At 36.2% G+C, this 72089-nt stretch overlaps 1 protein-coding gene across 1 annotated transcript; it reads left to right on the top strand.

The window, feature by feature from the left end:
• The first annotated feature begins 45111 nt into the window (after positions 1-45111).
• On the top strand, positions 45112-57038 carry LOC128218688 (uncharacterized). The gene is made up of 3 exons (XM_052926346.1): positions 45112-45235; positions 50998-51080; positions 55885-57038. The coding sequence occupies exons 2-3, from the start codon at positions 50999-51001 to the stop codon at positions 56925-56927; spliced, it is 1125 nt and encodes a 374-aa protein (XP_052782306.1). The 5' UTR covers positions 45112-45235; position 50998; the 3' UTR covers positions 56928-57038.
• Positions 57039-72089: the final 15051 nt, after the last annotated feature.

Here is a 72089-nt window from a genome sequence, read left to right as displayed (position 1 = left end):
AATGCCCCCCTTCAACATCAAAATCATTGAACCGGTTACCTAGTCTTAAGAACTACAAATCATGCAAACAATATAATATATTCATTCCAGTGGTTGATATTGAGAACAATATTGAATCCTCTTATCGTAATCCTTTTATTCCATTTTATCTGTAAAACAATAGTGAATCAAAACTATATCAATATGTCTATTTTTGTACGCCATCTAAACAATATGTTCTTGCAAAGGGAATCGATAATAATAATGTGTTTCCGGAAAATGACATATGGTAATCTTAGACCCCTTCCTGTTCATTTATTCAATAAATCTGAACCGAGGCATTTGAATGGCATTACGAATGTCTGGAATTATCAGATAAGACGTGGACAAAGTGAACTATTAACGTACATACGCGTGTGTACTTAAGCCGAGGAATCATGTTTTGTAAACCCAAAGGAACAATCTTTTCGTTTTTATAAAACTATTAACTTATTCAATTGCAAAAAGGAAAACATTACGTTTAGAACTATTGTTGATGTTTTAAATTGCGGTGTTCATATCATTTTTGAAACTTTATGTTCAAACTTTATTCTCTTGAAGATTTGAAAAGCACTCAGACTTTCTAGAAAATAATTGATTTATAGTGTATTTTACAAATGGAAGATATAAATGTTATATTTCCTCTCGTTGTAAATATATTTATTGTCGGCATTGATGCTGTGAAATACGGTCGTGCTATTAGGTTGGTACGTAACTGCAGACTATATAAATATAATATTTTTCTTCGGAAAGTTAAAGGCATTCAGCGGTATTCATTCGATAAGCAGGCAGGGTGCAGTAAAGATCTACATGTTTGTAAGAGGAATAGCGTTTGTTTCTGCAATTAACGTAGAGTATCAGTTTTTTGTGCATAGGTTGATACGTTTGTTTTGTTTTGTGATATTAACGTGTATTTATTGTTTTAGTTTTATATTGGTTTATGTTACCAATGCAGGAGCGGGAGGGTAGTCTTGTTAAAGACTGTGAGTGGTGTGGATTCCGGACATTACAAATATGCTACAGTATTACATCCACTATGTAAAAGAACAACGAGCCATCTTTCTCTATAGCTATACATTCGGTGATAAGTCCTTATATTGTCATTTATGATAAAATTGTATGGTCGTTTATGATAAAATTGTAAGTTTCCGTAAAAAAATACACCGCTTATAGACACAGAAACATAATTGATGTATTATATTGTCTTCCGAACACAAAGATAACACGTATAATAAGTTTTCGGACAAGATATCATTAGGACTTGTAATTTAATGCAAAACTACACAAAATCGAACAACATAAAAAAAAATCAGGAAGGTACACCCGCAGATTATGCTTTGTCTAAGATTGGTTTCAAGAGATTCCGCTAAGCTTCTTCACATCGGAAACAATGTCCAAATAGTGTGTTACTGCCTACACTTACCTACACAGCCGGTCAGCATGAAACATAAACTATATATAATTATCTCACCCAATAGAAGACAAACTCTTTGAGAAGGGGTATAACTGTTGAATATGCGCATGCATTGTATTGTTTTTAAACTACTTGAAATATAATGCGTAATATTAGTAGTCTTTAACCTCTCAAATATTATATTAAAATATGTTACGAACGATAATTATTTTGTAATTGACCGGAAATGTATGGAAGCGATCAACATTACTATATTTTATTGTCATGTAAGTGTACGATATAGAATATTGTCATATTAGTGTACGGTATAGAATGTTGTCATGTAAGTGTACGGTATGGAATGTTGTCATGTTAGTGAACGGTATGAAACGTTGTCATGTTAGTGTACGGTATAGAATTTTGTCATGTTAGTGTTCGCTGTAGAATGGTTAGCTTGTTTCTTGTTGTTCATTTTCATTGCTTAATATTCCTCATGAATATGTGGTTATAAACCGCAATATGAGAATTTAAAGTTAATTGAAGGACAAAGTAATTTATTTCAACTGGTGTTTTATCGTCTGCGAGGAGAAATTGTACTTACTGTTGAACCATAATTCGATTTTGCATATATAAGATAGTTAGATAATATGCGAATTATAATTACATCCTGAAATTTCGCTTCATTGGCGGATATATCGTCAGACAGTTGTCAAATCGTCGCTAAGGATATCCATAGCAACGCATCATTACAATCAATTATGATGGGAATAAAAGGCCATAATGGAATTGCAAATGAATTTAGTTGAATGTTCTTTATCGATACTAGGCCCAAGTAGTTGACAGTCGGACGCATATTGTCTAATGTAGCATTGATCGACAACTATTGCGACCTTTCTAGTGTATCTACGTCCGTAATCACCTGGGAAAAGTCGGTCGGCGTTAAATAATAACAGTTAAAAATTTGTTGGTAACACTCGCCAGACGTTTTTGACAAATGTGCCGTACAAAATTATGTTTATTGAACAACAAAAGCTGTAAAGGAACTGGAATTCCAATTGTATCGTAGCCGGTGTGGTCGTTATCGTTAATGAAATGCATAACAAGAACACACAAATGACTTGGGAGGTTTAGAGTAAAAAACACTTAATGCAAAAAGTAATATTTGCTCCTACAATATTAAGCTACATGTACTTTCTTAGCATGTTTGAATGCATATTTCTAAAACAAGGATAGTGGGGTACTGACCGTTAACAAAACTATCAACATACCGTTGAAATAACGTGAGTTAATGAGTGTTTGTGTGAATAAATAGTTGAGGGAGATATAATATAGCATCTACAATCAAGGGCTTGGAATTGTAAATAACTACTGCAGTTACTTCAATGCAATAAAGCGTACTTTTGTAACGACATCTTCACATATTCGGCTAAGGTTTATTAGGTTTTGAATCGTTAGAGTCTCAACAGTCATGAAAACGCGCAACCACGCCTACACGCAGCAACACCAATGCCATACAATTAAGAGCTCGACACATACCCTTATCCTGACTTAGATATCAAACAAACTCCTTTGAAAGCCGCTTATTTGGAACCTATTGGTGCGCATTCCTCGTATAGCGAGATATATTGATCAAAACGTCCACCGTAGGTGAGTACGATGGAAAGTCACTGCTCACACATTCAGAGACGCATATAACATATATGTTTATTCCAATCTAGGAGGGGTCATCATATGAAATTGTTATTGCTGCATTAATGGTATAATGGTATAATTTCTGTATCCATCGAAAAAGGTTTTTCATTTCAAGATTCATCCACATTGGTTGTGTTTTAAGGTAAAATAAATTGTGTCAGAACATGAGCAATAATAAACGATGTTATTATCATTTCGAAAGTGGCTGATATATTTTTATTAGAATAACTGTAGAAGCTTCAAATAAAATATTTGACTTCAAATTCAAAGATTTAACTGTGTTCATTTTTTTTTATATTTAGTATTCATTTATGAATTAAAGAATATACATTAAGGACATCATTGACATTAAATGAGCGATACAACAGAACTCCAGTGACGGATACATGCCACTTCCCTGCTCGGATTCCGAACTACCATACCCAAGATACACATATGACTATTATCACTTTGCAACTGGAGCTTACTGCATTCGTCTTATAAAATAATAGGATATTCTCAGGCACTTTATATTGAAAAAATAAATATCTGATTACAAATCAGTCGAATAATTATTTTTATGATAAAGTATACGGCTTTAATATTAAATTCTGCATATAAGAATATTACATAAATAATGCAAAGGAACGGTATACAGTATAGAGTACCAAGCTGCGATTTCTGCTGTTCATTTCTACTATACTCTTGTATTGTTAGTTCTCAGTATTTATGTCATTTTAACGGATGAATTGTCTCCCTTCAAACGATTTTAAATCATTTTCTAATTTCGATATAACTTTTCGCTTGGAACCAGAAACTATACTTCTTTAGACCAATCAAAATTTCTATGACATGCTAGATATATTACTGCATCCGTCTAATTCGTACGTAAGTATCATCGACTTACGACGTAAATAGTTTACAAATGTGGCTGGTATAACATATTCACATTAATAACATAAAACAATATGTGTTAAAAGATAAACGTACCATATACAGACATTTATCATACAAGACAAATATCAACACCATATTTTACAACAGTTTGAACTAAAGTTTAACAAAATACAGTAAGTTGGCATGCTAGGAATTCATTTCCTACCACTGTCGTATTAAAATGTTATTTCGAGGTGAAATTTTTAATGTTTTTGTTATTTAAGAAATAAATTAAACGCGTTTTACGTATAGTATGTTAATGTATGCAAGACATACTTGTCTCGAATGTTTCGAATGAAAAAGCGTACAGTCATATTATCATATCTAAAATTCCTATCAAGCAATTGAAATAATGAATTTCGTCATACAACTGTTTCAATGGTTATGAATTGTTCATGTGTGTTTCGATATTAAACTATCAATTTCATAGTTGTCAACACACAAAGGATACACTATGTTATTTGTCACATAAGGTTTCGTACAAACTTCAGTAAAGTGCATATCAGTCAGAAAGGAATATTTTGGCTACAGTTAATTCGTACAATAAGATTCTCAACTTGTCAATTGTGTCAATTTGTCAACTTTATTGCAATTGTAAAAGAATATATGTTTAAACTCCTGTTCATGTTATGTCATATCATCAAATGAAACACATTAAAATGTTTTGTTTTAACCATCACGTTTGTTATGCTCTCTATATAATATTTTCATGTGTTAAACAGAGGAGCTCTTTTACCAGAATTACAAAATTTACTTTCACACGAATAACACTTATAAGACGTTATTTATCATTTAAAGAAACACAATAAAACCAACTTTCAAATACACCACAGCTTTTATTGGGCATATTATAATTGGAACATTGACTGTCGAATCCTATTTTTTATCCTAGGTTGTTGCTTATATTAAGTTAGTGAACATACTTGCATCTACATTCAGCTGACCAGTATCGAGAAGGTACAAATACCTTCACCTTTAAGTTGTTGGTTTATATAAATGTGATTATTGATGTGCATAATGCATATCTCAATCAAGTTAATTCTCAACCTAGTTCGAATGTGAGAGGATTGAGTTACCCGGCAGTCTGGCCACAGTGCTAAAGTGTTCACACTTCTTTTATTACATTTTCTAGAAAGCGACATTTCGGTTTACCGAAAATAACATTTTATTACAGCGGATAATTAACTTGAAGAATAAAAAAAGAATCAGTATTTATAAGAGGAAGAAAATATTCAAGCTCTTTGGACAAAATATAAAAAAGTTCGAAACGGTATTTGGTTTAAAAAAATTTATTCGGATTTTATTTTAACAACTTTAAACACAATTAGAACATGAACACAATCATTGGTATGAGTAGTTTTACATGAAGGAAGACACGTGATATATGCATAAAACATAAATATACAAAAACGAGAAGAACTTTTAAAGACGCAGGCTATGTCTCGCATCTATGATATTATTAAGCTGCTTATAATGGTGTAAAGGCTGTTAGTTTTAATCGCATATTAACAAAATGATTTATGATAAATAATGAGATGGGGGATATGAGGCAAAAAACTGTGAAGTTGAGTAAGTAATAATATGGAAATAATGAGAAAGATGAGACGGGAACACGATGAGAGTGGGGATAAGGAGAATTTGAAATGTCCCTATAGCGATAGTGTGCCTGGCTTATGAAGTTTAACCAATTTATGTCACCATTGCTTCGACATCATTTTAAATGAAAGTAACGTAGACGGAAAGAGACATTACATAAGCATGTTTACAAACAGAAAACGTTGCTTTTCGAATCAAACGGCTGTGCATAACAAGTCTGGCTTGCAAATCATTGTACAAATTGGTGAATAACAATTGAACTCTAAACACCAAATGAAATCAAATATTGGCGTGATAGGACGGCATAGTGTGTCGAATTGGCAATATTTGGTTTATAACGTTAGCCCTGTCTCCTCAATGCAAATTACCTTTGTATGAGTGTAGGGTGTAAGTAAACTGCCTTAAAATGATTAATAATAGAATGAAAAATACAGGGACAAGCCCAGCAGTCGAAACTGATCCCTGTTTAGGGGCAAAAGGCAAGGACCCAAACGGCTATAAATTATAAACATAAACATATTTACATCACATACACAAATACAATCACCAAAAACACACTTACACAACATAAACAAACACCACAAATAAACCATACATTCATAAAAAGCTTGTTTTACCGTTTAATGACGGGATTACCCTTCCAACGGTCGGTGAAACAAAAGGTCACTGGAACTCCAGTCTACTATGGGCTTACACTAGTTAATAAAGCCATAACCACATAACTTTCCCATCATTAATCAATCATTTTAGTTTAAATATATAAGCCTCATCCGAGCAGGCATCAAGTTGAAAACAATGTAGAATGACGCAAAAAAAAGAATATGAATTAATAGATTAAGTTACAGTTAGATGACATGAGCTAAAACCATAATGATTTAGAATGGGCTGTTTATGATCTGCATTACTAAAGTATTTAGGTAATCAAATGAGTTAAAAAAGGGTTTGGGGGTATCTTGGAAATATTCTGTACATTTTTATATATATCTTATTTTCATACCTATCATGGTCTCGTCTGAATATCAGCTAATTTGCTTTGGCAATTGCCAACTAATATTATAAGGCATAGAGCATATTTGTTTATTTCAGTGTAAGATCGTACTTTATTTCACGAGTGTCATATAAAATATAGTTCTTCTATGATCACGAGTCTGAAATAAATATATTTTCTGTTTCTTTTATGCTTATTGTCGGAGTTTTATTAGTTTTTAAATTAATATCTTAATTACCCCCTTTTTTGAGAAGGTTGTTATTTACGCCGCTATCCGTGAGGCGCCCCTCACGCAAAATTATAACTGTCAACTTTTCTATATCCGGTTTGTTTCGAAAAAGTTCTCTGCAATTCATTTTTATAGTTTATTATTCGCTCGTTTTTTAGTGCAAAGCTTTTGTGAGCAGTAATCAATGAAGTTTTATAAGCGCACATATGTTCCAAAAAATAACGAAAACACTTTATTTTAAGCGGGGCATGAATGCATAACCAAGTTACTACGCTGCCATTTAATGAATGAAATTTGGAGGTCAAATGTGTTAGCTAAACAAATGCGGATAATCATTGGATTTTGAACATTTTTCTTAGTTTTAGACTGTGTTACATGATACATGAGTATTCAGTCATCTTACTGTCATAGACCAGTCTGTTTCGCCTGAAAACAGGTTTGTTTTCAGGTAAAGAGTGAATGCAACGCAAGTTTGTTGACAATTTTTGAGGCGTGGGTTGGGTAAAAAATATCCGAGTATATGTAAATTGTTGTGTAAATTTTCCGGGAAGCTCGTTTTACGTATTACAACGACAAACAGTTCAAAATATATTTAAACGATGATATAAAATTTTATTTATTTTCGAACAGTTGTTTTCGTCTGTATTTTGTTTGGTATGAAGGCAAATATTCGAACATTCAGCTTCAAGATCAAGAAAATGTTTGAAAAACGGGATAACCGGTAATAAACGGTAAGTTGTTAATTTCCAAATATATATTTTGTTTTAAATTTATAAAACATTTCTTTAAAATTAAAACATTTTTTTGCCAACATTTTCTGGTTCAAAGTGAACTGTTCTGTTTTGATCAATGCGAAGCAAAGGATTTTAAAAGTAGTTCTGAAAGTTGATATTTTTACTACTCCTTATTTTGCAGTGAAAATATCAAATTGATATTTTCACTGTTGTTATTTCATTGATTAAACCCCATATTTCATCGAAAAGCATGAAAGAAAATATCATTCTATCCAAAACTGCACCTTGTATTGACATGACAAAGATCATTTTTCCTGGTTTATGGAGGATCGTATTTACATCTAGAAGTTCAACTCTGATCAATTGTCCACAACTTTTAAGTGCTATATCAATATACTGTCCATTAAGATAATAACAACTCATTACCATAAACATATGTTGAAATAGCATTGCATTGCATAAGAGATAGACTTGCATTCGCTTTTATATGCGTGTTGTAGTCTGCATGGAATTCGTAAAAAATGGCATTCCTAAACGTGTACAAGATGCAACAAACGTGTTGGCCTGCTCGCCAACCATTATTTAAAGACGGCGATGATAAGCATTTTGTCGAAATTTCATGCTATGTTTATCTTATGTAAACCCACATTCTCACAGACGCTAATACCCATACTGTTAAAGGCCAGAGTTTATCATTGCAACTGTTGTTTAATTGTTAGCAAGGAATTTGGCACCAGACGTCTGAGCAACCAAGTAGGTAGTTTGTATGCACAACAAAATACAATTCAGATAACATACCGCTTTTGGAGGAAGATCTGCGCACATTTATGATTTCGCCGACACGAATTATCACTAGAGATAAACTTTAGGTTGCACTTACAACAACTTGCTCGGTTTTGAATTTATCAATTTTATTTGTAAGGTACTGTGAACGCTTCATAAACGACATATTTTATTATATGTGCAAGGCATAGTGACTGCATACCCATGTGTCTCTATATACACTACATTGAAACTAATGTCATGTGAAACTTGGTTATGGCTTTACCATTCCTACCGCTACCAATTATACGTTTCTGTCTTATCTATTAAACTTCACAACAATGTATTGTTCAATCAAAATGAAAGACACATAAACACATTTGGTTGTATTATCGCCAGACAATTTCTATAATGATTACATACACTCCGAACAGTTAAATAACAGTTGCAGAAGAGTAATCGAATGATTGGCCGTCAGCTGTAGTGTAGTGTTTCACAATACCAGCTTTACCTTGTTCACAGTTACAGCTTCGTAATAGCATGACCGACTAAGAATTGGATGGGACAGATAACGAGTGTAAGGTCCGGAAAAAAATGAATATCCTTTTTTGTGAATTCGATTAAGTAAGGATTGATACTGACAAAACATGTCATGTTTTAGGTATTGGTTTTATTATATCCGAAACAATGCTTAACAATTTAATACATTTTTAACACTCAAACGAACTTCCAGTCAAACGTGCAATTTTGAGCTATGTAGGTATTGTCACTTGATCTTTCTAAGTTTAAAATTATGATAATATCCGTCATATGACAATTCCTTTTATTCATGGTGTTTGCGCTAAAACGTTTAAATTTCCGCGTACTGATACGAAATATATGGACAAGAATGAAGTGTAGAACGCTGATAAACCTGTTTATATCTATAGGAAGTCGATGTTCACAAACCGTTCCCAGGTTGCAACCCCAACATTATTTATAACGATTATTCAATAGAACTGTAATTTGTACGTGCTATTTTGAGACGTTGTGTGATTCTGGTTGAGTGTTTGTAAGGCATTAGTCCGTGTGATCATGGCTTATGCCCCTTAATAGGGCTTATTTTGGAGTGTTTCTCATACTGGGCTTGTCCCTGTATATATCATTGTATTATGATAAATGTAGTATGCGGACTTGTTCCTGCAGTGCCAATTGTGTCACTTGTGAATGTGTGGGCTATTGAGTGTGCACAACGTCATCAATGTGTGTGCCAATTGTGATCGTGTGTGCTATATAGTGTGCCCAACGTCACCAAGCTGTGTGTACATTGTGATCGTGTGGGCTATTGAGTGTGGACAACTTTATACAGGTCTGTGCAACTTATGATCGTGTTGGCTATAGAGTGTGGACAACGTAATGAAGGTCTGTGCAACTTGTGAACGTGTGGGATATAGAGTGTGGACAACGTCATAAAGCTCCGTGTAACTTGTGAACGTGTGGGCTATAGTGTACACAACGTCATCAAGCTCTGTGTAACTTGTGATCGTGTTGGCTATTGAGTGTGGACAACGTAATGAAGGTCTGTGTACATTGTGATCGTGTTGAATATATAGTATGGACAACGTCATAAAGCTCCGTGTAACTTGTGAACGGGTTGGCTTATTAGTGTTCACAACGTCATCAAGCTCTGTGTAACTTTTGAGCGGGTTGTCTAATGAGTGTTCACAACTTCATCTAGCTCAGTGTAACTTGTGATCGTGTGGGCTTTAGAGTATGCACAACGTCATCAAGCTCTATGTAACTTGTGATCGTGTTGGCTAATGAGTGTTCACGTTATCAAGCTCTGTGTAACTTGTGATCGTGTGGGCTAATGAGTGTTCACAATGTCAGCAAGCTCTGTGTTACTTGTGATCGTGTGGGCTATAGAGTGTGCACAACGCCATCAAGCTCTGTGTAACTTGTGAACGTGTGGGCTATAGTGTACACAACGTTATCAAGTTCTGTGTAACTTGTGATCGTGTGGGCTATAGAGTGTGGAAAACGTCATAAAGTTCCGTGTAACTTGTGAACGGGTTGGCTAATGAGTGTTCAAAACGTCATCAAGCTCTGTGTAACTTTTGAGCGGGTTGTCTAGTGAGTGTTCACAACTTCATCTAGCTCTGTGTAACTTGTGATCGTGTGGGCTTTAGAGTGTGCACAACGTCATCAAGCTCTGTGTAACTTGTGAACGTGTGGGCTTTAGAGTGTGCACAACGTCATCAAGCTCTGTGTAGCTTGTGATCGTGTGGGCTATAGAGTGTGCACAACGTCATCAAGCTCTGTGTAACTTGTGATCGTGTGGGCTTTTGAGTGTGCACAACGTCATCAAGCTCTGTGTTACTTATGATCGTGTGGGCTATAGTGTACACAACGTCATCAAGCTCTATGTAACTTGTGATCGTGTGGGCTTTTGAGTGTGCACAACGTCATCAAGCTCTGTGTTACTTATGATCGTGTGGGCTATAGTGTACATAACGTCATCAAGCTCTGTGTAACTTGTGATCGTGTGGGCTTTTGAGTATGCACAACGTCATCAAGCTCTGTGTTACTTATGATCGTGTGGGCTATATTGTACACAACGTCATCAAGCTCTGTGTAACTTGTGAACGTGTGGGTACAATGTCATCAAGGTATGTGAACTTTATGAACGTTTAGAATGGCATGTACGATTCCACCAGGAGTGATACATTACTGTCACCGGTTAAACAGAGTTTAGCTGAATGTTTAAAATCTGTGTTCAAGTAATAACCACTGCTAACGTTTGTAAGACTACAATAACAAATTGACCATTTAATAAGGAAATATAACACAATAGACTATTATTTTATAAAATGTGCGTTTTCGGTCCGATATGGGGTGTTTTCACGAGCAAAAACCGGGAGATATCGGTAGAATCCTCCTCCCGACTGTTGTTATTTCTGCCGATGTGATTCAGAACAAGCGACTAATATGGACATGATTCCATTACGTCGATTGCAATGAACAAAGACATTGTTTTCTTTTCACTGATGCTGAAGATACACAGATGGAAGTGGTCAATCCAAAAATGGAATCACTTAAGCTAGGCTCAAGTGGCATTTGTATAAAGTTTTCTTATAGATAGAGATAATACAATTTAAGGGGAAGCGCACTATTAATTTTACTTGAACGCTGAGTTCGGTGAAAATGGCTTGCCTAGCGATATGTAAAAATTAAAGTGCGCTTGCCTCAAAGTGTCACTTCTCTAAATATTTAAAGTTATCATGAATAAAACAATTTGTATATTCAAGCAGATGTTTGCCTAATGTTGAAACATCGATATTACATCGATGAAATAGATAATGCATAAGTGATGCACATTCATTTCGAACTTTGATATTGATGGGGGTTTTTTTCAAAATATGTATTTATCAAACCTTCCGTTCAAATCTGTTATCATCGTGCGATGTTGGTGTGTACCGATAATGCTCGTCAGCGTCCGACGGTTTTACGTAAACGGTTTGAATACCGAAGGATATTAAGTAACGCAGATATGATCCCGTATGTAGAAAAGAATGACATGCATAAATATATATAATTTTCGTCAAACGTAAATGCCTGTCCGCCAAACTTTGCTGCAAGCGACGTAACTAAGCGATTTGTCGCATACAAAATGCTATAACCATAGACGTCGGCCGCAGTAATAATGCTATGGTAAATAATGCACAGCAATAATGTTAGGAGCTACACTGGTTCTTTTACAAGCGCAATTGAATATCCCTTCCACCTGCAACCAATGTTTAACGTTCTTGCCGGAAGACGGTTAGTTTTTTTGTATTGAATGCGGACATCGATCCTAGAAATATGTCGGCTCAATATCAAGGGTATAGACACCCGCCAAAAAAATGAAACTAATTTGAGTTCTGATGAATAGTACCTCAATTTGCTTTTTAAAGCCCATGAATAGAATTGCAAGTAGGTCACTTATAAATCCGAGGACAATAATACTTACTTTGTATATCCTTTCTTTATTAATACGTGCTAATATCTGAACTGATTAAATTTGAAACAAATTATGACAGATTTTAAGCTAATTTTGACTCGAAAGCTACTCAATGAATAATTATAAACTAATTGAATATCAATGTGTCACGAAAGCATTACGCTTGTTAACGCTACCAATATTCACATGAAAAACTACAGAAACAAGCTCAGTAGCTGAAAGGTTAAACATAACCCCGTTTAATGGCACAGAGTAAACGCCAAAGACATAGAACACAAAAACAAAACATCACAAAAAAAACACGCTCCGGTAACAATTCTTGAACAAAATGTATCTCTCGAAGCATTTATATACTTCTGTTCATTTGCATAATTGCAATCTTTGATATTTGCGTCATCAATCTATGCAAATAGCATTGTTAGAAAAGGCAATTGTAGTAAAGCAAAGTGAATAATTCGCGGTCAGTTGGTTTGACACCTTTCAACAATAGTAGGCGCAAGTAGTTGACAATCACAGCCATTTGATATGATCTCCGATGTAGCATTGTTCGACTGACGTCGCATCCTTCCTAGGGTCACTACGTCTGTCTGCACCTGGGTAGAGACAGTCGGCGGCTGGTAACGACAGAAGGTTGTCCGGAACAGTCGCCGGAAGTTGGAGCCAAATATAGCGTATACGATAATGTTTATTGAAAAACTAGTGTAATAGAGGATCTGAAATGCTGATTGAATCGTAGCAGTTGTTGTCGTTGTCGACGATTGTCCTTTTATAAAATAATTCACAAGAAGCCATAAACGGATAGCATGGCTTGGGAGGTTTAGAGCAAAGAACACTAAAGACACTACAAATAACATTTTTGTTACTTTTGCAATGGGTAATATGTTCTGCTGTAGCATCTCGTTACTTTCCTTGGGTATCGTGTTGGAATGCAGATTTCTGATGCGAAGAAATTTGAGTACTTTGTACGAAATGACCGCTAGCAAAACTAATATGCATACTGTTGGAATAACGAGAGTTAAAATAGTGTCGGCGTAAACCAACATTTCGGTTAATACTATAAACTCTTTTTTAGGTGAGCAGTCCTCATTTACTATCCAGAGTGTGCAGTTATAAATGCATACTGCAATCAAAATCAATGCCACAGTACATACTTTTGCAATGACATCTCGGCACATTCGTCTAGCCATAATTGGGTTTTTTATAAGTAAGAAGTTCTCAACCGTTATGAACACGCACAACCACACCGACACACATCCACAGACATATGTCGTAAAAATAATAGCTTGACACACACCTTTGAGCCGACTAAGTCTTAGTTCAAAAACACTTGAAACCCAAGTCATCAAAAGGCTTATCAAGAAGCCATTATCGCTCATTCCCCTTACTGCAAGATAGATAGAACAATGCGCTCTACGAAGAGGAATACGAAGGAAAGTCAACGTGGACAGCGTGTTGCCCACAAGTCCAAAAACACATATAACTGGTATGGTTATTTTTTCAACAACTATAACTGCATTGTAAATGGGGTCTTCATATTCCAATGTTGCTGTAGGAATACTTGTGTTATTTCTTGATCCATTGAAATAATCGTTTCTGTTTCCAAAGGCGTTCTGCCTCCCATTTAGATCTAATGTCGAGGAGTCCTGGAGGAAAACAATTTATCAGGTTTAGTACATTTCTTAAAGTCATTTTTTGCAATGAATTATATGTAATTCAGTTATACGCTGTTATTAGAACCAAATAGTTATATTGTCACTAGTGTTCTCCCCCAAACATCTAATTGATCTGATTAAAGCGTTTGATAAACGTTTTATAACTATTATACTTTGATCACACATACAATAAAAATTTCACTGGCTAGATAAACCAAATCCATAGAATTAAGGCTTTATTAGACGGTGTTTGCCGAAAAAATGTAAACATGAGGACTGATTCGCACTGTTCCAATGTTAACTTAGAATCGACAGTTCGACGCAAATTTTAAAAGAAGTGCTAACGCGGAAAGAGGTCTGACCTATACTACTGAATAAACATTCGATTAAAAAGGAATAGATCCTGAAAAAAAAAGTATTATTTTCAATTATTTTTTTCAAAATTAATCTTTCTTAAAGTCAGCAAATGTTATTAGGTTTTCAGTAGTATTCTTAACAAAAAAAAAACAAGAAAATTATGAAATTACAAAATTAACTTCATGTGACTGTGCAAATATGTGACAGATTGTATTTTCCCCATAAAAGTATACGTAAGAAAAACGATGCATCGTCTTTCCAGTGAGTATGTAGGGCCCAAGAAATACCCAAAGTAGTTATATTTTAAATATCGCTTTGCACTGTTACGTAGAGGTATTCATCCCGACGATGTACAGTTAAAGGCTATTATTTTAAATATTTATAATAAACGGGCTATAATTGGACTATACTGCTGCTTTTGAGTGAAATAATTGCGTTCTCATAAATCAGCATGCTCACATAAATTAAATCAACTTAATAATTGTATAGATATGCATTTGTGTTTGGCCAACTTTGTCGGGGGCGTTTTATCTCATACAAATATCAGTATGGTTAATTATGGCCAATTGCTTTTGATTTAATAACAACCCACACAAAAATGTTATCAATATAATTTATCGTTTTTTATATAGCGAACAATCAATTTATTGTCTGCAATTTCCTCAAGTACTTTTCGGTTTTTATGAAATGTGTAAGAAATGCAGATTTCAGTATACCGTGGATTTTTCTGATTAAACGGAATCTATTGTGGGAATGCAAGTAACCATCAACTATTTCATCAAGATCCTGTTCAAAGGCAACAACACCTTCTTTGAATTTCGTTAGGCTTAATTGAAGGCAAATGAAAATAACGGAATCATTTCAAAGAACATTTTGTGATAGAAATGCAAGTAGCTTACTAGAACATTGTAAAAGTGTTATTATAATAAGTCTTCTTCAGAGATTTGATTAGATTCTTGGATTTTTTTGGAATCCAGATATATTCTTGTATTTTATTAGCATTGACTAAGTACAGTATGGACCTGCAAGTGTACACACACACACACACGGTACTGTAAGTTTTACATTGATGATAGGCTTTTACGAGCATTTAAGATACATATGTTCCCTCCTTCTTGTAGGTTTTGTCATTAGGGCAGGATGCTTAACACAGAATTAGTTTGGTATGGTTTAATGCTGTATTTTCAAAGCACTAAAAGCGTTGAAAGGCTTTCGGTCTGCTACGTTTGTGAGAATAGTCATGTAATTGTAATCAGAAATTTACATAAACATCTAAAGATAGAATATGCATGCTCGCCAATTCGTTTGTAAATACTTTTAGATTTGTATGCTGAAAATGGATTAAATCAAAACCATGGAGTATCACTCTCTTGAAATACCTATTCAATATGTAGAATACCAAAATTGTTACTGAAATATGGAGTAATTCTCAACTGCATATGAAACCTTATCTGCAACGGATAAAGCATTTAGACATTTATTGAGTAAGATCTACACTTCAGACATGACTGAGTCATTTTTGATTTACTTCCAGGGTATGACCGCTTTACTAAATGCATCCAACAAAATGCATTGGACATGTTAATTAAGTTTACGTTAATGGTTTATTTCTACAATGATAGGATGCTCTTACAAAATTCCTAGGGATCGAATTCCACATACTATTTATCCCCTGTATGTATTGATGTATCTTAATATTGCCCTCAATCTATGTCACTCGTGGACAAAATAAACATATTTATATCAGTAGTTTTATAAATATGCATATGCAATATGCTCAAGACTCTTGGTTGGAATTACTGAGAGAAACGACGAAATCATCACACACTTTCCGTTCAAGTCGGTATCAGATGACTAAACTCACAAATTGTAGCAGGCCAGAAGCTTGCCAACGCTTTATGCGCTTTGATTGTCATTCTATACGTGTATGAAATGCATTAAGTAATGGTTAAAGGATGTTAGTAGGTTCTTACACAAGTAAATGGTTTGATACAACACAGTTGCATAACCATTTATTTTGTGTACGTACTTACTTAGAATCAAAAACTGTCAAGTAAGAGCCGATTCAGGCTATGTTAAACATAGAAAATATACTTATTAATGAATTAAAATCAACAAAAGAACTGATTATACGATAAAATTAAATATTTGATATATCACGCCAAATGAGCATTTAATAGCATCTTAAAAATATCAATCATTTAACATGTTTTAACGACTTCTACGGGTTAATTTTCGGGAAATAATCCTGTCAAATACGAAGACCCAGATTCTTTTTTCATCCGATAGCATCTTGTTGCCCGGCTGCGGCGAAATTGTAAACACAGATATATACATGTATTTGTTTTGATTCATTTTAAAACCATTTGCGTATTCTGCTTTTTATATTGCGTTTTGTAACTCGTCGATATTAAAACAATTTCTTATTCTATGATCTAAATTTGGTAATTACGCAACAATGCAGCTTATTCAAACTATATTAACCGCATAACATATTATGAATACTCATTACAGCGCCACTTTTAACCTCAAGATCGTTCAAGAAGAAAGAAAAAAGTGTCTCGCAACTGACACTTATTTCTGAGCTGCCAATCTCACGACCTTACATTGAGAATGAACAAATGTCTCACATTTGATTCCTATTTATTCGCATCAAACCGCACGGTGTAACAGGAATACATATTTCATTATTTTCTATTCTCTTTGATTGCCATACAAAGTTTCTATTTTACTTCAAAGCATATTCGATTATCACACGTCACAAGCTTCCTATAAAAGTCTGTGTCAGTGTTCTTTGCAATTCGCCCAAACTCACGCCTGACTAAGATAGATCACGTTAGCCAATGAAATAGATAAGTGGTTTAACCAGCGGAAGACAGTACAATTATCATTCTTGCATACCGGACGTGTGTTTCCGGTCATGTGACCAGTACTGGAAAAACCCTTCTTACATACCCCATGTAAGATGTGTCACAACATCAACGTGCCACTTCTTATTTCATTTATTGTATGGTTTATGAAAAATATATTATGCCCTTTCAATAAAGCGCAATCAAATATATATGTTTGCAAGACATTAATTAAAATTGAAAATAAATAATCGTATAAAAACGCTATTTTTAGTTATTCAAAATTACTGCGCTCTATGACGTCAGCAAACAACGTCGCACGCGCTTTTTGGTGTAATTATACAAAAGTTCGTTTTCAACGGAATTTTTTCCACAAATTGATAAATTTAGATATGCAAGAAAAAATATCAATCATGAAATATATATCAGGTACGAATAGAAAAATCTGACACTCGGGCAATCGGCAAGCCTCGTTACCGGCTTACGCACGTGCCCTCGTGTCGGATTTTTCTATCCGTACCGGAAACACATGATGGATACGTATATTCCCTGGAAGAGTTATTGTTAGTTTACAAACTTTCGAACTGAAGTCAACTAATATATTAAGTATATCAGTCCTCAACACGGAGGCTATTCGTTTTGTATATCTCTAAAAAGTGTGATTCTTAAAAGTTATCACAGTAACAACATCTGGATTCCAACAATGAGAATATCGTTTAGTTATTTAATTTATCATATTTAATACAATTTTAAAGTTGATAAGCCAACAGCATCGCGTTCCTTCCATTTGTGATTTATATCAACGTTAATGTAATGTAAACATCCTCGCTCAAATCGAGCGTAAGGATAACACATCCGCTATGTAAAATTTACAAAGATGACGTTTATTGTGTAGTATCCCTCATCTTCTCATTTCGCCGCACACACTAAGAAGTTCATGCTAGGTTAATATTTTTTTATTTAAAAGAATTGTTTCATTTCCTTCCAGTTCAATCGACGACACTTTAGCTATGAAGACGTGAAATATATCGTAAAAACATTTGTAATACTCACTGCAAAATAATTATTACTCTTCATCAAATGATTACAAAAATTGTATTATTAAGTAAAAAAACCACTTAAAATATCGTGTTTGATTAATGAAAATTATTAACAGAATACAATGATTACCATGACTTTGGTTATCCAAACAGAATCCGTTTATATCATCACCATACTATGATGCGGAATTTACAACAACGCACAGTTGGTTAGATGTTAGCTAAATGTAATTGTTGTAGAGATATTGGAAAAGGCAGGCACTGAACAAACAGATCGTATCTCGTTTGAGACAAAAAAATCCAATAAGGAGATGAACATTTATATGTGAAAGGACCGAATGGACGTGGAATAAGCGTCAAACAAACAATGGTGTGGCGCGAAGTATTGATGAAAAGAGTGCAATTTGTTTAAATTGATAAAAGATCATTTCTTTTTATTCACATATAGTGGGTTCAGTTTGTGTGTTGAAATAGAAGGGTCAGAAAGGTCTTAAGTTTTTGTTGCATTTCAAAGAGTATCGCAAACTAAGCAGGCAGTTGTAAGAAACAATAAAAGGATATTATTAAACTGAATCAAACATTTCGATAAATACTATCTTTAGATTTTGCAAAATTAAATTGTTTGTGTCTTATATTTGTTCAATAATGAAATTTACTTGTAAAATTATCATTTGTATCAATAAATTAAATTATACTTGTTTTTGAACTATACCCATAAATGTTTTTTAATTCCTGTTTTAATTTTGCTTTGGAGCGATTTATCAGGACCGGTATATTGTCAATGCTTTTCCTCCTTAAAAAATAAGAAATGTTTTGTTGTTGTTTTCGGAAATATCTGAAAGGCTTTTTTTATAATGCCCATTCGCGCAGCCCTTAAATAAGCATGCGATAGGCCATATCGCGAAAGAAAAGTCAGGCGGGATTAACTGTACGACATGTAAGCCATTTATGTTGCTTCATGGTGTAACTAAACAAAGTTGTTGTCAGTGCGCTTACAACAATTTGACATATCAAATGAACAAACATATTGCCATTTTATTTAGGAAGTTTCATACAAATACCAACACGATTAAAGCAGTTAAATGTTCTTAGTACAAGCCGAAAGTACCAAAACTCATTTGTCCATATTAGAACACTAAACCACTTTTGTATGTTAATACACAAAGTTCCAACTATATTCTTAAGTTTGGTAAAATGAAAGAAAAGAGAAAAGGCCCAGACGATACACATCATTTAGATAAGTTTCAATAGAAATGCTCAGAAAACGTTTTAGGAATAATGATAATATGATGGTCTATGCACTCCTCCAAAAGTTAATGATAAGATGGAAGTTAAATCATATTTCGTTTTCAGAGCCTACCATGCTTGACGTTGTATGTTATGTACCGAGCATGATTTATATGTCTGATGTTTGGTACCATTCGCCAAATAGAACTAAAACCAAATTTGCCGTTGAACCATCTGTCAAGTGACAAACAAGCTCTTCAATTATGTTTGACAATATTTACTGTACGCTGTTTCGGTGCAAAGGGAATATCCTACACGAGAGTTCGTGTGAAAGCTGTTATGGAGGCTTGTTTGGCCCTATGATGGGAATTTTTCCATCCTTACCAGAGGCACTGACGCATATACTTTCATAACTTTTATATGCAATCACAGTTGAGGTTAAATACACATCGTCTGCTAATTACACTGAAACGCGCATGCATTTTGTCAACTGACGTCATAATGCGCAAAATTTGAGATCAGAGAATATAATAATTATGTATTTGCCTTTGCTCTTTGCAAACTAGTTTCAATAATGTCTTAATATAAGGCCTTCGTTGACACACACCTTACTTTTAAGAAGCTTTAGCATTCAATTTATCCAATTTCATAAGCATATCTTGTTTGACCATAAAGATTGGCATTTATTCAATGTTTTCAGTTTTGTAAACCAATCTGAATATAGCCTTCAATATAATCTTATTGACATTTGTTTATGTGCTTATCAAAAAAGTAAGTGATATATGTTGTGTCACGGTAATTTTGCCTCTCGGTTTGTGGATTTTAGGCTGTTCGAACATTGTCGTTTGACAACCTTAACCGATAGCTTTTAGTTTTATATTCTTATTTTGGAAGCTACTTCATTGAAGTTTCAACATTGTTCACAGTTTTGCAAATACCTTTCATATAAATGAATACAATTAATAAGTAATAACATTACTTGATTTGAACTTTTGTTGACGTCTCATTGTAGAGAGCATTTTGTTTCCATTTAACACAAACTTCTTTCGTTTCAATGTGTTTCCCATAACAAAATGTGTACAAATATATCAATGGCCGGTGCTTGTTTAATTTGATAATCCCTTACCATAAGGACATTGAACACATATCACTATTCAAATATGTATATATCATGTTCTGTTGGGAGATGAAAATAAGAATTTATCAACTTAGGAAAAAACAATTTTGAAACAAAATGTCATATTTTTGGTGTTAATAAAAGAGAATCCTTTCAACTGCCTTGTCTAAAAGTATTCCGAGGATGAATCCTTATAATAATGCATTCTTTAATCACTGAATATGTGATGTTTTCCCAGAAGGATGATTTATTCCATTCTAGATGCATTTTCTGAGTGTTTTTTATATCTTACTTTTCTTATGTCGCTAAAGAGGTTTTAATATTTACATACTCGACTTATCCCATAAGCTTTAATTGTAATGTTAGCTCCTTCAAACGAGCACTTACTCAATTCAATCACATTAACGTATTAAATCCCTTGAACACTACTGCATATTCAAATATTTGCTCTACACTTGCTTTAACAATTCAATCTTAAGGACACTCGTTCAAGCTGTTAAGGTTTAGATATCAAAATAAATCAATTCTATTGAAATACGACCAAAAGGCTTGTTTTAGATATCAAACATCGTAAAACGTGCATATTAGAACTCTTATGTGGATACGTCTCACTGAAATTGCTCTATTGAGTCGCAAAAAAAAATGTTATAAGTTAATGTTTGGAAAAATACAAACATTCCCTATGCGGTTTTGCCATTTGCTGTTTGTGAGGGTTTATTAAGTCTGTAAAGAAATTAAATCAGAGCTTAAAATAATATATAACAAAACTTTCCAACATTTATATTGCTAACTATAAAGCAATATGATTATATTATAGTGAAACCCTTCCAATCAAAGATTAAAACTAATACAATGAAAACAATAGTCCAAGTATTCATGAACAAGTACTTGAACAATATGTAAGAGAATACGAAACAAAAGTTATACACAGATATTATTTAAATTGTTATTTATTTGTTCTGATAGAAAGAAGCATCTATTGATACACTTAGGTGATCGTTGCCTGTACCTTATGAACCGGTCATGTTTCGTTCTTGTACTGTTCTCAAACCCGTAGTGCAAGTATTAAGCATTTGCCTAATTCCAATTCAGACGCAAGAATAGCAAAATCACCCTTTCGACGTAGGAAGAAGACATGTTTTGTATGCTCCTGCAACGTTATATATTTTCACCACTTAATACTGGTTTGAAATAGCACACACACATAAATCACACTGCTTGTAAAATAACGTCCTTGTTTTTTATTAACTCCTATCGGCTTTATTGAATATTTATTTCCAAAACTACAGAAACAAGCTCAGTAGCCAAAACCGCCAAATACATAGAACATAAAAACAAAACACCTCAAATAAGAAACATGGAATAACAATACAAAACTCCACAAACAACACGGTGCATAAATACTATATATAAACTATGTGTGTTTATCAAGGATTGCTAGGTACTGCCTTGGAACGACCAGTAAAATGTAAATTTACTGGGGGTTTAAATCAGTTTGTGTGCACAATCTCACTCTTATCAATGCAATACATGTATTTCAAAATATACTATATTGTATTTTAATTTATACTATAGCTTGTTTAGCTTGTGAGCTTCTAAAATTTCTAATTGATATCTTGTCTCATTCTTGATATTTCACATATAAAGGTTACGTTTAGTTTAATCAGAAGTGATGGCAAGTGCTTTTTCTACTGTTTCTTGTTATTGATGTTATACAATTGTTTTTTTTTCTAACTTCATGTTCGTTCGATAAATGTGTTTTAAGTTTCAGGCTGCTTATTGGTCGGCGCGCTGACAATATTACATATTGTCCAAAATATAGATTCAGTTAGTGAACTGTTCACAAATTGCAAAAAAATGCTGTTGATACTTTCAACATTTCACGATAAGATATAAAGGTAGATTTTTTTTTTAAAAATGTAAAATTCAAATGATAGCGAACTCTTAAATTATAACGGTCCCGAATATTGTAGTTCTTGAAATATTGGTATACATACTAGCTTTTCTCTGAATAGATGGAGTTTGCACGTTGCTATTACATGTTTCTAAATCTCTAGGATAGTAAACTCCCTTAGACGTACAGGTCTAGAGGTAGTGTTGAAAAACTGACTTGTGGCTCGTTTTTCGCTTTACAATGCCATTCAGGAATAGATTCCATTTTTTCCTCAAAATGTGTTGTTTTTTTATCCCCCAATTAATTTACTTATAACTGTAGAGTCTCTTACAAAAACACAATACAAAAAACAAAACAATATCAATTATGATATCAATAAATACCAGTCATTTCATTTCATCATTGAAGAAAACTATACATATTTATTGGTGATCTAGTTGCTATGAATTTTCTATCGCATCGAGTAAATGCTTTCAAGTTTGTACTTGTATATTCCTTCGAAAGAATATGATTTTAGAGATAGCAATTAATTTTGTTGAAGAGAAAATGTACAGAAAGGAGACTCGATATATTGGCACATTTTAGCCGGACATGTCACTATCAGAAAGGACTTGCAGGCTCGATAAGAAAATTTGTTAAAATGGCATCTTCATTTGTTTCATGGATCATCTCCATTTCAAAGGTTATTAATAGTGGGGACATTGAGGTCAGAAAACAAGACTCGACGCAATAGCTCATAGTTCCTACAGTACGAAATGAGGTGGTCTAAGGTTTCAGATTGGCCACACGACGGTAAGGATGAATCCATAAGAAAACGTCAATGGAGGTGGTGTTTCAGTGAGGTACAGGCCAATGTTGAAAAATTGGTGAGATTGATGACTTCGAGCGGGATTTAAAACTGATATGAAAGCAGCAGGTGTATATGTCAATGGACATCATCCCAAAATAACTTGTTTTGTTTATCTTCATCGGGAGGTACGAGTCTTTGGTTAAGCAGAGTTAAAGGATTCACACCGTGCCCTTGATGGGTAAAGATTTTGACCCAAATCAGCAGGATCGTTCACAATTTTATACATGCTAGAGTCATCATCAAAGTGTTTGACATTTTATCACGGAGAAGAATGACTTGATCATTGATGAAGATTAGAAATAGTGAGAAGCAAAGTATGGGTCATTGGGGGACGCCGGATGACATGTTCTGCAAGCTTGAGTGCACGTTAGCGAGACTACTCTTTGTGTTCAAGAAAACAAAAACGAGTTAAACCATTTAAAGAAGATTTCCTTGAATACCGAGATGATGTTGATTAAAAAGGAGATCCTGCAAAAACATCACTGACCTCCTTACCTTCGCCAATGGCCTTACAGATATCACTACAGATGTAAATAAGTTGATGTTGCGTTGAATATAACACTATTCGTGCAACACCACATTTGCCACCTTAGATGAGACATAGGCCAGTAGTTCTTGGTGAAAACGTGTCATTTCTGAATTTCCGTAGATACATTCGCATGTATCCAATTTGAATGGAAGTTTGATGACGATATTAATTAAGTAAAGAACAATGATAGGGGAAGCGCAAGAGTAGCATAACATTTTTGGATACTTTTAGGACCAATCATGTCCGCCCTACATGACTTGAAATAGTTCATAGTTGTAATGGCGTCTTTTACATTTTCTAAGGAAGTAACAGTTGAAGATACTTTGAATTTTGCACGATGAAAAGTGTCTGGAAAAGTAAATAGTTGTTCATCCTAGACAGTGGACCGTTGAAAGAAACAGCTCAAAAGATTAACGTTCAACTTGTCGAAATCATTGGTTGCAGCTATTAAGGGTAATAAATGATCTTTAATATATAGTTTTTCAGTAACAAGCTTGAATACTTACGATTTCACTGTTCGTTTTGAAACTCGAGTTGAGCTTTGTGTATCACTTGTGTGACCTCGTTACGTGACCATGCGATTTCAGTTTTTGGTAATTTTAACTTTTTAAGTCGTTTACGTTTACGGGTTAATTTGCAGAGGTTAGAATTGAACCAAGGAAAGTTATTTATAGCGAATAGACATGTTTTTAAGGTGTATTAACTTTGCGCAAAGTAACAGTTTGATAGTGGAAGCTGAAACAAGTTTTCAATTTACGTCTGTAGGTGAATCTTATACATTGCCACGGAAATCCCCGGCTATAAGCATGTTGTTTGAATTACGCGTGATTACGTTATCGGTGCTCTCTTCTAAGAGTAACCTGGGTATTCGTTTCTAGAATTTAAGGTTCTGTAGGACCTTCGAATAAGGAGTGTTAAGTGCCGTTGTCGGTGAGTTCAACCCAAAGAGCATCAATATCTATAATTTTAAGATCGATAACACTGTATACCAGAACTGACGTAAACTTCGACAACGCCTACTTGTCTACCTATACGGTCTTTCCGAAGAGGGGGTGGGGTCTGACATTATGAATATGGATATGACTGCCTTTGTTTTGAGCACTAAACTGTAGGATATCATTTGTTTGTAAGATGTTCAGTATAATAAGGTGCATAATACTGATTCCAAAATCAACGAGATCTATATTGGAATACACGGACACGCTGATGACGTTGGTGTGGGACTAAAATGGGGATGCACATTTCCTGCTTTGCTTGGTAACATTATGATAAGGTTAAGAACAACTTAACCCTCGAAATACGAGAAACATTTTGAGTGATGGCTATCTAAAAAAAGCAGAGACGTGACGACAGAGCCTGTAGGGTCAGCTATGGAAACAACTTATAATATCAAAATGTAAGTGAATATGTCAACAGTGGACATTTTTCATATTGAAAAGTTATTACCACAATGCCGTCATATAGTCTAAATCAAATGGTATTTTAAGATCAATAAATATGCACAGGGCAAACGTTAGTTCGTTAAACGTGTGGTTCCAATTTTATAAGTAAAACGAATATCGCTTAGTCTGTGCTTCACCCCTTTCTTTACCCGAATCAGACAATAAGTTGTATTCATCGAATAACTAACCCACTTTTTTAAATGAGCACACTTGTAACAGTTTCCCATAGATTACTTACAAGAGGCAACTAAGTATTGTGCTAATTTAAACTTTTCTCTAAGAAAGCCACAGCCTTTGACCTCTATATCGGATTCCTTTTCATTAAGTGTCTCTGCTATCCCACCAAATATCAAGCTATATATCATGCGTTGTGCCTTCGGAAACAACAGTTATTTTTAATCCTCAGATTTAGCTGCTCCATCAAGTCTACATTTGACTGATTTTATGATTGCCTGAAGTCTAACTGCTCAACCTTTTTATCCACTTTGTCTTATTTTTATCAAAACGTTTATCTGAATTGTGCACCAAATTTAATAGTTTTTGTTAGATTTTTATCGAAAATATCAAACTCTTTTTTCAATACACTGAACGTACTAATCTCGATTCTATATTCAATTTGGTAATTTGGCCTTGAGTCCTTTTCAAAACGCTCAAAACTGTTGAGCAGCTTTGAAAACTTCAGGGGAATTTTTGCTGGCCATTATGGCCACATAAAGTCAGATTTTGACCCGTCACCTGTGATATCTTGGAGTATTCCGTTTTAACAAACCTATATAGGTAGCGTACGTTATATTACATAATTATATTCCAAGACTTACTTGTCTATTCCAACTCAGTTATTACATAAACTAATTTTGACGGTTACTTATGACGGTGCTATGAAACTGGAGGAAGTAGGCAGAATAATGTTTTTTTTTATCTATTTATTGTTTTCCTTTCTTTTCCCCCTTTTTGAAGGGGGTGGGGGTGTCTCTGTTTACAAATATTAAAACAAAAAGCTTAAAATTTTATATTCTTGAAATGCTGATTTAATTTTAAACTTTTATTTTATTTCATGTTTTTTTAAACCATTTTTTTCATTCAACTATAAAAGCAGTTTACTGCACATTCAATAGAAACCTTTTTTCGGACTGCATCCTATAAGACTGTGTATGTTTCAGATCGAACACTTGTACCTGAAAAGGACTTGTTAAAATAATATAAAAACGACGCCCACCAAACGAAACTTAATCTGTTTATTTAGACAAAATGGTTTGCAGACGTCTGTTTCCCTTGATTGATATTTGATGTTGTGAGAATAGCAATCTGCAGGGTTTTGGCGCAATTTACTTCTTTTGTTTTAACTGAGATCTGGAGTCATTTCCATAGAGGATTTCTATGTTAGGTATGTATTAAATGAATTCTAGGGAGTTATTCTTTTAATTTCAATATGTTGTATTGGTTGTGCTTTTTGTATTTTTGGAAGGTTTGGTAAATTCTGTTTCTTTATCAGTATTTCAAGATATCAGCTCTTCAAGTAACCCTTTGCATGTGTTTCACAGTTTGCATTCTTGTTTACAGAAGTTACCAGTTTCATAGTTATCACGGATGTGAGTTGAGAGATACAGAGGTTGCCAGTGAGAACACTCTGTTCAATAAACTTGTAAGTGTACTGTATGTAGCTGCAGATGTCATGTATGTTTTGTTATTGTTGTCATGCGTATCACCCTTTTATTGAATGTCATTTATCTCAGTAGTTGTTTGTTAATACGGGCCACGTAGCACTTTACGATATTGTATGGGATAAATCTATTCTTTTTCATTTCATTTTATGTATAATAACTAAATGTGATGTTGCATTTTGCTTAATACTGTTTATGTTGTATTTCAGTGTGTTGATTCATCAGTTTATCTGTATTGAATCCTTCTGGAATCCCTCTTATATGTGAATCATATGAACAGTAAAACTATAGAAAGCATAAGTCTTTGTTAGTCAACAATGCACACTAATTGGACAATTACTACGAACCACGGCTTGGTCTTGCCTCCTAATACATTGACTATTATAGACCTTCACAAAGGTCAGGGGAATAGATCGAACCATCATATTTTTTCAATGTAAAAATAATACAAAATCAAAAACAATTAAAATTATATGACGAATAATTAAGTCCGACGCTCTATCGCCATGACTATTCTGCCCTTAGTGAAAGATGAAATTAGTTAAACACTAGTTTAAAAATCGATAATTACAAAAGCACATTGACGTGTCAATGCGTGAATTAGGACTAGCGTATCGTTCGGTTGACTTGACCGATGATGCTGGTAAAACATTCGTCAAATGCATCCGATAAAAGAAGAAGGAAAGCATAATTTTGATGTTTCTATTTATAACAATAGGTTTACATTATATGTTTACACATTTAACACAAAACCATTGTCTTAACCAAATGATAAAAATACACCATCTATATATTAAGGAAATTTCAAAAAATAGATAATTAAAAATAAAAATGAAAAGCGTTAGACAAAAGGGTAATATAATCAACATATACAAATTAAACTATAAATGTATACATTTACTTACACTTAAAGAGCTTGTCTTTCCATAAAGTCAGTTAAACAGATGACCAGGAACAATAATAAAATAGGAAACATATTGACTAGTCCAGTACTTAAGTTATTAGCCACCAGAAAGGTACATCAGCTGCAATCCAATGTGTCCAGCTGTACCAATAGTGCCAACTCCTCATGGCACGATAGAGTCACTCAAATACAGTTATACGACAACTCCCGCATCAAGTAGATTTAACTTTATAAACAATGTGTCATAGAGTCTCATTATGAGTCTGCCTTAACCATTCAAGAAGGTCAAACACAACTAAATATCAATACCAATATAAAAAACTACAGAAACAAGCACAGTAGTCAAAGGTTTTAACATAAACACCCTTCAATGGCACAGGGTCAACGCCACACAAACAACACAAAAACAAGGCATCGCAAACCAGAAACATAAAACAACAGCACAAAACTCAACAAACACCACAGTACATGATTATATTCTATAAAAATAGGGGTGTTTTTAATGTTTGTTAGGTACCTCCTTGGAACAGTCAGTAAAATGTGAATTTATTTCGGGTTTAAACCTGTTTATAAGCACAACCTTACTCTTATCCAAACAGTTCCAAATAAAGTAAAAACGTAAATGGCGAATCTTAGAAAAATAATAACTTGAGAAAACTTATAATAAAATAAAACAAATAATATTAAACTATTTGGTAAACCCTAATTACTTCTTTGATTAGGGATCCCGACTTTATCTGCAGACGATGTAATAGAATTTAGAATACCTTTTCAAAGATATGATGCAGCTATTGTTTGAATCTATAAAGAACACGTCGATAGAAAAGCTATCGAGCATCCCTGTCTGAATGAAAATGATTCTCAATCACTCGCGAACACCCCTTCTATGTAAAACATGTTTACTTTGTTGAACTGCTTTTTAGCTTATGTTCTTAGTGCTTGATTTGCATTCTTAAGTATTTTATTCGGCAACAATGTCATTATTGTACGTGTTTAAAGGCACATGTGAAACAAAGAAATTCAACGTTTAGTTTCAAGGAAACAGTAGTATTAAATAGAAATACAAGTAAATAAAGTCTTGTTTGAACATTTATTTTGAAACAATAGTATACAATATCGGATACTTATGCGAGTGGATAAAAGTTGGCAAATTTGTGATGGGATTTCCTTCTTCTTTTGATTTACAGTGTCATTGTAAGGTTTGACCTAACTTAAATTATTATTCTTTGCTGTTGATCTTCGATACGTATAAAATGTGTGTATCGTGACGTTGTTTGTGAGGTGTTGATTCATTGTGATCCTTTGATTTACAAAACAAGGAAATTAACCATTTCCTGAAAAACATATTGAAGTATCCGTAAATCCGGGGTTTACTGCCGCTGTGATATAATATGAATAGAACGACAATGTATACAAAATAAGTGAAAAACTAGACCAGGTAATTTTATGAAGTAACAAAGACATGTCAAGAATATTGACAAGTGAAAAAGGAATAAAACTGACACCAAATGCTACGGTAATTCCAAGCATAATTTTGGTGATTCGTAACTCGATTTGGTTAATTTTAAGCTTAGATTTGTCGTCAGAATTACCTTGACTACAGTTTCTATCCGGTCTTAGTTACGCCCTGGTCATAATTTTTCGTTTTTATGTTTTTGCGAGAATAAAATGCATATGATACGTCCATAAACTACTGATAAAGATACGTTTTCGATAATAACCAGAGACAAGATACAAGCATAATAGTAAACACCAAACTTTGACCACCTAAAGAAACACCGCATACCGGTATTTTCGAGAATCGAACCTTTATAAAATTCAAAGACCGGTAGCGTCACAGCAACACTGTAGAGGAAAGCAGCCCCACAAATATATCTAATATGTTTCAGGGACAATTGATTACCAAATGGGCGACAAATTCGTTTATATCTGTCTACTGCAATAACAACCAAACTCGAACAACTACATGTTGAAACTAAGCTTTCAAAATATCTTGACATCTTACAGAAGGCATTGAAACTGGATTGAGACATTAAGGCGGTAATCGGTCTCTCTATGATGTTCAACGGGATGACGATGGCACATTGCATGAGATCGTAGGTGCTGAGCAGGACGATGAGATGATTATTCGTGGTTCGTTGTGTGTCAATTCTTGTAAAATAGTACAACGTCATAATGTTCCCTATCAATCCAGTCGATCCATTGACGACCATAAACACCATCAATGCTGTTAGCTGCGACTCCACATACGCTGCCAACCCTGCCGTCACGTTAACCAGGGGATTTACTGACGTTGTTACATTGTCGAACTACGTGAGGTTGAACTCGTACCCAACAGTTGTTGTTTGATTCATGTTTGAGCTGAAGAATGACTTGTAAATAATAATTGCACAATTACCTTTACACAATGGCAGTATATTAAAGTATATTATAACAAATTGGATAAAACAAAATCTTGGCCGCCATGTTTGTTCGTTCAGATTAACATGTTTTTCCAAATACACAAGGCAACGCCATGCTTACACAAGAAGTAAAACATATATTTGATATATCATAAACAATTGTCATTTACATATCAATTTATTTATGTACATCATTTAACAAGGACATGTTAATATTAAATACAATACATATAAAGCGTATAGAAAGTACAACTAAAGTTTATGTATCCGTTATAATTATAAAAATATATTTAATACGAAGCCTACACATCTTTAGTTTTCTATTGACACTGGTACTTTGAGTGTTAAATAACCTGTCGACGATAAATAGCTGTAATATGAGAATGAAATAAATGGTTTTAGTGTTTGGTACATAATACATTAGTTTTACTATAGTTTTATTAATGCATACTTTGATAAGATTTACCTTTTGTGTTTTATCTTTATTTAGGATTGTTGGGATAAGAGTGCGGTTTGTGCACATAAACTGGTTTAGACTCCCAGTAAATTTACATTTTACTGATCGTTCCAAGGCGGAACCTAACAATCCTTGATAAACATACCTAGTTTGTTATATATAATATGCATGAACTGTGCTGCTTGTGGAGTTTTGTGCAGTTCTTCCATGTTTCTTGTTTGTGATTTTATGTTCTATGTCTTTGGCGTTTACCCAGTGCCATTTAACCGGGTTTATGTTTAAACGTTTTGCTACTGAGCTTGTTTCTGTAGCTTTTCGCATAAATAGTACTATCAGTGGTAATAAAGACTTCATGAAAGGTTAATAATAATTATTTTGAACGAACAACCATTTGGTGCCACTTCTCCCCTCAAAATTGAAATAAATCCATTGCATACAACTCTTAATTGGTCTTATATCTAAATCAAGCTCATTTAATATATTCTTTGAGTTTCACTACACATCCGAAACGTTTGTTATTAAGTCAGCATGCTACTATATTGTCGTTTGTTGGCGTGGCGTGGCGGACTTTTGCATTTTTGCCACGAAAGATGAAAACAAAATCGTAGTTTTCAACCCAGACAGTCGGAGCTTGACCTGTGTATCCATTACAAATTCTTATTGATAATTCTATTATTTTGTGATTACCACAACAAAATGTATGCATGGTAGATGTATTCCTCTCTAAAATAATGTTTTACAAATACAAAGTAATCACGTGATTTAAATGTTAATGACTTACGAGGACGTGAAATATCATCTGTTGTAAAACTCAATCATCAATGTACCTTAATGAGTGGCAATTTATTTATCAATAGCATTATATTGTGTGCCTTACTGTTGGTAAATTCTAAGCAAAGAGAATTTTACTAATACAAAATTAAAAATGTGCCATTCGAACTGTTTCATAGACAACGTTTGGATACTGTAACATATATTAATATAATTCGTATCGGTAGCTTCTAGTACTTAATGCACTCCCGATGTATTTGTTAAAGTAGGAGTAAAAACATGTTTTAAGAAAAAAAACACTATAAGCCAGTTGCTCAGCTTTTTCATGGGTTTATACTAATAGCTCACGATAAATAACAATGGGTATTCTTGCATACCGGACGTGTGTTTCCGGTCATGTGACCAGTGCTGGAAAAACCCATCTTACATACCCCATGTAAGATGAGTCACGCGCAACAGCGCACCACTTCTTATTTAATTTATTGTATGGCTTATGAAATATATATTATGTCATTTCAATAAAAGGCCATCAAATATATATGTTTGCAAGACTTTTAATTAAAATTAAAAATAATTAATCGTAAAAAACGCTATTTCTAGCTATTTAAAATTACTGCGTCAATAAACAACGTCGCACGCGATTTTTGGTGTAATTGTACAAAAGTTCGTTTTCTACGTCATTTTTTCCACAAATTAATTAAATTCAGATATACAAGAAAATATATCAATCATGTACCGGCTTACGCACGGGCCCTCGGGTCGGATTTTCTATCCGTATCGGAAACACATGATAGATACTTTTATACTCCCCTTGATCCTATAAACTCGGCTTGATCCTATAAACTCGGCTTGGGAAAGTTTATTTTTAGATGTCTATAATAATTTCCATGTAAGGCAAAGAAAACCAAACAGAACACTGCTGTTGTTTCTCATATAAAGATAACATGTTTAGTTTGTGTCAAGCTAAGGCATTATATTTAGATCCTTTGCCGTTTTAAAAGTATCAGTTACGAAGCGTTCCATTTGAAAGGCAACAAATAAACATACCTCAAAACAGTGTGTCTTGTTTTATCAAGGGGCGGAGAAACCATCCTATTTACTCCCGTTTAAATTGCGTGTGTTTTAACATTTCATCTAAGTAATTCAACAAACGAACTATTATTTATGTATAGGATAGATCACGAGTAGCCATTTGATATGGAATTTATCAGCGAGCGTAGCTATATAGGGAGTTGATAATTCCATATCAAACGGCTACTCGTGATCTATCCGACTTAGACAACAGAAAGGGTATTGCTTGTTTCTCAGTCTGATACCATACATTTGTATGAGAAAAATGTCAGTAAAGCATAGGAAACAAACATTTCTGTAGTATTAAGAACGTCCTTGTAACATTAGTTGGTGCACGATTTGCACGAGATTTACCAGTTGAAATATCCGACAGAAAAACAGTTGTTCGTGAGATTTATCAAACACTTTTGCAGGCCTATGATTGGCCGGCTGGAGGTAGCTGTTGTCTAATTACTTCATATATTTTGTAACATGTAAATATTCTTAAGTAAATATATGTCAACATACCTTGCTTGGATATTTGCGAACGCCTTTGCTTCTCTAGAAACAAAACATGGATACTTAGTCGCCCAGTCGATTATATTGCGTTTCAGACGACTTAAAAATAGTTAAAGATGATTAAATATTTAAGCTTTGTTTGGATAATTCAGAATTCCATTATTGTATTTGTACATCAAAGAAAATAAAACAGATATACTTCTTAGAAGTTTATTTCTTTCCCTTTTGTTTCATTATGTTTTTGTTGATTGGCAAAAGGGAAGTGTTGATTGCTGTTTTATCATTTCTGCAATGAATATTCTTATTGTTTTACTTTAAAGGTGCCTTTATGCATCATTGTAACAAAATATAGAAATATAGAACTCTTCGGATATTAGAGTGACAGGAAAACAGTACTTACACGTGAATTTGTACGTGTAGCCTACTATACAAGGAAGGGTTTCAGACAGACATAAAAGTCGTCGGCGGATCTCGCAAAATGTTTGTAGCGTCTGTACAGACACGTTTTGCAATTCAGCAAAAGTGATTGTATTCTTTGGTTTAGAATTAGATATATTAAATTGAGTAAACCAAGTCATGTTGCAAGTTTCAATTTAAGTATTCTGCTTTGCGCAAGAAAAATCCATTATGTATGCATATATGTAAACAACTCCTTATGCTTCTCAATTTTGAAATGCATTATTTTGTCATATCTTAACCTTTAAACACAGTTTACAGTTAAAACGAAGTTTGATGATTCAATTCCTGCGTTTGGTATTTTTTTTATTTCGAATAAAAGCCGATAAGTCAGACATTCAATTATATTGGCAGATAATAGTTTCAAGTCCCTTTACTGTTATTACTTTGAAGAGCTCTCATCTTAAAATATCATCAAAACTTACATACCGTTACTTTGTTTGATAACTCAGAAGTTGGCGTGTAAATTGTCATTGATCAAAGGTTTATAAAGAATCGAATTATTTTAATCTAAATAAATTATTGTCTTGGGTAATTCATCAAAAGAGTCCTTTAATTAAACTTTTATGAATATCATTTCAAATGAAAAATAACTAATATTTTTTTAACTTTATATTTTTTTATTATATAAATTTGATTTGAAGAGTCTTGATCAATTAATATGAAGAACTTGTTTGAGCGTTTGTCAATATGTCTTTGTGGCTTTTGATAAATTATGATACAAAACAGCCATAACTTAAACTTCGAGCATTTTTACAAGGACCAATACTCTCATACGAAACGCCACATGACAATATTTATGACCGTCATACCTTATGAGATATCGAGTTCAATTAATTTCGGGTTATTCCTTCATGCGGGTAAAACCTTGTATGAACATTCTGGTGATTATGACAAGTTTATGAACGCTCAATCCAACGCTTATCCACAGATTTATCAACAAAATGTAATGCTTATAAATGTCACGAACATGGCATCTCAAAGAAGAATCATGCAAGACAACTGAACAGCCCTTCACTATAAGTTCAAATCTGTCTCCTCGATACTTACTTATCATGTACTTATCATGTATGTTACGTATGTCATATGTACTTATATGCAAACAAAAATGTTTAAACCAATAATTATGTGAAAAACTACAGAAACAAGCTCAGTAGCAAAATGTTTAAACATAAACCCGGTTTAATGGCACTTGGTAAACGCCAAAGACATAGAACACAAAAACAAAACATCACAGACAAGAAACATGGAAGAACAGCACAGAACTGAACTCCACAAACAGCACAGTGCATACATACTATATAAAACACTAGATATATTTATCAAGGATTGTTAGGTACCAGCTGGGATCGGTCAGTAAAATGTACATTTACCAACCCTAAACTGAACATATAATATGTTGTCCATTTATATGTATACGTGTGAAACATACATAAATCTACTTGGAAAAAATCAAAATATGTTGAACGGATATGTTTTATTCTCATGCCAATATGAACTCGCGTGAATCTAATAAAAGAGAATAAACCGAGTGGTTCTTGTTTAAACGAACAACTGCATAAGGTAGTAAAGGGAACTTTATTGCATAAACTAAACCTTTGCCCCAAACTACCATAGCGGGCAAACAATATATATACAATGCACAAACAACATTTTAAATGTCAAACAAATATTTAATATGATCAGCGCATTACAATATAAACACAAAAATATAAACAAAAGCAATCTTAATTGAACAGCGTAGCGTAAATATTTTAATGATTTAAGAAAGAAGATTTTATATAATTAAATTGCATTTTGTGTTGAACTATAAACTAATCGTCCAATACCGCCAGGTAGTAGGAAGATTCACAATGGGTAGTGGAAATAATCAGTTATTCATCGGACTTCAAAATATGAAACCGAGTTTGGACAGTTTTGCTTGTATAATCCTGGTAGCACGAAGAGTTCCAATCACCTCTGGAGAAAGACCAGTTTGGTATCTGTATTTTTTCCACCGCGTCGAAGACTTAGGGTTGCAATATAGGTGTCGTCGGTACGCTAGTGCTGCAGACAGTGTTAAGACACACTACTGGTAACGGGTTTTAGGTCACCTTGAGGTTTGAAACCGGTCAGTCTTATTTTACAGCAATGAAAGATGGCATATACTGGGCAAAGTACACTCTCCTGCATTCGTGGAAGTGGAACGTCCAGTGTTCTGGACTTAACTGGATTGTTTTACACTATCGAATGTGTTATAACAATCCCAAAGGGTAAAATATAATGTCCCTCCGACGATGTTCGTGGAATGCCAACTTGCATGTATTCTTCATATGATTGGGCAATATCTAGGAAATCGTGCAGGTAACAAATGATTGTTGTGTAGCCTTTTAGAATCATTGTTAATAGTTGGCGTAGTACAATTGAAGATTTTCAGACTTGGTGTCGGGCCGAAACTAAGATGCTGGTCTGCCATGCGAGTATAATCTTTCATGTCCATTAAATATTCATTTAAGACCGATTGCTTTATAAAATTTAATGGATGCATTTTCTCACTGCGATAGGTAAATGCTAGGTCCAGCTATGGCATGTAGAAATCAGGTGTCATTAATTCCAAGGCAGCTTACACAGTTTGATATTTGATTAGTCGTTGCCAAATCATTAACAGAAGCACTAGATGGTCAGCCACAGTTGTGAGTTAATCTGTCATTCTTCTGAGTCACCCCAAGCGCAAATACAACAAGTGTTTTTTCCATGCACTTTTTTGTTATGTACGTTCAATAGTTCTGTTCGTATTTGATCTTCACAACGCATACGCATCTTTTCATTTGAGGCCGATAAATAATGATCAGCCACCAAAATACGTGATATTTTGTTGTTGTTGAACAAAAACTTGAAACCGTTGTTTATTCTAAACAATAAATAGTCACGGTCGTCGTAGTAGTCATCGGCGAGTTGTCTTTTACTTTCCTCATAAATTTAACTTGTAGGTCGGCTTCATGCTGTTTTCTTTGCCATGTTCTGTTTCTGAGAGGTGGCGTTTAGATGAGCGTTTGGTAAGAAGATGTGCTTCTAAACAGTTGAGATAAGCACTGGAATGCATGTTCGGCCTGATGTTCCCGGTATCAATAGTCGAAATTGAGGACACTGTTTCATTCAAAACTTCCGGCGAACTCTAATTTCTGGGTGGTAAACGACAAAAGAACTCGATCTCGAGCTCGGGGTAGTTGGTTTGTTCTAAGAATTTGATTAAGTAAACCCATGTTGGCTGCTCCCAATCCCTAAAGGAATATTCCTAGAAATAGAGAGATTGTCTTCGTCGTTCCTCAACACAATTGTATCTGATTGGTCTGGTCCAGACCGTAATATGAATTCTTAGCGACGGGTTTCATGTCGGCGCTTTGCTTTTTGGACAGAAACTGGATAATGTGCGTAACCTTTTCTGATAGCGATTTCGTTGTAAGGTTTGCATGGGGTCGATGTAGCAAACCGGCAGCGTCTGTTGTCACTGACAAATAAGCGAGTACTGTCACAGTTTTTCTTTTTTACGTCTGCTTAAATATTCTAACTGTTCCTAATGGAATACCAAATGTCAATGTCACTTACCACAAATAGTCCTTAAACATCCTTTGTCACCAACTCTTCCGGTCTAAGCATTTGAGACAATTTTTGAGACCATTTTTGGGATGCTACTCATTCGTTAAAATTCAATTTCTCCACAGGTAGGTTTGCTCCTTCTGGTTCACTCATTTTGGATAAGTGTTTGTGCGTGTGTGCGCGTGTGCGTGCGTATTCATGTGCGTGCGTGTGCGTGTCTGTGTGTGCGTATGTGCGTGTGTAAGTGAGCGTGTACGTGTGCGCGTGCGTGTGTCCGTGTGTCAATGCTGGTCCAAAGATATACGCCATAAAGTCGCTCGGTCGGTATATCGCTGTATTTTGATAAAAATCGAGTTTTATGACGTCAACGGTCCATATAATATTTTTGGCCGGTCCGGACCTCGCCAAATTTGTAATATGGACCGGTGACGTCATACAACTGGTAAGTGCGGCATTTTATTTTCACAACAGCGAAAATTTGTCGCAAGTAAACATTATTAGCTTTATTCAATAAAACACATCTTAAACGCTCAAAAATTATTGAATGGTAATACATGTATAAAATGTTCGGTATAATATAAGAAATATTTGCACACCACTTCAGGCCATATGGCATTATAAGGACCTTACAGTCAGCCGTGAAGGTGAATAGACCGAGGCGTTATACACTTTCGGTGACTGACTGGCCAGTCCTTATAATGTTACATGACCCTCAGTGGATGATTGCAGTATACTGAGAAATTTACCTCGCCCAGCACTGGCAATTTTTTCTGTACATGCCTTTTTCGGGCAGTCATATAACAGCCAATAAATCATTGTTTTGCACTGCAACATTTTTCTGCGAGCGTAAATAAGCACCTCAATGTTTTATGTCAGGATATCTGAACCTACCTTGCAACTGGAGGTCACATTTTTCGAAAAAAAAATGAATTTTATCAAAATGAAGTGATACATATTAACTGAGTCATAGAAATTAACAAAGAATAATCTGAAATTGTAATAAGAATATTTATGTATGTTTACAGAATATAATAAAATTTAAGTACGAACAAAATGGAAACGTTACTTTGACCATTATCAACTATACACGACAACCTACATGTATATTTGTCGATATCAAAGAACGATAACACGCTTGTGCAAGTTGAAAGTTTGTTTCTGTTTTATGTCCCTTACTAGTACTAGATTGCCTATTCCAGAAAAACTGCTTTCCTATTAGAGGTAAAAACGATAAAGTGAACACCACCGGGATCGGTGTCTTGTGACAAATAATGCTTGAATTATATTACCCATCAATTAATTAGATGTGGTTTGTTGCTACATAATCGATTTGACCTATTCAAAGGTAGCACCATGTTGGTTTCAAGATGTATATATCGTTATAGCTTGTAACAAATGGCCAGTAAAGGAGATATATAACCATAGCACCTTGGTGTCCGAAACGGCAGCAAGAGGCGCGTAAAGAAGAGATATTACCATAGGACCTAAGTGTCCAGGCTAGCAGCTCGGGGCGCGTATTGAAGGTTACAACCATAGGACCTAGGTGTCCAGGCTAGCAGCTAGAGGGGCGTATAGAAGGGTTGTAACCAAAGGACCTAGGTGTTCAGACCAGCGGCTAGGGGTGCGTATAGAAGGGTTATAACCATAGGACCTAGGTGTCCAGACAAGCAGCTAGGGGTGCGTATAGAAGGGCTATAACCATAGGAACTAGGTGCCCAGACCAGCAGCAAGGGACGCGTATAGAAGGTTATAACCATAAGACCGGACCTAGGTGTCCAGACCAGCAGCTAGAGGCGCGTATAGAAGGGATATAACCATAGGACCTAGGTGTCCAGAGTAGCAGCTAGGGGTGCGTATATAAGAGTTATAACCATAGGACCTTGGTGTCCAGACAAGCAGCTAGGGGCGCAAAATGAAGAGTTATAACCTTAGGACCTAGGTGTCCAGAGCAGCAGCTAGGGGCGCGAATAGTAGGGTAATAACCATATAACCTAGGTGTCCAGACCAGCAGCTAGAGGCGCGTATAGAAGAGTTATAACCATAGGATCTAGGTGTCCAGAGTAGCAGCTAGGGGCGTGTATACAAGAGTTATAACCACAGGACCTAGGTGTCCAGAGTAGCAGCTAGGGGCACGGATATAAGAGTTACAGCCATAGGACCTAGGAGTCCAGAGTAGCAGCTAGGGGCGCGAAATGAAGAGTTATAGCCATAGGACCTAGGTGTCCAGACCAGCAGCTAGGGCGCGTATATAAGAGTTATAACCACAGGACCTAGGAGTCCAGAGTAGCAGCTAGGGGCGCGAAATGAAGAGTTATAGCCATAGGACCTAGGTGTCCAGACCAGCAGCTAGGGCGCGTATATAAGAGTTATAACCGTAGGATCTAGATGTCGAGACCAGCAGGTAAATATGCGTATAGAAGGTTTAAAACCATAGGACATAGATGCCAGCAGCTTAGAGTACGTATAGCAGAGTAATTACAACAGGTTGTAGGTGTGCAGACCAACAGCTAAGGGAACAACCACACAAGTAATGACCATAGGACCTAGGAATAAATACCACCAGCTAAGGTTACGCATTGAAAGTTATAACCACAGAACTTAGGTATCCAGATCAGCACCAAAGGACACGTATAGGTGAATAATAACTACAGGACCTATGTGTCAAGACCAGCACCTAAGGACGTGTATAAGGGGTTATAACCACAGAACCTTGGTGTCCAGACAAGCAGTTAGGGGTGCGTATAAAAGGGTTATAACCATAGGACCTAGGTGTCCAGGCTAGCAGCTAGGGGTGCGTATAAAAGGTTTATAACCATAGGACCTAGGTGTCCAGAGAAGCAGCTAGGGTCGCGTATAGAAGGGTTATAACTACCGGACCTAGGTGTCCAGACCAGCAGCTAAGGTCGCGTATTGAAGGGCTATAACCATAGGACCTAGGTGTCCAGAGAAGCAGCATGGCATTTAGAAGGTTATAACCATAAGACCTAGGTGTCAAGATAACAGCTAGTGTCGCGTATAGAAGGGTTATAACCATAAGACCTAGGTGTCTAGACTAGCAGCTAGTGTCGCGTATAGAAGGGTTATAACTACCGGACCTAGGTGTCCAGACCAGCAGCTAGAGGCGCGTATAGAAGAGTTATAACCATAGGACCTAGGTGTCCAGAGTAGCAGCTACGGGCGCGTATATAAGAGTAATAACCATAGGACCTTGGTGTCCAGATAAGCAGCTAGGGCGCGTATAACGGAGTTATAACCATACCATCTAGGTGTCTAAACCAGCAATTAAGCGTTCTAACCATATGACCTAGGTGTCCAGAGTAGCAGCTAGGGCGCGTATAGATCTGTTTAAACCATAGGACCTATGTGTCCAGATTAGCAGCTAGGGGCGCGTATAACGGAGTTAAAACCATAAAATCTAGTTGTCTTAACCAGCACTTAAGCATTCTTACCATCGGACCTAGGTGTCTAGAGTAGCAGCTAGTGGCGCGTATAGAAGATTAATAACTACATGACCTGTGTATCCTGACCTGCAGCTAAGGGCGCGTACAGAAGGGTTATGTCTGGACACCAATGTCCTGTGGCTATAACCCCGCCATACACGTCCTTAGGTGCTGATCTGGACAACAATGTCCTCGAATGGACGCATATAGGAGAGTTATAATTACAGGACCTATATTTCCAGCTAGGGGCGCGTATAGAAAGGTTATAACCATAGGATATAGTTGTGCAGACTAGCAGCTAGGGCTGCGTATAGAAGGGTTAAAACCATAGGATCTATGGGTCAAGACCAGCAGCTAAGGACGCGTATAAAGGGGTTATAACCATAACATCTAGGTGTCTAAACCAGCAGCTAAGGGTGCTTAAAGAAGAATAATAACCACAGGATCTAGGTGTCGAGACCAGCAGGTAAATAAATAGGGTTAAAACCATAGGACATAGATGTGTAGACCAGCAGCTAAGATAGTGTATAGAGCAGTATTAACCACAAAATCTAGGTGTCCAGATCGGCTGTTATCTATTCTTGATTTTACAACGATGTTTACCTATTGCCAGAAGCCTGAACGGGGTGACAATAAGTCCCCATAACTGAAAAATAACTGGCTTTTAGAAGGTGACATCAAACAAGTTCAAATGATTAACGAGATATATGAATTTCCATGCGTATTAAAAACTTAAGGAAACGGCCTTCACTCTTAAGTGTCGTCTTGCCTGTAAATTAAGCTGTACAATATTGCTCTTATCGCCGTGTTCATAAAATATGCGGAAGGTGATAAAATACCTCTTTATTCTTTCCTGAAATCTTCTCTCGAAACATTCTAAAATTAATTTATATATCTTTAAGCTGCACTCTCACAGATTAAACATGTTTACAACTTTCTTTTTTTTATCTTGGAAAGAGCTTTTTTTTGCGTAAATTTCTGCAAACCAATGATAAAAGATTGCTGACAAAAGATCAGATCGCAGATTTTCATATTTCCGTTCGAAAATTGATGTTTTAGGGCTTAAACCATTACTTACGGTTAAAGAAAAATGCGAAAAAACATCAATTTTGAACTTGAATATAAAAATCTGCGATCTTAATTTGTTGTCAGCAGTCTTATAATACTGGTTTCCATGCATTTTCGCATATATTGGCTAGTTCCAAGTCAAAAAAATTAAAGTTAAAACATTCAATCTGTGAGAGTACAGCTTTAAGCTGTGCAGTAATGCTCTAATCGCCGCGTTCGTATAACATGCGGAAGGTAATTAAATACCTCTTCATGCTGTCCGCATATCTGCACTCAAAACATTCAATATCAATTTTTATTATACCTCACGTGACCTACCCATGTTAATTTATCATATACCCACCATGGGCAATTTCGTACTGTCACATGTTGACAGTACCGTTTTGACGGATTGACATTATAATACTGTCACATAGCACGCGCGTCTAAAAATAGGCATTTTTTGGTTTCCCAAGTCTGAGGTGGTAAGCGCTTTTTACAATGTGTTGTAAATCTTGATACAACCGGTGTTTGCAACAAAATGACAGCTAATGTAAACAAACAATAATTACAGAATTAATTTATTAAACTTGAAAGTTGTGTTATGGTAAAAATCTTATATATGTATATAACTGTGTTCGGTATAATAAAATAAATATTGCATGGCTTCCAGTGTGACAGTACATATTGTCAACATGAGGGTAAATACTCGGGTAACAGTATTCCCCTCATGTTGACAATATGTACTGTCACACTGGAAGCCATGCAATATTTATATAGTATTTCTTAACAACGTTAGAAATGCCAATTATACATCTGAGGAGCAACAAACAAACTCTGAGAGATGATCTCGTCTGCAATCATTGAAACGCTTGTCTTATACCTGATTAACAAGCGCCTGTCGTCTTAATCTATTGATAATTCCTAGTGTCTATTTAAGACCCTGGGTAAATTTAGTAGTTAAATGTCATGAAGTAAATTCTGAATGGTTATAATGGTTGGAGTGAGCGTAGCGAATGAGTCCTTCTTTATCATTAAGAAATTACTTCAGGTGATATAACTGACTTAGAATACAAACGCATTGGTTGGTACATTGTCAGCACAGATTTTGACGCAGAGAGTGTGTATCGAATGATTGGCAGTAGAAGGACCTTTGAACGCGAAAGATGACATTCTTTATGATTAAATATATTACTTTAAATTGCCTGTCTGCAATTTCATTGGCTGTCTATGTACATTGAATTCTAAGGTAACGTTATCATATCTAGGTTCAGTTTAAGCTGAAAATATTTGACATTCTCCAATTAATTATTGTATTCCAATAGCACTGAAAAAATTCATACAACTAGAAAATCTTCGTTTATAGCGACTATGAATAATACAGTTGTAAAAATAATTATTTGAGCAATCGAATATTCGATAGACAAAATTACCGAATGATCGAATATTGATATTGCCATTCATTTGCATTCATAGAACTTGTAACAATATTACCTACATGTGGTTGTAAAGACCTATTTATTCGATTTAAAAATATCTAACTCAATAATTCTGAACCCTGCTGTTTCATAATGTAAAATAAGCTGTTTGTATATATAACATTCTTAACTGTGGCATTTTCCAATTCTTCACGAAGCTGTTGAGCCCTAACCCTTATTGACATATCTTAAAAAGTGCAGACAATGCATCCCATTGAACTAATTCAACACCTTGTAGTCATTCTTCTTTCTGCAGCTATAAAATAACTTTTGCAAGAAAACGAAACTCGTCCAATAATGTGCAATACTCTTGAATTGATGCATCAATTCATGTAATGCTCATAAGTGTCCGATGTTTCTTATCTTTACCAGTGTGTGTATACCACGTGATAAATTACGTCATATATGCTACGTCGGTAGGCAACATATTGGTTAAATTCAAGACTTAAATCAAAGATAACATTTCTTTTACAACGCCATTGTATACACAATATTCAATATACACATGGCATGGAAAGTACAGGTAAATGTGAGTGTGCGAAATACGCATGACATGGCAAGAACAGTTAAATATGAATGTGCGATATACACATGAAATTGCAAGTACAGGTAAATGCGAGTGTGCAAAATACATATCACATGGCAATAACAGTTAAATATGAATGTTCAATATACACATAAAATGGCAAGTACAGGTAAATGCGAGTGTGCAATATACACATGGCATGGCAAGAACAGGTAAATGCGAGTGCGCAATATACACATGGCATGGTAAGTACAGGTAAATGCGAATATGCAATATACACAGGGCCTGGCAAGTACAGGTAAATGCGAGTGTGCAATATACACAGGGCCTGGCAAGTACAGGTAAATGCGAGTGTGCAATATACACAGGGCCTGGCAAGTACAGGTAAATGCGAGTGTGCAATATACACAGGGCCTGGCAAGTACAGGTAAATGCGAGTGTGCAATATACACAGGGCCTGGCAAGTACAGGTAAATGCGAGTGTGCAATATACACAGGGCCTGGCAAGTACAGGTAAATGCGAGTGTGCAATATACACAGGGCCTGGCAAGTACAGGTAAATGCGAGTGTGCAATATACACAGGGCCTGGCAAGTTCATGTAAATGCGAGAGTTCAATATACACAGGGCATGGCATGTACAGGTTAATGCGAGTGTGCAAAATACACAGGGCATGGCAAGTTCAGGTAAATGCGAGTGTGCAATATACACAGGGCATGGCGAGAACAGTTAAATGCGAGTGTGCAATATACACAGGGCATGGCAAGTTCCGGTAAATGCGAGTGTGCAATATACACAGGGCATGGCATGTACAAGTAAATGCGAGTGTGCAATATACACAGGGCATGGCATTTACAGGTAAATGCGAGTGTGCAATATACACAGGGCATGCCGAGAACAGTTAAATGCGAGTGTGCAATATACACAGGGCCTCGCAAGTTCCGGTAAATGCGAGTGTGCAATATACATAGGGCATGGCGAGAACAGTTAAATGCGAGTGTGCAATATACACATGGCATGGCAAGATCAGGTTCCGTTGCGAGTGTGCAGTATGCTCATGACATGACAATAACAGATAAATGCGAGAGTGCAATATACTTATGGCATGGAAAGTGCAGTTAAATGCGAAAGTCCAATTTACACAATGTATAGCAAGAAAGGTTAAATGCGAGTATACAATATACACATGACGTGGAAATAGCAGTTAAATGACAGTCATATACATAGAGAAAGATATTTTATTGAGACCCATACAAAGGCAATAACAGTTAAATGCGTTAATGCAATATACGGATCGAAAATCTTAACGACGAGCACATGTTTAAATGAATAGAGTAATGCATAAGTATTTAATGAGTTATATCGTAAGCAGGCATGTTTGCAATATAAAGACATACTGACTGCACGCTGACAATAGTATATGCAGCAGATATCAAGCTAACTGTCAATGTATTGTATGATATTTAATCCATTTACTTCAATACCACAGCTACAGTTGTTTTTGATGGGGCATTCACATCCGTCACTAGAGTACAGGATGCTGGTAAGTGGGAGGATGTCCACAAGTATACACCAGTCCATGTCATATCATTTGTTATGTAGTAGTTAAGTTATAAACACATACATGTCTTTTCCCCGCTTTGTGTCTTGTAAATAATAGACGGAATAGTATACTGTGAAACTAGCGTAAGTTTACATAAACTTTGTACTTGTAAGTAGTATTGATAAGAATAAAATATCACCATGCATGTTGTAAAATGATTGAGGTTTCTTTATTCGTCTTTATAACAAACTAAATCATAATTGAATATGTTACGATACATATAGATCTATTTTGCTTTATTTTGGTCTCCGATCTTAAATCTGCACTCTCACAGATATAACTTTTTTTTATTTTTTGTCTTGGAATGAGAAAGATTTTGCGTACAATTCTGCAAACCATTGATATAAGATTGCTGACAAAATATCAAATTGTAGATTTTCATATTTCCGTTCGAAAATTAATGCTTTATGGCTTAAACCTTTACTTACGGTTTAAGAAAAATACATAAAACATCAATTTTGATTTATTAAAATCTGCGATCTAATTTTTTGTCAGCAGTGTTATATTACTGGTTTTCATAGAATTTCGCAAAAATTGGCTCGTTCCAACGAAAAAAAATGAAAAAAAGTTGTCAAAACGTTCAATCTGTGAGAGTGCAGCTTTAACATGCATCATATATACTGAGCAACAATACAATATGACGGTATCAAACCGTTTTGATTCCATGGTGGCGGTTTTCCGGATGTCGTGATTACGTTCGCAGGGTTTATTGAGCAAACTAAATTGGAATTCGATACAAGAGTAAGCATTTATAAATAACTGTAATAAAAATGAATGCATTAAGCTTAAGTCGTTACTATGGCAACATTTGATAACAAAACAAACATACGTTTCCTTTAAATATATGAAATCCAGCAACCAATGCTGATAACGTCGAATCAATATTAACCCTTAAGCTGCTGATGGCGATTTTAAAGGCTTTGCAAACAGCTTGGAACCAGACCAGACGCCGAGTAAACTCGGCGCCTGGTCAGGTTCCAAGCTGTTTGCCACTCAGTCAATATATCCCCAAAGTTTTAAGTAAATTGAAAGAAGTTTAGAATAAACCAGACGACATTTTTGAGCAGACGACAATTTACCCAGCATGCAAAGGGTTAAAGTGAAATATGATGATGTCAGTAAGGGTATGACGAACAATGTTCATTATGTCTGAGGAACGCATGCATGACTGTCTTCTCTGACATACTGCACAGTTTGTGGCGTTTCACTTACTTTAAACCCAGATCTTTAATGTAACCAAATAGTAATAACATGGAAGTCTGACCTTATGAAACATGGAAGACTGACCTTATAAAACATGGAAGTCTGACCCAATAAAACATGAAAGTCACTTTGAAATGTTAATTTCGATAATTATTATCGAAATTAACATTTCAAAGTGACTTTCATGTTTCATAAAGTCAGACTTCTATGTTTCATAAGGTCAAACTTCTATGATCAATGGGATCTGACTTCTATGATAAATAGGGTCTGATTTCTATGATAAATAGGGTCAGACTTCTATGATGAATTGCGTCAGACTTCAATGATAAATAGGGTCAGACTTCTATGTTTTATAATGTCAGACTTCTATGTTTTATAATGTCAGACTTATATCATAAATAGGGTCAGACTTCTATGTTTTATAATGTCAGACTTCTATGTTTTATAATGTCAGACTTATATTATAAATAGGGTCAATCTTCTATGATAAATAGGGTCAGACATCTATGATAAATAGGGTCAGACTTCTATGATAAAAAGGGTCAGACTTTTATGATTTATAGGCGCAGACTTCAATGTTTGATATGCTCAGACTTCCATGTTTTATAATGTCAGACTTCTATGTTTAATAAGGTTAAATAAGGTCAGACTTCTATGATAAATAGGGTCAGACTTCTATGATAAATAGGGTCAGACTTCTATGATAAATAGGGTCGGACTTCTATGATAAATAGGGTCATTCTTCTATGATAGATAGAATGTTGATTGTTTTATAATGTCACACTTCTATGTTTAATAAGTTTAAAAAGGGTCAGACTTCCATGTTTTATAGCGTTAGACTTTAATGTTTTATAAGGTTTAATAGGGTCAGACTTCTAAATTTTATAGAGTCGGACTGTAATGTTTAATAAGGCTTAATAAGGTCAGACTTCAATATTTTATAAGATCAGACTTAAATGTTTGATAAGGTGCAACAGGTTCAGACTTCCATCTCGTATAAGGGCAGACTTTAATGTTTAGTAAGGTGCAATAGGGTCAGTTTTGAAACAACTGGTTTATGAGTCTCTTATAATTGTTGTTCGTACAAATAAGGAAACCATAACTTAATTCAAAAACCCTTGAAATGTAGTTGGCTATAATTATCAGTTCAAGATCAATAAACTTTGTATTGAGCTTAAAGGAAATCACACTCGATGTCTTGTTCACATGATGTTTTATTTTAATGAAGAAGTTAGCGTCTATCATCGAAACTCGATCAGCTGCGTGAGTTTCATATCACGACACTTGAAACATGTTTGTAACAAAACCCATTGTTTTCTTAACTGTATATATAACGTTGACTCAACTGACTGTACAGTATCTATATAAAGACTTCCATTCTTACAATACTTGACAGGTCTCTCTTAAACTATTAGACAGTCCCTTCTGAAAATATTGGTCAGTTAGTAGAACTTAAAGGCCCAGTTTAATCCTTCTATAAGTGACCCCCCCCCCCCCAACCTCTGTGTATTGAGCTTTATCTTATTGCATAATTGTCTTATCAGATCTTCGATCTGAGTATCCTGCTGGGCAGTTGGGAGGTTTTATTATAAAAATGGACCCTAAATGGCCCTGTACAAATAAACAAATACACAGGAACTTGGACCCTACTGTGTCATCAGTGCGATAAGCAGGAGATGCACAGCAGGGGATTTTCATGCCAAACAAGATTTAAGTTAAACTTTTTGAAAATTATTCATAATATTACCAAATTATCAACAAAGCAATAAAACATTAGGTGGCATTATATTTAGTAGGGTCATAAAGGAGAGGGCGCATATAAGGTAGCAGCTTTGGGCGTGTGCCCGGCGCACCCCCCCCCCCCCTCCCCCCCCCAAAAAACCCAACAACAACAATAACAAACATCCAAGTTTACATTAATTTCAAAATAGGGAGAAAAGTGATAAAGTACGCTTGTTAAAACTATCTTGGGGGACTACCCCCCAAACCCCTTGCCAACACTTTAAACCCACTAATTTTCGGTTCAGAGGGAGGGGCGCAAGTCAAAGGATTGCGCCCTTAAGTTACGCCCCCTCTAACTCTCCGTCCTGGAACCGCCCCTGCATCCCTTATGAATATGTTGGCTAATTTAGTTTAAATTGTTGCATTCTGGTGTATTGGTGCATATTTTCTACCATATTTACACGAAATCACGTTCATTAATGCATTGACCGGGTACGCCCCTGGATCCGAGAGCAATATGGCTGAAGCATTTCCGCTTTATTCGTTGTATGGATGTGTATTATTTGTATGGTATAATATTTCAAAAGTTGAATGTAGTGGTATTTTATCAATGCCTTATCTTTGAATTTATGGCAGACACGGTTTTATTGAATATCAACGATCAACTGTTATCAAGTACATGTTCAGACGCTTTAAAATTGGAGGTAACATAACTTTTCGCAATAGTTTTTAAGAAAATCGGACATGTATTTTTTATACTTCCTAGTCTGCTTCAAGTTTAGTCAGTACGTCAGTTGTGTGAAATAGTACCAAAACCACAAAAAGGACGCTGATTTCAAATTATTACAAGAGGTTTTATAAGGTAAACGGCATTTTTCTACTAACATCTCAATAAAAATGAAAGGTTAGTTTAAAATTTATTTAGTTTTCAACGATAGTGAAGATATACTAACGTACGCTAAGTCACTATTTCAGGAAATATTGTTGGTAGGAATATCTTTTGCTGCTTTCTTCATATGTGCAGTTCAATGAAAATTTAATATAAGATTTAGGTTTTAAAGTATGAACAAACTACAGTCGAACCCCGTTGGCTCGAACTCCCAGGGACCGTCGGAAATACCTCGAGCCTCCGAAAATTCGAGCTAAGCGGTGATGATTTCCTTCAGTATTATGAAATTGGTCATTTACATCAGTTCGAGCCAACAAGGAGCTCGAGCTTTTCGAGCCAACGGGATTCGACTGTATTTCAAATACGAGCACACGTTTCGTTATTAGATATTACAATAAACATTATATCGAAACTTTATTAACCTGAATGTTCTGCGGGATGTCAGATGCAATGATTTTTTAAGAATTGAATTCGTTTTAAAATTTTAAAGCTGTGACTATAAACACAAAAAAATGTTTTGAGCTAGCGCAGTTGCATATCTATTTATTTTGCGTAATAACAAACTAACACTATTTAACTTTTAGTGGTCTACATTTTATTGTGTCAACTACCCATTTACTGGACAAGCCACTGTTTATATCTACCGCTTCACCTTATTAAAATAAATATTTTTTGACGGCCGATTAACCAAAATAAATGTAATGGAAAACCTTAGAAATACTGCCTTCTCATTGGACAAAGTAGTATGTTGACCACTAAGGACAATTATACAGACATACACACGCCACGGACAGTTTAAAATAACACTGTTCTTACCATTTAACGAGAATGCGGTTGTTAAATGGTTCCAGATTTGTTCAAAGAGGATGGCCCAGATGTAGAAAGTTGCATTAAAACTTATACATAGCGCACTAACAAACCTTTAACCTGTCTACCTCCGGTTAGTTTTGCATTTCTTTGAATATCTCAGGGGGCGATTCCAGGAGTTTCGAAGGTAGCCCTATCCGTGAATTCGCAAAAAAACAACAACAAAACTTAGAATGTAGTAAGGGGGTTTAGCTGTTTTCCCTTAATAAAAATGAAAAATGTTGGCTCTATTTAGTCATGTTTCGTGAATTCTTATTTATTGGATTAATACTTTCACTCCGATTTTGACATAATAAGATTTGGAAAGATTGACAAGCTTTCGGCCAAGAATAATGCACCAGTCAATTGTAACCACGCCCACCCCCAGGTGCGGGAAATAGCGGGGACTTTGACTTTAGGTCCAGCCAACCCCGGCTTAAATCCCCGCCCTACGGGGACGAACAAACGGTAAATCCCCGCCAAATGCCCCCGCACCCCAGGGACCCTAGGTAAAGCCCATTCTTCGCTATATTTAAAGCGAAGACAAAACCACCGCATTCACACGGCACTGCGTGGCCACCTGAAAGGTAAAAACACGGCCCATTTCCCCGGCTATCCCCGGTATAGCCCTTTGGGGGGGGGGGGAGGTCGTGGTTACAATTGACTGGTGCATTATGTTTTCATTCATAAGTATTCTCACTAGTCAGCTATATAATGTGCAAATCAGTTTTTAAGCCACGAGTTATATTCAATGGCCAGTGTTTTCTTATATAACACAAATTTATGTTTGCATGCACTGGTACAACAATCAACGTATAATTTGTATACAAGAAAATGTATTACTTTTTGTCTTAATATTCGCGAATTATTTAATCGGAATTATCCTTGACCGCTACCACACCGGACAAACATATCTATGTACGTCTTGCTACGCGTGTGGTAAAACAGATTACTGTCCGAAGTGACCAGAGAAGATAATAAAAAAAATACATACGGAAATCAAGCAGTGTTGAGCCATTTTTTCACTAATACTAAATGTTAATCCGTAATAAAATAAACAGCATTCGGATTCAAAGGGGAAGGGGATAACAGCCTGAACTTTTCACAAGTCATTTTCAGTTTAGAATTTTATTTTAGTGAAGTAGAGAATTGTTTGCTAGCTGTCTCTCCCCGTGTCTGTTTCAGCATGCGGGTCACATGTAAAAGAGCGTGTTGTTGCTGCACTGCCATCTGCCTCGTTATAACAGTCATGCTTCTTTCATCGCAAGGTAGGTCAACGATTGCTTACTGTTTCGCATGAGATTGTTTGGTAACAAATGTTAGATTGTAAATAATATAGTGGCAGTTATGTAAATCAAGCACAATATGTCCAGTTGATATTAGTTTAACTTTTTGGTTGACGAAAAAATTGGGCACATAAAAAAACAATTTCAATCGTTTGAAAACAAGAAAGGTCAATCAGGTTTAGTAGCACCATAAGCCGTTCAATGTCATTTAATAGAGTTAAAAAAACATCCTATATTGCAAGTGCTATTATTTGTAAATATTTTTTTTCAAGTGTTTTCTTTCTCAAGGGAGAACAAAGCAAATTCTCAGATTTTATCTCGAAGCAGATTGCCTCAAACTCGGTCTGCAGGGCCTCAGGTTTTTAACCCATTTACATAGGCTTTCTGTTGTTGTTTTTTAAAACAAAAGCAGACTCCCCCTCCAACTCCATATTATATAATTCTGAATTGACCATTGGTGATCATTCAACAGTAATTCGTAGTCTACATGATATTAAAACGTGATACTGTGTACAATCATAAGTTCCTTTCAAGTACTGTAGTACAATTGATAATATCAAGAACAGGATGACTTTACTCACGGGACAAATGACCCTACTCATTATGTATCCCCCTCGACTGAAATGGAGAAATACTGTATTGCCAGTATTCTTCTTATTCTTACTTTTATTATTTCTTCAATCTTCTCTGGAGCTGGGTGGGTATACATAAAATTGAGCATCTCACTGATCATAATATGATATAACAACATTAAAGATTCACTCTTGCTCCCAAATAAGATTTACCGCAATTAATAATATTGTTTTAATATTGCATAAAAGATAAAAAAATGTCAAAACAATGGTTCGAAAGAAGGATACCGAGTTTTATTTGAAAGAAAGGAGCATTAAACATGGTATTTCTACTTTATGAAACTATAATAGACCACAGTAAATGTTTTAACATTCACCAATCATTTAATATATTTTGTGCGATTAAAATCTTGTTATCAGTAATCAAAATTTCCTACGACCAAAAAAATAAATAAATGTGATTGATTATCTTTTAATCTCAAATGTAAGTACGATCTTCCTTTTTGAACTGTATGAGTCACCACTTGCGCGCTCTAAATGAGCTGATAAGTTAATTTCCGTTCGTTTAATAAAGTTTGATAAAATTGCCATGTCGTGCTCGCGCCTTAATTGATTTAATCTGTAGCAAATCGTTGTCCTTCTTTAAAGCTGAACATTTTCAGCCCAATTATCCTGGAAATTTGTCAGAATGGTTGTTTAACGATTTCTAGCTCAAGTTTGAATATAGGTCATATGGGTTCAAAAACTAGGTCACAGAGCCCAAATGTGGAAAAACCTTGTTAACACTCTAGAGCTAACATTTTCAGCCCAAATATCCTGGAAATTCGTCAGAAAGGTTGTTTTGAAGATGTCAAGCTCAAATTCAAATATGGGTCATCTGGGGTCATAAAAAAGGTCACAGAGACCAACTATCGAAATACCTTGTTAACACTCTCGAGGTAACATTTTCAGCCCAAATATCCTGAAAATATGTCAGAAAGGTTGTTTTGATAATTTCTAGCTCAAGTTCGAATATGGGTCATCTGGGGTCAAAAACTAGGTTACAGACCCCAAATATAGAAATACCATGTTAACACTCTAGAGGTGACATTTTTAGCCCAAATATCCTGGAAATTTGTCGGTAAGGTTGGTTGAATGATTTCTAGCCCAAGTTCGAATATGGGTCATCTGGGGTCAAAAACTAGGTCACAGAGCCCAAATATGGAAATACCTTGTTAAGACTCTCGAGACAACATTTTTTGCCCAAATATCCTGGAAATTTGTCAGAAAAGTTGTTTTGAAGATTTCCAACTTAAGTTCGAAAATGAGTCATCTGGGATCAAAAACTAGGGTACAGAGCCAAAATATGGAAATACCTTGTAAACACTCTAGAGCTTACATTTTCAGCCCAAATATCCTGGAATTTTGTCAGAAAGGTTGTTTTGAAGATGTCAAGCTCAAATTCAAATATGGGTCATCTGGGGTCAAAAATTAGGTGACAGAGCCCAAATATGGAAATACCTTGTTTACACTCCAGAGGTAACATTTTCAGCCCAAATATCCTGAAAATTTGCTAGAAAGAGTGTTTTGTTGATTTCTAGCTTAAGTTCGAAAATGGGTCATCTGAGATCAAGAACTAGGTCACAGAGCCCAACTATGGAAATACCTTGTTAACACTCTCGAGGTAACATTTTGAGCCCAAATATCCTGGAAATTTGTCAGAAAGGATGTTTTGAAGATTTCCAACTCAAGTTCGAATATGGGTCATCTGGGGTCAAAAACTAGGTCACAGAGCCCAAATATGGATATACCTTGTTAACACTCTCGAGGTAAGATTTTGAGCCCAAATGTCCTTGAAATTTGTCAGAAAGGTTGTTATGAAGATTTCTAACTCAAGTTCGAATATGGGTCATCTGGGGTCAAAAACTAGGTCACAGAGCCTAAATATGAAAATACCTTGATAACACTCTCGATGTAACATTTTCAGCCCAAATAACCTGGAAATTTGTCAGAAAGGTTGTCTTGATGATTTCTAGCTCAAGTTCGAATATGGGTCATCTGGGGTCAAAAACTAGGTCACTGAGCCCAAATATGGAAATACCTTGCTAACACTCTAAAGGTAACATTTTCAGCCCAAATATCTAGGAAATTTGTCAGAGAGGTTGTTTCCAGTTTTAGAAATATATTATCAAATACAAAAAAGAAAACGTTTGTTTCAGTGTTATATAGCAATTTATTTCATCTCGTTTAGTGTTCACTCGATGAGATATATTACGATCTTACACTGAAATTAAACATTATCCTCTATGTAAATTTTGTGTTATTCATTATTATACAATGACAGATACAAGGAGAAGGCCACGCGTATAGAACACGCAATCTACATGTACTCAATCTTATAAAGAGCTGTTCAAAAAATGGACTTTTTAAACTCAGTGTTGATGGTTCAAATCGAATTAATGCTAGTATCAGTTAAATAAGAATTCTCTCTAAATCATTTGGAGGGATTTACAATTCAATCACAGATACATCCAAATCACAATAAAATATTCCCTTGTTTCAAAAATAAATTATGGACAATAACGGACCTGTTGCAATTGAAGCTACCTACAAATTATCTGTTGCACTTATCAGTTGAATACTAAGAGACCTCTTCAAATCAATTAAAGCTCTTCAAATATATGAGTGTATTTGGGTTTTGCATTCGCAAGTGTGAACAAACAATTCACAAAGACCAGTTTCAGTGTGTGTGTGTGTATACATACCACGTGATGAATTGTATCATAAATGCTTCGTCGGAAGACAATATTTTGCTTCAGATGAAAACTTTAAACAAAGATAACTTCACAATTTCTTCACCATTTTAAATGAAAAATAACACAGTCTACGCCGCGTATGGAGCCCGGCCTTCGGTCTTTTACCAGAGTTTGATTGAGAGTTTAGTTTGTTAAAACACTTCGATAAACCTTTTCACAATATGGCCGTCTGACGGAGCACTGTAAAAACATTATTTTGTCGAAGTGTTTGATGAAACTAATCATTATCAAACTTCTGTAATAACACAAAGGCGGGGCTCTGTAAGCGGCATATACTGCCCTTTTTTATTTAAAATGGTGTAGTAAAGGAAAGTTACTTTTGATTTAAGTCTTTACTTTAAGAAAAATGTTGCCTTTCGACGTAGCATATATGACGTAATCATGTGGTATACTCACATTGAGTTTAAATACCAAAAAGAGACACTGCACGAGGGACATCAACACAGACAGACCACTCGTTTATCGAACTATCTTTATTGATGAATGTTGGGGTCATTGCCATTCGGAGCTCCTCGGCCATTTTTATCGAAAACAACTTCGGGTGTATTTGGACGGTTTACATACTCAAAAAGTGATACGTTTAAGTCCGCTGCAAGTAGATCGCGTAGTAATTATATTAAGCAATTAAACTTTATGACTTTACTCTTTGGAGTCTTAATTATGTTTGTAGTAAAACACTTCACTGTCAATCAATTTAAACTTAGATCAATAAATACGACTCTAAAACACTACATTTAACGGTATAATTAATAAAGATACGAACTACTTCAACTGATGTACCGGCATACATCCGAGGTTGTTTTCTATAAAAATGGCCGAGGAGTTCCGAATGGGCCATTGCATTTGAACGGCATGCAAAACAGGGATATATACACACATCAAATTATGTGTAATCGTTAGGATTCCATGAGTACGCTAACCGTATCCGTTTAACGCTCCGCATATTAAAACGGAAACCCTATTCTAAGTTTACGCAAAATATCATAAAGAAATTGCATTTCTAAGAAGGAATTTCAGCTAAGAGTTAAAACGACAGTTAAGTTCAATAGTCGCCACTATTTTTCGACTTAAAAAAGTAATTTTTGATATCCAAAGACATAAAAACTCATTATTAACACGTTGGATTTCCATGCAGAAAAGCGTTCAAATGATACAAATATTTTGATTTGATTCTGATTTGTTTAATGTTTCTTCTGCATTTTTGTTCGTAAATTAAGTTTTACCACTGTTTCTATATGTCTGCTGTTGTTTTTGTCAAGCCAAATTTACGCCGCGGACACGGATCGGACGCCGACTGGATGCGCATGCGCACATATGGAATATACCCAATGGTGTTTGACTGGTTCGGTTTTATAGTATGCTGACAGCTGATGCCGAGCACATGTTAAAACGGCCTAATATGCTATTCATTTTTTTCAGAGCAACAACAACAACAGTCAGAAACACTTAACGAAGACGATGCGCCAATTATTAATCCAGATGAACTAGAACCGTTTGAACCGTCGGTCAATGAAGACTTTCCTACGAATGAGGACAGAAAAGAACCGTTGATACCTCATGTCTTTCACCAAACCCATTCAACAGAATATGTTCCACATATTAACATTAAGAGTGTAAAATCGCTCATCCAATTCAACCCCACTTGGGACTACTTTTTCTGGACCAATGAAAACGCACGAGACCTGATTGCTAGACGACATCCGCAGCTTATAGATGTGTTTGACAATTTTATTAATCCTATTGAACGGAGTGACTTACTGAGATATGTAGTACTGTACGAGATAGGTGGGGTTTATTTAGACACAGATGTGGAGGTTATACGCCCGCTAAACAGGGTCACGTACAAATACACGTGTATCATTCCTAGTGAACCGTTTGAACACAGCAGTATATTGTATAAAAGGGATATTGTCATAAACAATGCGATAATATTTTGTCGATCCCGTCATCCGTTTTTAAAACAGCTTCTTCAAAACATAGGAAATAGCACAACTGGATTAACAGCGATAGACAGAACGGGGCCAGTGTTTGTTACTGAGCAGTATTTCATATTTATGCACACTCTGGTGCCAAGAAAGAGTAATACATCTCTAACGTACATAGATGGAAACGAACCGTTTGTCGTCCGTCGAAATTGTATAGCTGACAATTGTGTGTACATTCCAAACACGATATACTTCAACCATCAGTATGACAAACCTCAAAGTTTGCTGGTCGAAAACTGTAAACTCAAAAACAAGCCGCCCTTAGTAAAAAGGGGTTGTCTTATTTTAGCAGCCCGAAAGACAGAGGTGACGTCCCAATTTGAGTTCACGCGTCATCACTGGGTACACACGTGGTCTCACGTGGAAAATGACACGTGGCTTGTGCGTTTATTTAAGTTTTTGTCGAAGCTTCGGTATGGATCCCATACAGGAGGGATACATATACGAGATATAGTGAAAAATGTGAAAATATCATGAAACTGTCTGAACAAAGTTAACATTGGTAAGAATGTAGCCACCTAGTGACGTCAATACACTATTCTAGTTTATATTTAATGTTCAGTATCAATGTTAAATGTGTAAAATGATGTTGTCTCTTCTATTTCCTCTTTTAGTAGTGGTTTTAGGTTGTAAGTATGTACTTTTAAAAGTAAATGGTTTGACGCGACACAGTCTCAAAACCATTATAGAAAGACCCAATAGTGCACGGTTATTGTGGACATACCACGTGACGTCACATTTTTATAAAAGAGGTGGAAATAGTGGAAAAATGTACGCTATACTCGGTTACATTTCCCCTTAACATGTGCTTTGTTTTGTAAAAATTGATATGAAAATTACGAACGTACAGCGATAATCCTATCTGAGTGGACGCATGTATTTTGCTTTCTGCAATAACCTAACGTGACGTCGAAAACCACGTGGTATATCCAAACTGACGATGAAGTTAGCCTGAATTAATAAAGAAGCATCGGCACTGTAAACATGTGTTCCTACACCAATAAACCTTATAGGAAAAACTTCAACCCCTAATTGAGGTTGATATTTGACGATAGCATTCATTAGTTCTCAAATTTATGCAATGGGTTAGCAGCATTTTTCAAACATGCATAATATTAAATTGGGTAAATCAGCAGTCACCTGTTATTCATTTAAATCAGTGAAATGGAAGTTGGGTCAGTGTATAAAGTATAATCTCACACACTAATCTGTTGAATAGGTATTTAATACAGTTGTATACGCCGAGTGCTTGCGATACTCCAGATTTATTTATTTATCGATACAAATAACCTTTAGCCATTACTTAATTATATGGTAACTATATGAATGTACAACAACGTATTCTTTCATACTGGACGCTTGTTTCCGGTCATGTGATCAGTGCTGGGAAAACAGTCTTACACTCGACAAGTAAGAAGAGTCACGCGCAAAAACGCGACACTTCTTATTTATTTTATTGTATGACTTATGAAATGTATTTTATGCCATTTCAAAAAGCGTAATATCAATCATATTTTTCCGGACCGGATCGAAAATTCCGAACCTCGGACACGCTGCGTGGCCGGTAACTCGGCAAGCTTCGTTACCGGCTTACGCGCTTACCTAGGCCTCGGGTCGGATTTTTCTATCCATACCGGAAACACATAATAGATACTTATATTCTATACTTGAAATACGATTCATATTAAAAAACGCAATAACATATCATTCTTTTAATTGCAAAAGTTTATTTGTTGGACAAAACATTAAATGTTCCAAAAGTTCATGTTATATATTCAGTTTTGAAGTTGAGTACTTAGCAAGCATTTGAAACCTAGGCTATGTAGGTTAAAACAGAAGTTGAGCAAATTCTACGAATGAAAATTTTAGCAGAGTTTGTCTCAAAAAGCACTTGCATTTTTTTCGTGGATGTATTTCTACAATTATGAGTATTTTTATTTAAATTATCATTACTATTTTATTATTATTATTATTATTATTATTATTATTATTATTATTATTATTTAATTATTATTTTTTTCGAGGGGGGGGGGGGGGCAAAATCTTTAAGACTACTACAGACTACCAAATCAATAAGGTGGCCTTTGGTGATTGCTTTATCTTTTAAGAAATGGATGTTTGAAATCAGGCACTAATTCGCACTATTTTATTAAATATCTTTCTTTTTTGAAAATTTATCAAGTTCAACAATGACAGTTGTGTAGAATTGGTCGGAACGTGTTTTATCAAAGTATAACATCTCAATTATCTCAATCATGCTTGCTTAAGGACAGAGCTAAATGGATACATTCTATAATCATAGTTTGCTGAGCACCGTCTATTGCATCGGCTTATACGAAGACCAACAACTCGAGTAAAGCGCCACAGTAACGTGATTGAACTTTAAAGTTATATGTTTTTATTGTTGTTTTAGTTTTACCTTCAAATTAGATATTTGTTTTGTTGATAGCTGATAATGAAATAAACTCAAGTAAATAAAGACCTATTTATTTTCTTTCACTTGCTTTACTTTAACAATTATATATTTTGCAACGATTGTGAAGGAAGGAAGCTATGATAGCTTATACTAAGTTACTCTCGTTGGCACGATGTTGCGCGAGAGTGTGGTCTTGTGTGGTGGGGAAAACCGGAGTACCGGGAAAACCCACTTGTCCGGTTTGGTGACCACAAGCCAATCTCACATGCGCCCAGGCCGGGAATCGAACCCGGGTCGCCTTGGTGAGAAGCGAGTGCGCTAAGCGGACAACCCATAATCATTAAGATTTTTTTCTTCGCGCATACTTAAAGGTCCGCCTACTGCCAGTCATTCGATACACACTCCTTGCGCCAGATTTTGCGTTGACAATGTATCAGCCAATGAGGTTGTATTCTAAGTCAGTTATATAACATAAAGTTAATTCTTTATGATTAAGAAGGACTAGTTCGCTACGTTCACTCCGCCCATTCTTAATCATTAAGAATACACTTCATGTCATCAAAAACTGTTACATAGTTTTATTTAAGTTATCTCGATTGTTCCTACATATGCATTCATCTGCTGCCTAGTTAAAAGCGAAGTTCAATCTTTTCCCGTGCGAGCTGCCCTTGACTTGACAAACATGTGAAATATGTTATAGTAAGATGACCTGAAGTAATATTTTAATGAACAAGAATAAGTTGAGTTTGCGTAGCGAGCTGTCTTGAAGTACAGCCTCTTATATTGTCAACGCAAATCTGATGTAGGAGTTTGTATAAGATGCGTGGCAGTAGCAGTGTGTGTATACCACGTGCTAAATTACGTCATATATGCTAAAACAGAAGGCAACATTTTGCTTAAAATAAAGACTAAAATCAAAGATAACTTTTCTTTTACTGCACCATTTTAAATGAAACATAGGGCAGTCTATGCCGCTTAAAGAGCCCCACCTTTGTTTTTTAACTGAAGTTTAATAAGGTGATTAGTTTCATCAAACACTTCGACAAACCTGTTTCCAAAACAATTAAGCCTATTACTAAGGGAGTTTTTGTTGGTAATAAACTAGTTTCGGTTTTATATCGGTTTCACGAACTGTGTATTTGTTGTAACCAAATAAAACCAAAACCAGTTTCAATCGTGTTTTAACGAAAACCGAAACCGGTGTTTGAAGCTATCGAAACCTCTACCGAAGGCAGTTTCGTCGGTTCGTACATCCGAAAACTTGTTTAATTCGAAAACAACATGGCGGATAGTGATCAACCTTGTTTGTTGAAACTCAATATTTTTTTATAACAATGCCTAACAATGGGCAAATGAGCTAAATGAAAAGGGTTATATCTGTAATTGTGTAGCTCAGTAGCAGTACAGTAGCTCCGCCATGTTGTTGAAAATGTACACAAAACCATGCATTTGTTACTTCAAGCAAAACTATCAAAGCCAGTTTCGAAACTGCTGAAACCATTGAAACCAAAACTGAAACTGGTTTGGTATCAACAAAAGCGCCCTAAATAATCGCCTACCTGCAATTTCAAAGGCTGAAGATACAGGATGTATTCGAATTAAAGATACACAAATATGGAGTTTATCATGATTTTATGATTAATCCGATGTCAGCTACGATTAAATATTCAGATTCACATCAAAAGTATTGGGTTTTGAACCACACACGTTACAGCCTTAACAGTGTGTCTACCTTTGTTACGGATTTAAGAAACTGATTGGTTATGCAGTTATTCGTGTTCATATCTATTTGATCAAATAAAGTTTCCATATTAAGCGAAAAATGCACAATGATAACACATTTTGGTTTTGTTATGTATCTGACAAGTTGAAATTTAAGATAATTATTTGAAATAATAACCAAACTAAGTATGTACAATTTATATGTACATGTATATAAAATTCAAATCAAATAGAATTGTTATATTTTTTAAAGTTGTATTATTAATCTTTTATATATTAACCGCGAGAATTAACATATGAACGTTTTATTAACATGTGGACGTTTTATTATTCTCTGATTTCTTATAGCCTGTTCCATCTCGTGACGCATTTGTAGAAAAAAGCGCGCATATTTTCGATCGATCATTGTTCGTAGAATGTGACAGTCGACTTGGGAAAAAAATTAAAATGGTTTAAATGTTTAGAAATTTGTTAAAATAAACATGGGGGCAGACTATAGCGCCTCATTCGTCCTTTCTAGATCACGGATGACATATACATGACAACACAGCGCCTCATTCATCCTTTTTACAGCACAGATAACATATAGATGACAATACAGCGCCGATCTTAGCGCCTCATTCGTCCTATGTAGAGCACAGATAACGTTAAGATGACAGCACAGCGTCGTCTCTTGCGCCTCATTCGTCCTTTCTAGAGCGAAGATGACTTATATATGACAACAAATCACCGTCTCTAGCGCCTAATTCGTTAATTCTAGAGCATATATGACATGTAGATCACAGTACAGCGCCGTCTCTTGCACCTCATTCCTCTTTTCTGGAGCACGGATGACATACACATGATTACACCGCACCAACTTTAGCGCCTCATTCGTCCTTTCCAGAACCGGATGACATATAGGTGACAACACATCGCCGTCTCTTGCTCCTCATTCGTCCATTCTAGAGCACGGATGGCATATAAATGACAACACATCGCCGACTCTAGCGCCTCATTCGTCCTTTCTTAAGCACAGATTATATATAGATGACGACACAGCGCCGTCTCTAGCGCCTCATTCGTCCTTTTAAGAGCACAGATGACATATATGACAGCACAGCGCCGACTCTATTGCCTCATTCGTCCATTCTAGGGCATGGATGATACAAACAAGACAACATAGCGTCGACTTCAGCCCCTCATTCGTCATTTCTTGAGCAAAGATAACGTATAGATGACATCATAGCGTCGACTCTAGCGCCTCATTCGTCCTTTCTAGAGCACGGATGACATGCACATTTCTACACAGCGCCGACTTTAGCGCCACAATGGTCTTTTCTAGAGCACAGATGATATACACATGACTACACAGCGCCGATATTGAGGAGAACACAGCGCCGATTCCAGCACCTCATACGTCCATTCTAGAGGACATTTGACATTAACATGACAACACAGCGCCGACTCTAGCGCCTCAATCGTCCTTTCTTGAGCACGGATGACATACACATGACTACACAGCGCCGACTATAGCGCCCCATACGTCCTTTCTAGAGGACATATGACATATATATAACAACACAACGTCGACTCTAGCGCCTCATACGTCTTTTCTAGGGCACAGATGATATACACATGACTACACAGTGCCGACTCTAGAGCCTCATTCGTCCGTTTTATAGCTGGAATTGCATATATATGACTACACAGCGCCGACTCTAGCGCCTCATTTGTTCTTTCTATAGCACAGATGATATACACATGACTACACAGCGCCGACCCTAGCGCCTCATTCGTCCATTCTAGAGGACATATGACATATATATGACATCACAGCACCGACTCTAGTGCCTCACACGTCCTTTTTAGAGCACGGATGACATATACTAGTATAAGACAACACAGCACCTATTCTAGCGCATCATGCGTCCTTTCTAGAGGACATATGACATATATATGACAACACAACGCCGACTCTAGCGCCTCTTACTTCCTTTCTAGAGGACATATGGCATATATATGACAACACAACGCCGACTCTAGCGCCTCATACGTCCTTTCTAGAGCACAGATGACATATAGATGACAACACAGTGCCGACTCTAGAGCCTCATTCGTCCGTTTTATAGCAGGAATTGCATATATATGACTACACAGCGCCGACTCCAGCGCCTCATTCGTCCTTTCTATAGAACAGATGATATACACATGACTACACAGCGCCGACCCTAGCGCCTCATTCGTCCGTTCTAGAGGACATATGACATATATATGACATCACAGCGCCGACTCTAGCGCCTCTTACGTCCTTTCTAGAGCACGGATGACATATATATGACAAAACAGCGCCGACTCTAATGCCTCAAACGTCCGTTCTAGAGCACGGATGACATATACTAGTATATGACAGCACAGCGCCGACCCTAGCGCCTCATTCGTCCATTCTAGAGGACATATGACATATATATGACATCACAGCGCCGACTCTAGTGCCTCAAACGTCCTTTCTAGAGCACGGATGTCACATATATGACAGCACAGCGCCGACTCTAGTGCCTCAAATGTCCTTTCTAGAGCACGGATGACATATATATGACAACACAGCGCCGACTCTAGTGCCTCAAACGTCCTTTCTAGAGCACGGATGACATATACTAGTATATGACAACACAGCGCCGACCCTAGCGCCTCATTCGTCCATTCTAGAGGACATATGACATATATATGACATCACAGCGCCGAATCTAGTGCCTCAAACGTCCTTTTTAGAGCACGGATGTCACATATATGACAGGACAGCGCCGACTCTAGTGCCTCAAACGTCATTTCTAGAGCACGGGTGACATGTACTAGTATATGACAACACAGCGCCGATTCTAGCGCCTCTTACGTCCTTTCTAGAGCACGGATGACATATATATGACAACCCCGCGCCGACTCTAGTGCCTCAAACGTCCTTTCTAGAGCATGGATGACATATACTAGTATATGACAACACAGCGCCGACTCTAGTGCCGCAAAGGTCCTTTCTAAAGCACGAATGACATATATATGACAACACAGCGCCGACTCTAGTGCCTCAAACGTCCTTTCTAGAGCACGGATGACATATACTAGTATATGACAACACAGCGCCGACCCTAGCGCCTCATTCGTTCATTCTAGAGGACATATGACATATAAATGACATCACAGCGCCGACTCTAGTGCCTCAAACGTCCTTTCTAGAGCACGGATGACATATATATGACAACACAGCGCCGACTCTAGTGCCTCAAACGTCCTTTCTAGAGCACGGATGACATATACTAGTATATGACAACACAGCGCCGACCCTAGCGCCTCATTCGTTCATTCTAGAGGACATATGACATATAAATGACATCACAGCGCCGACTCTAGTGCCTCAAACGTCCTTTCTAGAGCACGGATGACATATATATGACAACACAGCGCCGACTCTAGTGCCTCAAACGTCCTTTCTAGAGCACGGATGACATATACTAGTATATGACAACACAGCGCCGATTCTAGCGCATCATACGTCCATTCTAGAGGACATATGACATATAAATAACAACACAGCGCCGTCTCTAGCGCCTCTTACGTCCTTTCTAGAGCACGGATGACATATAGATGACAACACAGCGCCGACTCTAGCGCCTCATTCGACCTTTCTAGAGTACAGATGGCATATATATGACAACACAGCGCCGACTCTAGTGCCTCAAACGTCCTTTCTAGAGCACGGATGACATATACTAGTATATGACAACACTGCGCCAATTCTAGCGCATCATGCGTCCTTTCTATAGGACATATGACATATAAATAACAACACAGCGCCGTCTCTAGCGCCTCTTACGTCCTTTTTAGAGCACGGATGACATATAGATGACAACACAGCGCCGACTCTAGTGCCTCAAACGTCCTTTCTAGAGCACGGATGACATATACTAGTATATGACAACACTGCGCCAATTCTAGCGCATCATGCGTCCTTTCTATAGGACATATGACATATAAATAACAACACAGCGCCGTCTCTAGCGCCTCTTACGTCCTTTTTAGAGCACGGATGACATATAGATGACAACACAGCGCCGACTCTAGTGCCTCAAACGTCCTTTCTAGAGTACAGATGACATATAGATGACAACACAGCGCCGACTCTAGTGCCTCAAACGTCCTTTCTAGAGTACAGATGACATATATATGACAACACAGCGCCGACTCTAGCGCCTCTTACGTCCTTCTAGAGCACGGATGACATATAAATGACAACACAGCGCCGACTCTAGTGCCTCAAACGTCTTTTCTAGAGCACGGATGACATATACTAGTAGATGACAACACTGCGCCGATTCTAGCGCATCATGCGTCCTTTCTAGAGGACATATGACATATAAATAACAACACAGCGCCGTCTCTAGCGCCTCTTACGTCCTTTTTAGAGCACGGATGACATATAGATGACAACACAGCGCCGACTCTAGTGCCTCAAACGTCCTTTCTAGAGTACAGATGACATATATATGACAACACAGCGCCGACTCTAGTGCCTCAAACGTCCTTTCTAGAGTACAGATGACATATATATGACAACACAGCGCCGACTCTAGTGCCTCTTACGTCCTTTCTAGAGCACGGATGACATATAGATGACAACACAGCGTCAACTCTAGCGCCTTATTCGACCTTTCAAGAGTACAGATGGCATATATAAGACAACACATCGCCGAGTCTAGCGTCTCTTTCGTATTTTCTAGAGCATAAATGACATGTATGTAACAACAATGCGCCGACTCTAGCGCCTCATTTGTCCTTTCTAGAGCACGGATGAAAACATAATGCCGACTAGTATAGTAGCCAAGAGCTACTGAGACCTGCCAAGAGCAATTACATCTGTCAGGAGACACTATGACCTGCCAACCAAGAGCTTCTAAGACCTGCCATTAGCGGCTTAGACCTTCCAAGAGCTACTTAGACCTGCCAAAAGCTACTAAGAACTGCCAAGAGCTACTGAGACCTGCCAAGAGCTACTAGACCTGCCAACTAGGAGCTACTTACACCTTCCAAGAGCTACTTAGACCTGCCAAGAGCTTCTAAGAACTGTCAAAAGCTACTGAGACCGGCCGAGAGCTACTGAGATCTGCTAAGAATGACTAAGAAACTAGCAACTGTCAAGACCTGTCGAAGAGCTACTGAGAATTGCCGGGACCTACTTTTAAACATGCAATGAGGTTCTATGAATTTAAGAACAGCCTCTAAGATTTCTTAAGGATAGACATATGTGAAGTCGTGAAGAAATCGTATGTTTTAAGTAAAAAGTTTATATTTGATATCCTTGGAAAGAGGAACAAATCTGAGAAAATATATCAGACCATTAATGTACAAATTTTCGTTCTAGATGCCTGCTGATGAAATGTACGAGTATGTGACTTATTGAGTGTTTTAAAAATTAAAAAAAGTCACTCAATAACACTTTCCTGGTAACAAAAAATGTATGTAGAACAAAACACTCAGTCTTATTAAGGTTACAACAGCGTAAGTTATTAATTAATTATAACTGATAAAAGAAATTAGGCTGTAAAGTTAGAAATTGACATTCAAGCTTTCAATTTATATCCGTGAACCAAATGAGTTTCTACGATATAAACACTTGAAAAACAAATCAAATTAAGTTTCTTATTATTGTTTCAATGATGTACACTAATTAAAGTATACCCAATTACGTACTATGAATGATGTAAATATAGAAGAATCCACTTATGTCAATAAGATCACTAATACAGACAAGCAACTATCAAATGTTATAGTTAAATGACATGAATTAAAATCTTGATAGTAAAGAATGGGCGGAGTTAGCGTTGCGAAAGAGTTCTTCTTAATTATTAATATATAATTCAGGTCATGACTGGTTTAGAATACAAACTTATTGGCTGACAAATTGTCAACGCAGTCATCAGACGCAGGGACTGTGTATCGGATGAGTGGCAGTACGCGGACCTTTTAACACTCGCGAAAGTTGAAATTCTTAAGACCTTTTTGATTAAGCCCAGTACTAAATGATTGCCTATCTGAAAGTGTGTGGAGTCCGAAGGACACCAGGCGTACTTTGACCAGCCGAATTCTTTCATATCCCCGATCAATCCCGCAATTCATTTCTTATATTTACACCAATCATTTTTATAAGAACTGTTTAAAAAAAAATCATTTCATTTAAGAAAACCTTTCTGTAATCCCGTCTACCCATTCTGTAAATATATCGACTCGACTGTAACCGGACACATTTTATCAAATAACACATGAAAAGATCAACCACTTGAAATCACTTGTAAACTTAAAATTGGAACACTTATGGCAACAATACATCTAACATGGCATAAATTAACAGTTTCTGTAGTGTTGATTTCTAATTTTTGGGACCAGCCTACACAATACAAACAATAACAAGATCAACACGGTTCATGTATATTGTTATGCGATGAATTGCGTTCATCGGATGATAACTGCAATTGCCGAAAGGCATTTCATTTCAGGAATGGAAGATGAGGTGTAAATATTTATTCTACAGTTCCATCTTGTGTGTACAAACACCAGCATATGTTATTTCGAAGACTGTTGCCGTGTGGACACACACCACCATATGTTATTTCGAAGATTGTTGCCGTGTGGACACACACCACCATATGTTATTTCGAAGATTGTTGCCGTGTGGACACAAACCACCATATGTTATTTCGAAGACTGTTGCCGTGTGGACACACACCACCATATGTTATTTCGAAGACTGTTGCCGAGTGCACACACACCACCATATGTTATATCGAAGACTGTTGCCGTGTAGACACACACCACCATATGTTATTTCGAAGATTGTTGCCGTGTGGACACACACCACCATATGTTATTTCGAAGACTGTTGCCGTGTGGACACACACCACCAAATGTTATTTCGAAGACTGTTGCCGTGTGGACACACACCACCATATGTTATTTCGAAGATTGTTGCCGTGTGGACACACACCACCATATGTTATTTCGAAGACTGTTGCCGTGTGGACACACACCACCATATGTTATTTCGAAGACTGTTGCCGTGTGGACACACACCACCATATGTTAATTCGAAGATTGTTGCCGTGTGGACACACAACACCATATGTTATTTCGAAGATTGTTGCCGTGTGGACACACAACACCATATGTTATTTCGAAGATTGTTGCCGTGTGGACACACACCACCATATGTTATTTCGAAGACTGTTGCCGTGTGGACACACACCACCATATGTTATTTCGAAGACTGTTGCCGTGTGGACACACACCATCATATGTTATATTGAAGATTGTTGCCGTGTGGACACACACCACCATATGTTATTTCGAAGATTGTTGCCGTGTGGACCCACACCACCATATGTTATTTCGAAGATTGTTGCCATGTGGACACACACCACCATATGTTATTTCGAAGATTGTTGCCGTGTGGACACACACCACCATATGTTATATTGAAGATTGTTGCCGTGTGGACACACACCACCATATGTTATTTCGAAGATTGTTGCCGTGTGGACACACACCACCATATGTTATATTGAAGACTGTTGCCGAGTGGACACACACCACCATATGTTATATTGAAGACTGTTGCCGTGTGGACACACACGACCATATGTTATATGGAAGACTGTTGCCGTGTGGACACATACCACCATATGTTATATTGAAGACTGTTGCCGTGTGGACACACACCACCATATGTTATTTCGAAGATTGTTGCCGTGTGGACACACACCATCATATGTTTTATTAAAGATTGTTGCCGTGTGGACACACACCATCATATGTTATATTGAAGACTGTTGCCGTGTGGACACACACCACCATATGTTATATTGAAGACTGTTGCCGTGTGGACACACACCACCATATGTTATTTCGAAGACTGTTGCCGTGTGGACACACACCACCATATGTTATTTCGAAGATTGTTGCCGTGTGGACACACACCACCATATATTATTTCGAAGATTGTTGCCGTGTGGACACACACCACCATATATTATTTCGAAGATTGTTGCCGTGTGGACACACACAACCATATGTTATTTCGAAGACTGTTGCCGAGTGGACACACACCACCATACGTTATTTCGAAGACTGTTGACGTGTGGACACACACCACCATATGTTATATTGAAGACTGTTGCCGAGTGGACACACACCACCATATGTTATTTCGAAGACTGTTGCCGTGTGGACACACACCACCATATGTTATATTGAAGACTGTTGCCGTGTGGACACACACCACCATATGTTATTTCGAAGATTGTTGCCGTGTGGATTGTTGCCGTGTGGACACACACCACCATATGTTATTTCGAAGACTGTTGCCGTGTGGACACACACCACCATATGTTATTTCGAAGACTGTTGCCGTGTGGACACACACCACCATATGTTATTTCGAAGACTGTTGCCGTGTGGGCAAGCGCACAGGCGATGAACAACAAAATTGTCGTTACACTGATGAGTTACACTTAGAACATTCATGTAGAAAATCTATCGATTATAATTTTATTTGCCAGTTTTAGCATTCAATTGATTGAAAAAAAAAATCGACAAACACTATATATATCTCTGAGATATTTATGCTTTATTCTTCCTGATTGCAGGTTTTGGGCTGATTTTAAGGTATAATAATTATTAATTATTTGCATTACTCTAATTAATGTAAAATATTAACATAAAGTATCATTTTCAATCGCATTATTGTAACTTTAAAATTATTCACTGCGTAATGCACTTTCACGTTCTATTAGCATTTGCTGCAGTAGTGAGTGGGGTCATTGCGTTCGAACTGTATTCTGGTTGGCTGTTATTAATATATTTCGCAGAACCTAAAGTCAAACTTTGTTCGTCCGGTTGTACGAGTGGATTATTTGAGAAATATTATTTTATAGTTTGATACTTATAGCGTTGCTTTTCTTGGTTATCTCCGGTATTTATTACATACATTTAGAGGGCGGAGATTGGAAGGGCATTGCGGTTTGTTCATTTCTGTGTAAGTGGCCCGTCAGGATATTGTTAATTGTTGTGGCGATCATTTTGCATAGCTTTGTGAGTGTTATTTTTGTATTTTTATAACAATGTCTTCAAGGAAGAAAAAAAAACAGTTGATTATAAAAGGCTGAACCGCATTGGAACTTCGGAAGTTGAGATAAGTAATTTAGAGAAGAGTGTGGAATAGTGATGCGGTGATTAGTGTGATGTCCCCTATTCACTCTACGGTATTTGATTACAAGGGAACACGGCCCTCAACGAAATTGCCCGTCTTGTAAAATCACTCAAGTTCACCACTTTATTATGAATTTGCAGAATAGATTTCAGCTATTATTTTTCCACAAATTATGAACACTTTGTCTGTTGATTTAACACCGGAAAACCACACCACGATAGTTCGTTTTTCTGCATTTATCATTTCTTTACAGTCACTATATATAACGTCACTGTGCCACAGTCATGGCCGCATCTCTGGGGTCATCTCTGTATACATCCACCCAAGAAAGAGGTCCTGCAAAATATCGTTCAAAACCACATATATTATCTTCAAATATGATATAAATCATGTGTAAACTTGAAAATACATACAAGATACTCATCATCAAATGCTAACTGAATGGGGGGAAACATTTTCTTAAGAACTTCTTGAAGGGGTACTACGACCCGGCAGCATTTCGTTATGGGCCGACACTGTATTTGGTGTGAAGGGGCTGGATTCGGATGCCCAAGGCGAATCGGACGATGAAGTGACCGAAATTATGGTTGGAGTCCTTGAATCGTGAAGAGAAACGACTGCGCATAAGAGGAAGACGACGTCGACGAGCTCAAATAGGGTAAAAAAGCCGTTTTAAATAGTAAAATCAAATCAGATTTCACTTCCCCTAAAGTGAACATTACTTCATTGAGACAAATACTAGACTCAGGGAGTGTTGGCTAAACAGTTGGGGTTGCCATTGTCTGACAGTTACACTGATTCGAAAAGTGCATATGATTATACAGTTTTGAGAGCAAAAGGTGATGTAAAATCTAAGAAAAAAAATCCAAGAGTTCATGCATAAAGGCTAAGTATATATATAAGTTATAAGGTAAATTACTGATTTCTCAGAAGCATCCAAGTTGCGGTATATATATATATATATATATATATATATATATATATATATATATATATATATATATATATATATATATATATTGCATACCGGACGTGTGTTTCCGGTCATGAGACCAGTGCTGGAAAAACCCGTCTTACACCCACCATGTAAGATAAGTCACGCGCAACAACGCGTCACTTCTTATTTCTTTTATTGAATGGTGTATGAACAGTATATAATGCCATTTCAAAAAAGCACAATCAAATATGTTAGTATGCAAGACTTTTAATTAAATTTGAAAATAAATCATCGTAAAAACGCTATTTTTTTAGTTGAACAATTTGACGTCAATAGTGATTTAAAATTACTGCGCTCTATAACGTCAGTAAACAACGTGGCACGCGCTTTTTGGTGAAATGTACAAAAGGCGTTTTCTACGTCAATATTTCCACAAATTGATTATTTACGATATGCAAGAAAAACTATAAATTATGATTTTCCAGTCCGGATAAAAAAATCCGACCCGCGGGCACGCTGCGTAATCGGTAACTCGGTTTTCGCGCGTGCCCTCGGATCGGATTTTCGATCCGTACCGGAAACACCATGTACTTATAGAGACTCAGAGTATGGCTTTTTATAAACTAACTTTCAATTTGTTTATTAGATTGTGTACTGGACATCACATCAGATGGTGATACTTCTTGTACTGACACAAACGGTCGTTTAGATTTGTTTAACCGTTAACCTTAATTTTCATTTCAGTTTTACTATCCTAAGAGCCTTTTATGCTGCAGTATTAAGAGAAATAGAATCGGGAGAAAAATAATCGTGGATGGGGGGCGATTAGCCTTATCCACAGGGGAGATTCACGTGATCGCTTTGAAAATTGTCCAGAACAAAGGATTCATTCGCAAATTTAATTAATATTTTGTAGACATTTGTTTCATATACTCGCTTTTTGCTCTAAAACACACGGAAAACAGACTTATTCGGACAATGTAAGACCAAAAATTAAATTTGTATCGAGTTTCAGGCTTAAACTAAGCAAACCTCCGAAAAACAAAAATCACGCGGGTAAACTGTGCTACAATGCGGGTATTCTGCGCCTATTTTGAAGATCCTACCTTAACATTCACCATCAGTAAAAGCCGAAGTTATTGGTTGAAGCGGGAGACCTATTCGCCATTTTGTTCGGCCGATGTACTATAGCGATCACGTGATTCTCCTCCGTGTTATCCAGAAACTTGAATTTAAAGTACTAAGTGAAATGCCAATTCCTCGGGGTTCAAAGTCAGCCGCGAGTCGAACCCTCGTAGTCGTGTCAGGAATGCAGAAACTGCAGCTGATAAA

This window comes from Mya arenaria, chromosome 15, assembly GCF_026914265.1.
Source record: "Mya arenaria isolate MELC-2E11 chromosome 15, ASM2691426v1".
In the NCBI taxonomy this organism is placed as follows: Eukaryota; Metazoa; Mollusca; class Bivalvia; order Myida; family Myidae; genus Mya; species Mya arenaria.
Note: the sequence above shows the minus strand (reverse complement) of the source record. Positions and strands in the feature narration are given on the sequence as shown.

Bases quoted from the DNA above. Each gene is read 5' to 3' on its own strand.
- LOC128218688 (XM_052926346.1), top strand. From the start codon at position 50,999: ATGCGGGTCACATGTAAAAGAGCGTGTTGTTGCTGCACTGCCATCTGC. The intron at 51,081-55,884 runs GTAGGTCAACGA...CATTTTTTTCAG, and splicing joins CATGCTTCTTTCATCGCAAG to AGCAACAACAACAACAGTCA.